This window comes from Solanum tuberosum, unplaced genomic scaffold (assembly GCF_000226075.1).
Source record: "Solanum tuberosum cultivar DM 1-3 516 R44 unplaced genomic scaffold, SolTub_3.0 scf00445, whole genome shotgun sequence".
Taxonomy (NCBI): Eukaryota; Viridiplantae; Streptophyta; class Magnoliopsida; order Solanales; family Solanaceae; genus Solanum; species Solanum tuberosum.
This window is the reverse complement of record NW_006239374.1, coordinates 45042-113728: the sequence shown is the minus strand read 5'-3', so window position 1 is coordinate 113728 and position 68687 is coordinate 45042. Positions and strand designations below refer to the sequence as shown.

General features: G+C 35.0%; 12 protein-coding genes and 1 pseudogene across 18 annotated transcripts in view; 5 read left to right on the top strand and 8 right to left on the bottom strand.

Annotated features, from left to right (window-relative positions):
- LOC102584147 (probable LRR receptor-like serine/threonine-protein kinase At1g12460) overlaps positions 1-629 on the top strand; it is a 3915-nt gene extending 3286 nt beyond the window's left edge. The window contains exon 2 of the mRNA XM_015303570.1: positions 1-629. This exon is cut by the window's left edge and continues 1404 nt beyond it. Coding sequence (XP_015159056.1) covers positions 1-79 — 79 coding nt within the window. The 3' untranslated portion in view covers positions 80-629.
- LOC102600659 (probable aminotransferase ACS10) lies at positions 513-4526 on the bottom strand. The gene is made up of 4 exons (XM_006363647.2): positions 3833-4526; positions 3565-3690; positions 1971-2131; positions 513-1881 (listed from the first exon to the last, which is right to left on the bottom strand). The coding sequence occupies exons 1-4, from the start codon at positions 4340-4342 to the stop codon at positions 1026-1028; spliced, it is 1653 nt and encodes a 550-aa protein (XP_006363709.1). The 5' UTR covers positions 4343-4526; the 3' UTR covers positions 513-1025.
- A 7108-nt stretch (positions 4527-11634) lies between these two features.
- LOC102600111 (protein TPX2) lies at positions 11635-18252 on the top strand. Of its 4 annotated transcripts, none has more exons than XM_015303567.1 (18): positions 11635-12127; positions 12986-13129; positions 13598-13687; positions 14003-14132; positions 14442-14550; positions 15067-15117; positions 15556-15653; positions 15736-15814; positions 15884-15943; positions 16139-16228; positions 16593-16651; positions 16851-16929; positions 17000-17065; positions 17156-17218; positions 17379-17456; positions 17542-17586; positions 17728-17837; positions 17991-18252. In XM_015303567.1, the coding sequence occupies exons 1-17, from the start codon at positions 11947-11949 to the stop codon at positions 17788-17790; spliced, it is 1485 nt and encodes a 494-aa protein (XP_015159053.1). In that variant the 5' UTR covers positions 11635-11946; the 3' UTR covers positions 17791-17837; positions 17991-18252. The 4 variants fall into 4 exon arrangements, with proteins under 4 accessions (XP_015159053.1, XP_006363707.1, XP_015159052.1 ...); XM_006363645.2 differs by having other exon boundaries at positions 13973-14132; positions 14442-14541; XM_015303566.1 differs by having other exon boundaries at positions 13973-14132.
- A 53-nt stretch (positions 18253-18305) lies between these two features.
- On the bottom strand, positions 18306-20688 carry LOC102583824 (guard cell S-type anion channel SLAC1). The gene is made up of 3 exons (XM_006363680.2): positions 20080-20688; positions 19072-19877; positions 18306-18983 (listed from the first exon to the last, which is right to left on the bottom strand). Exons 1-3 carry the CDS (start codon positions 20602-20604, stop codon positions 18632-18634), a joined length of 1683 nt encoding a protein of 560 aa, XP_006363742.1. The 5' UTR covers positions 20605-20688; the 3' UTR covers positions 18306-18631.
- Positions 20689-23413: 2725 nt separating this feature from the next.
- LOC102583501 (mavicyanin-like) lies at positions 23414-24252 on the top strand. The gene is made up of 2 exons (XM_006363679.2): positions 23414-23582; positions 23732-24252. Exons 1-2 carry the CDS (start codon positions 23414-23416, stop codon positions 24070-24072), a joined length of 510 nt encoding a protein of 169 aa, XP_006363741.1. The 3' UTR covers positions 24073-24252.
- Positions 24253-27333: 3081 nt separating this feature from the next.
- Positions 27334-29052, bottom strand: LOC102599781 (probable sugar phosphate/phosphate translocator At1g12500). The gene has a single exon (XM_006363644.2). It carries the CDS (start codon positions 28807-28809, stop codon positions 27739-27741), a length of 1071 nt encoding a protein of 356 aa, XP_006363706.1. The 5' UTR covers positions 28810-29052; the 3' UTR covers positions 27334-27738.
- A 4647-nt stretch (positions 29053-33699) lies between these two features.
- Positions 33700-39410, top strand: LOC102599022 (uncharacterized). 3 transcript variants are annotated; one of them, XM_006363641.2, is made up of 7 exons: positions 33790-33897; positions 35126-36786; positions 36872-37022; positions 37113-37260; positions 37332-37577; positions 37929-38213; positions 38691-39410. In XM_006363641.2, the coding sequence occupies exons 2-6, from the start codon at positions 35139-35141 to the stop codon at positions 38202-38204; spliced, it is 2469 nt and encodes an 822-aa protein (XP_006363703.1). In that variant the 5' UTR covers positions 33790-33897; positions 35126-35138; the 3' UTR covers positions 38205-38213; positions 38691-39410. The 3 variants fall into 3 exon arrangements, with proteins under 3 accessions (XP_006363705.1, XP_006363703.1, XP_006363704.1); XM_006363642.2 differs by having other exon boundaries at positions 38596-39410; XM_006363643.2 differs by lacking the exons at positions 37929-38213; positions 38691-39410 and adding an exon at positions 37842-37915 and having other exon boundaries at positions 33700-33897.
- A 261-nt stretch (positions 39411-39671) lies between these two features.
- On the top strand, positions 39672-43418 carry LOC102598696 (nudix hydrolase 14, chloroplastic-like). The gene is given in 7 exon segments (NM_001287955.1): positions 39672-39907; positions 41038-41143; positions 41638-41715; positions 41991-42083; positions 42224-42316; positions 42666-42764; positions 43179-43418. Coding segments are annotated over 7 exon segments (924 nt in total). The 5' UTR covers positions 39672-39677; the 3' UTR covers positions 43404-43418.
- Positions 43419-43696: 278 nt separating this feature from the next.
- Positions 43697-46769, bottom strand: LOC102598129 (copper chaperone for superoxide dismutase, chloroplastic/cytosolic). 2 transcript variants are annotated; one of them, XM_006363638.2, is made up of 6 exons: positions 46427-46769; positions 46110-46136; positions 45363-45435; positions 45118-45252; positions 44654-44853; positions 43697-44144 (listed from the first exon to the last, which is right to left on the bottom strand). In XM_006363638.2, exons 1-6 carry the CDS (start codon positions 46682-46684, stop codon positions 43899-43901), a joined length of 939 nt encoding a protein of 312 aa, XP_006363700.1. In that variant the 5' UTR covers positions 46685-46769; the 3' UTR covers positions 43697-43898. The 2 variants fall into 2 exon arrangements, with proteins under 2 accessions (XP_006363700.1, XP_006363701.1); XM_006363639.2 differs by lacking the exons at positions 46110-46136; positions 46427-46769 and adding an exon at positions 45696-45829.
- A 6544-nt stretch (positions 46770-53313) lies between these two features.
- LOC107058170 (uncharacterized) lies at positions 53314-55882 on the bottom strand. The gene is made up of 4 exons (XM_015303560.1): positions 55383-55882; positions 54499-55049; positions 53868-54403; positions 53314-53754 (listed from the first exon to the last, which is right to left on the bottom strand). Exons 1-4 carry the CDS (start codon positions 55880-55882, stop codon positions 53314-53316), a joined length of 2028 nt encoding a protein of 675 aa, XP_015159046.1.
- Positions 55883-57714: 1832 nt separating this feature from the next.
- Positions 57715-60007, bottom strand: LOC102597819 (subtilisin-like protease SBT1.7; annotated as a pseudogene).
- Positions 60008-60927: 920 nt separating this feature from the next.
- LOC102597506 (subtilisin-like protease SBT1.2) lies at positions 60928-63375 on the bottom strand. Its single transcript, XM_006363637.2, has one exon. The coding sequence runs from the start codon at positions 63301-63303 to the stop codon at positions 61075-61077; it is 2229 nt and encodes a 742-aa protein (XP_006363699.1). The 5' UTR covers positions 63304-63375; the 3' UTR covers positions 60928-61074.
- A 1539-nt stretch (positions 63376-64914) lies between these two features.
- On the bottom strand, positions 64915-67337 carry LOC102597175 (subtilisin-like protease SBT1.7). The gene has a single exon (XM_006363636.2). The coding sequence runs from the start codon at positions 67292-67294 to the stop codon at positions 65051-65053; it is 2244 nt and encodes a 747-aa protein (XP_006363698.1). The 5' UTR covers positions 67295-67337; the 3' UTR covers positions 64915-65050.
- Between the last annotated feature and the right edge of the window lie 1350 nt (positions 67338-68687).

Below are 68687 nucleotides of genomic sequence, written 5' to 3'. Positions count from 1 at the left end.
TGAAATATCCTCAAGGAGACCTAGCATGGCTGAGGTAGTGCAGGTTCTTGAGTCCATCAGGAATGGCTTGGGATCATAGTAAAGAATCAGTAGAGCCATAAGACTATTTGAAACAGCAGCTGTTCATAGAATGAGAAGAAAGCAGTCTAGCTGTTGTGCTAGACTCACTTCTCATGAGATTTGATGAGGGAATCAGAAAGGGTCTCAAATAAGAGAGACGCGCAGACCAATTAATAGTATCAGTCATATTCTTGAATTTGGAATCAGAGTGATTAGGAGGTGACAGCTTTTGGTACAAAGAGAAGATTCTTTAGTATTTGATTTGTGATTCTTTTAATCAATTGGTCATTGTAAGTTTACAATAAAGCAATTCTTTTCCTGTAAGATGCAAAGGTATTTTGATGTCTCATATGCAGCTTGGCAACTGCTTTTTATAACCATTCAATATTGCTCTTCATTTACTGTTAAGAATTACCTTTGACATGCATATATCAACAACCTTTGAAGGGATGAAAGAAATCGATTCATTTCTCGAATTACATATCTAGTGCTAACACAAGAATGAATGTGAACAAATAATGAGTCCATACATCTACCTGTAACTATACAACAATGAGATAATAAGAAAATATCAAGATTTAAGACCGACCTTATTGACACAAAGAATTTGGAAATGGATTTCATTTGAAGCCATTTCTACATGCTATATGTTTTTCCTTGCATCAACTTTGACTGCTAATTTAGCTATCTTCAAAATCCATAAACTGGGAGGAGGAATGCATTTGTGAAAATGACAGTTGGAGAGGACCAAGAACACACTTCTGGAATCATCTGCATACAATCTGGCTTTTTTTTGTTTGTTTTCTCTTCATGTAGTTCTCAGTGCTGCTGCATTCTGATCTCATTATCCGAACATTGATAACTTATGGATCCATTAAATCACATAACACGCGACCCTTAAAATCTCTGCATAAGTTTTGGACCTTTGGTTACGGTTTACTGTAAGGGATCATATCATTAGCAACTTAACTCAGAGACTTACGTAACTCCAAAACTTTCTGGATACGTTGCATAACTGTGGAAATGTCCTTCTCACTTAATGTCGAAAAACATAACCTGAACCACCCAGGTTCAACACAGTGGCAGGAAGAACCAGGAGTTGCATTGATCTTAGCTACATTTAGTAGATTATCCCAAAGCTCAATCTCACCCTTCTCATTATACGACCGAATTAACCTGCTCATGTCAGCCCAACAATAGAAACCCCCACTACTTTTGGTGCACTCAATTCCCAGCTGCTTCAATCCACTGACAAATAGAGAAGACATCTTTCTTAGCCTCTCTCTGTTCTTTTTGATAAATTGTTGTACAAACTTTGCATCTGATAGCATCTGGATGATTAAATGCTGTGTTGGGGCTGAAATGGATGAGAATCTTGTCAACTTTTTCGCAGCAGCTAGAACATTTTCATTGCAAGAATATATGACCCCCACCCTGAAACCAGGAAGAGAAAGGTCCTTAGAGAGACCATACACAATGTGTACCCTGCTCCTGTCAAAATCTTCAGAATCAATTATCTCTGCTATGCTGACAAATTCTTCACGTCCATAAGTTGACCCTGCCAAGATTTCATTGGATATTACATGGATGTTCTTCTCAGTTGCAAAGTCTAAGAGGTTATAAAGTGTCTCCCTAGAGAAAATATTTCCCACAGGATTTGAGGGGTTAGAAATGATAATCCCTCGTACTTTAAGGCCACGTTTCTTAGCTTGGTTAAAAGCTCGGTCAAGAGCGTCAATGCTCAAGTTAAAGTTGTCTGCACTGCGGCAAGGAACAGGTATAATCTCCACTCCAGTTCTCCATTTGACATCCCTATCAAGACTGCAAACGCATTGAGCTCATTTTATACACTATATACGTAAAGATGACCAAAAGATTGAAATTTATTTGGGAAGGAGAATAAAACTCACTCAGGATAATATGGTGAGGGAACAAGAAAAGCATTTCCAGGATCAGCTAGGCAGAAGCTCAGTATCTCAAGCGCAGGAGCGGCACCACCAGTTAGAACCATCTGCGAGGGGCTGAAGGACACTGATCTCTCCAGAGCTTGAGACATAAATTCTCCCACAGCCTGCATACAGGTGAGGAAACATGAAAATCAATTCAAAGAGATACCATAAATAATGTAGAATCACACAAAACACCTATTGTTTTTATGAATCGATCTTCATAGTGGCTCAAGGATGATTTCATATATTGCTGTTATACAATTCTCAAACCCACAATTTTAAAAGGTAAATCCATCAGATCATCTCCCACCCTAGGATACCCGATGACAAAGGTAGCCACTCATATTTCAAAGAGGCCAAAATTGCCTTCCATCTTCAACAGATACTGCAAATCTAGCAATAGATCCTTCAACAGGTTACACAATGATGAGTATCGAGGTGAGTATTTGTCAAGGAAATGATAGATCACCTCTCAGAACAACTGAGTCCATTATTCACTATTAACTTGCTTATAACGAAAACCATGCAAAGTAAAGCAGGTTAAACTATTCTCTTATGTGCTCAAACTAGATTTTTTATCATATCACACTGCAAGGGATCCTATTGTTCCGGTCAGGACAAACATAACTCAGAAAATCATCAAATGCTGAAACAGCATAAATGACTGAGCTAGATCAACAATAATTATGAATTTCCAACTCAAGTTTTACCAATGTAACGCTCAACTAGGAGAAGATATTTACCACAAAAAAACACCCCCATCCCTCTGGATACTGTTTCAATGCTTTGGCTGGTCAAACACATTTTCAGGTTTCAAAATTTTCCTATCATTTCTCTTCTTTTGTATTTTAACCTCCTTTATTAGACAATCATGGGCTCCAAAAGCTCAAGAAAAAAATCAAAACATTCAGAACCGTGTTTATTTTTCAAAGTGTTGCTTAGCGTCGATAGCGTAGAAGTTAGAGCATTGACGAACTTTTCAGAAGTTAATTGGCACTGTAAAATGAACGTGAAGCTTATTCAATGCTTTTCCTTATGTTTGTTGCACTTTATAGACTTAGAAAGCTAAAGACGGGACATACTAAAACCTTGTATACAATAGGTAATTTTGGGATTGTCAAATGCCATAACCAATCCCGCATCCAGGGGTTCACATTTCAAATTAAACCAGCTATAAAGCACACTGGACTAGCGGATGGGTGATTGATATGGAGTAACTGTTACACAAGCATATGAACATAACATTTTTGAAATTATATGGACATGACATGAGCCCATCCTAGGTTACAACTATAAACTAATACCACCCAAATAGGTATCTCGTTGATTTAATCCTATAGTCTAAACTCAAAGTAGCAACTTTAAATTATACATACAAACTTTTTCAAGTAAATTTTTTGTTCAATTTCCTTCTCTAGCCTGTAAAAACTATAACCATATGAACAACTACTAGTACTTTATTAGTTCAAGAAGAACATATTATATCCAATACATGTCAACATTATATCAACAAACAAGTCACTAGTAGTGTGCAAGGAAAAATCAAAAAGCTTACCACTTTCAACTCCAACAACCCATCAAATGGCTGATAAGTAGCTATTCCGGTTATACTCGAATCTTGAGTCATCATCCATCTTGACACATTTTCTGCAAGCCATTCTTGAACTAAATCCAATGACAACTATAACCATACAAATAGAGACAAAATTCAAAATCATTGAAACAACAAACAAAAGTAGATTCCCCAACAAGAAATGTACTGCATTTGGTACATTTCTCTAGAAAATGATTCAATATATCCAAACATTCAAAATTATTAGTACCTTGTTTTCTGCTAATCCTAGCTGAATAACACCATCTGGATTACTTGACTCATCATAAGGGTCTTCAGAAGCTCTTTTCAATCCAACATAGTAAGGGCTACTATCAATTTGTTTTGAAATAATCGAATTAGCTCTAGCAGATACCTGAGATTGCCCAGTAGTTCCCTTCGGTGACAGTAAAACACGTGAGTGAACCCTTTGTAACCCAGACCCAGAAGACACTTCCGGCAAATGGGTCGACGACGTTGACCTCGCCGGAGCCGTAGATTCGCCGTTATTGTCACCACCGGAGGAACGATTTCGTTTTAGGTAGAGTTGCCAAAAATAGAAAAGAGCACAGGGTATAACTGAACCTAAGAAAAGACCACCCCGACCTTGAACTACACCTTGTAAGGGTACTATCACCCTCATCGCCGTCGTGGCTCCTCCTCCGTCTCTGCCGCCGGCGCCGCCAGTTGAAATGGTTGTTGTTGTTGTTCTAGTTGGTGAACGGTCTCGTGACCTTGTCATAACTGTGACATAGTGGGGGCAGAGAGAAAGACGTCACCTTGTCGGAGTATGACGTCAGTCAGCTATCTGACCGGCGAGACGGTGGACGGAGAGTACGAAGGGAGGTGAGTGATGGAGAAGAGATTTGGAGAAAATGGTGGCAAATAGTTGGTCGAATTATTATTTATCTTTTTGTCCGCCTAAAGTTGTTTATTTTTTTGTTGTTATAATAAGAAAAAAATAATAATTTTCGCGGTTTACCCGTGACCGTAGACATATAATATACTTGTTGAGATTTGCCTCCGGGTTTAGGTCACATATTCGAGTTGTATGAGTTAAATTATTTTCAAAAATGATTATGAGTTTTGAAGCGAAGCTAAATTTAAATAGTTGACGTTGGTAATTGTTGATAATTGATGGTGATTATATAAAATTATGGCTAACAGTGGTGACAGTTGATGTGAGCAAGATGATAACGGTAAATGAATAGAGTTTAGTGAACTTACATCTTTATAGAAATTCTTGAATAGATATTCTAATGAATGACTTTATCATATTTTTTAATTATTTTGATTTATTCAGATTCATGAAATAGTTGTAACATATGGAAGAATAAGTTGATGATTAAGATCTAAATAGGTAAGATTCAAATCTAATAAATAAATAAATTTAATAACTGAGATTTGAATAATTTAAAGTAAAATGCAAACAAATGTGCACTAATTATCCCTTAAGCCTCTTAACCCCACATTGGCCTAACTATCTTTTGTCTATCTTGAATGAGTAATAATGGCCTCACTATCTTTTGACTATCTTGATTGAGTATATAATAACTAGTAAGTGTTAGAGGGACCTTTTAGAAAATTATATAGACCGTTAATTAATTAAGAGGAAATTCAAAAATAACAGCTAAAAGGTTTTAAACTTTCTAGATGCTTATTTGGACTAATTTTTTAATAGATAAAACAATATTTTTTAAATATTGAATGAAGTACTCTACTACTCCTTTTGTCCCTAATTACTTGTCCACTTTTGAATTGACACTCCTATTAAGAAAACAATGATTGTTATAGAGAGCTTACCATTTTATCCCTATTAATTATGAAATAAATGAATTAAAAACTTAAGGGTTTCAAGAAGTTCTACATTTTTCAAAGTAATTAATTGAAGGTATAATAGGTTAAAAACTCTCTCCTCCCTCTGCCAATCTCGCTCGCCTCTCTCCTCCTTCTCTCAATCTCGCCCGCCTCTCTCCTCCCTCTGCCAATCTCGCTCGCCTCTCTCCTCCTTCTCTCAATCTCGCCCGCCTCTCTCCTCCCTCTGCCAATCTCGCTCGCCTCTCTCCTCCTTCTCTCAATCTCGCCCGCCTCTCTCCTCCCTCTGCCAATCTCGCTCGCCTCTCTCCTCCTTCTCTCAATCTCGCCCGCCTCTCTCCTCCCTCTGCCAATCTCGCTCGCCTCTCTCCTCCTTCTCTCAATCTCGCCCGCCTCTCTCCTCCCTCTGCCAATCTCGCTCGCCTCTCTCCTCCTTCTCTCAATCTCGCCCGCCTCTCTCCTCCCTCTGCCAATCTCGCTCGCCTCTCTCCTCCTTCTCTCAATCTCGCCCGCCTCTCTCCTCCCTCTGCCAATCTCGCTCGCCTCTCTCCTCCTTCTCTCAATCTCGCCCGCCTCTCTCCTCCCTCTCCCAATCTCGCTTGCCATATATACAAATGCATATGTATAATATACAATTATCTAACCTATATACATATACAATTCACATTTCTCCCACTCTTTGCCCCCTCTCTCTCCCAGTCTCGCTCGCCTCTCTCCTCCCTATAACATATAGCTACTAATTGTAATTATCAAACTATAGCTATGGAGAATAATTGGGCTATTTTTGAGTGGCTATATGTGAAAGTTCCCCAAAAAAAATTGTCTTTTCTTGATTTGTTAAAATGGACAAGTAATTAGAGATAACTATAAAAGAAAAAGTGGATAAGTAATTAGGGATAGAGGAAGTACTTTGGAATTCAAATATCTTGAGTAAACATGCCAAAAAGTGAGGCATCATTTCTTTTATGTGTGATGACAACATAGTACTAATATACAAGTAGAATATGATGTTGCTTAATGAGTTGAGATCCCAAAGTAAAGTTAAGAATATGCCCATCATTTGGTCAAATCAACAAGTTTAATTTCAAAGCTAAACACTACTACTACTTAAAGACAAAAAGAAAAGATCAAGCTTATAATTTTTGTCATCTTCCAATCTCAATTGTAAACCACAAAGCTAGAAATAATAGAAAGATCACTAATCCAACCAAAAACCATTCTTATCATCATTTCTCTAAGAGACATTCTTATCGTTTGACAAAAAATTATTAAATTTAAATTTATTTTTGGATTTTTTATTCTGCCATAACATTTATATTTCAGAATGAATGGCTCAATAGTTTTAACCTTTATATCTCTATCATTAAGTAGGTTATATATTGTGCATTTAAAATTATAAATTTGAAAATTAATATTTATTAAAACAAATAATAATTTCTTTTACATATGTATCTTATGTTATTATGTTTCAATGGCTTGAAATGACCATAAGATAAGAGGAATATTCAAGTCCTATAGATTGGAGCCACAAATATTAACGGTGCGTATGCTTTGGATCTAGGGCTTTTTGTCACGTGCTACCATGTTCTTTTTCTATATCCTTCATTTTATTTTCCAAGAATTTAATTTATATAGTTAGAGGAAAAACAAAATAAAAATAAAAATTGCTATGCAGGACAGGACGGGAAGAAAAGAATATTATATAAGGCAGGGTAGATTAAAGTCATTGTGGGTTAAATTGAATTCGGAAACGCCCTGCCCCGCTTCATTGCTATTGCGTAGGTTTTACTTTTTATTTTTTACATTGATGTTTAGTATTTGTATGGAGTTCACCTAATACGGGTTCATGCACTATAAAACTCATTTTTGAGATCGACACTTTCATCAAAAGAGACTTGCGATTAAAAATTGAAGGAATCTCAACCGTCAAAACTTATATTAATTTTGTGTGCAGGGTTCTAATACCAATGAGTTCCTCTTTTCTTCTCGTCTCCAAAGTTGAAAACAAAATCAGCTAAAGAGTTTTGAATCATATTTGACTATTTGGTCACACAAAATATTTTTAAAAAAAATTGAAATAATTTTTCACTTTATTTAAAAATTAGTATTTAGCTATATAAAAATCCAAAATTCAATTTATATAATTATATTTAAAATTTGAAAAAATAACTTATAATTTACTGAAGTTATGAAACTTCATTATTATTGTTGTTGTTTGAGGTAACAAAAAATATTAAACTGATAAACAAAAACTTAAATTTGTGTCTCACAAGATGCACTTTTTTATTTCATAATTTAGTGGACCTATAGCACTACATGATATTTACTCCTAGTACCAAAACTGTCATTTATCTAAGCTTTTTTATATACTCCATATAGAATGTCCACAAGTTTAATCCAACTTCTTGTCATTATCTTTTTTTTATTATTCCCTATATATATATTCTGCATTTGCCAGAATTGTGTTTGTGTACGGCTAAATTATTTTTATTGAATTTCTTCAAAAGAAAATAAGTATCTTATAATACTTTCAATTTAATTTTTTTTTTGGGCACTATACCAAACAGTACTACTATGATTCAGTTATGAAAAGATTTCCTGTATTTCAAAAACAAAGAACTACACCCTTGTACTACGAAAATTCTATACTGACATCTTTTATAATATACGCTACAATTATCGTTCAAATATCATTTTAGTTGTTTATTTATTCTTTCGTTTTCAAATTATCTTAAATATACTCAGTTAGATGAAGTTTCATTAGTATAGAATTTTCATAATATAAAAGGTTTAATTTTTTTTAAGAATAGGGACAACATCATAGGTGTTGTAAGTGAAGATCTTCATAATATATGGGATGTAACTCATGTAAGTATTTAATTATAAAATACATGAAATTTATCCGTAATTGGGTTATAATACAAAGGTATTTAGTATAGTTAACCCTTTTTTAGATGATTTGTTTATCATAAAAACAAAGAAACCATGTTAGAAGATTTGTACGATACCGTCGTATTAACAAGGATGACAATTAGGAGGTCGTACGCAATTTTTATTTATTTATATATACGCTAAAACGCATCGTTTGATAAGTTGAAATATCACCATTATCAACTACCATAGTTGTTACGTTGCTACTAACCATAAGCAATTATCACTACCACAATCATTATTACTATTACTGTCAATCATAGCAATAGTTATCAACGTGTCTGACATCATTTACAATCATCAATATCAACCATCATTACCATCAATCACTATTGACAGTCACTATTATCAATCATACAACTATATTGTCAACTGCAATTATCGTTCACCGCCACGATTAGACATTACATATCATTATAATATATCCATCACCACCACCGTCCGCCACCATCACCACTACTTCCTACGATCAACATCGATCATCCCAATTATCGGCACAAAAGGATTTGACAATTAGATACTTTGGGCCAAGTTGAGTTTGTTGTATTGCATTTGGCCCAAACATAAGATGGTCCTCAAATTATTCTGAAATCGACATTTTACATTTTTATTTGATTTTTTTTTGTTTTCTAATAATATTAGATTTAACATTTTTATTTTTGGATAAAAAATTGATATCAAAAAAATTAAATGAAAGAAATAGCATTTAATTTTATTTTATTTTAATTTTTGGTTTTGACGATTATGATTTATGGTTACAAGTGCAACACTGGTAAAGAGGAAAAATACCAAAAAGTAAAAAAGACAAAGCAATAAGTTAAAATTAGCCGTGTAAATCTAGTAAATGGAGTACAAGGGTAAAGCCGTGGGGTAACTTTCTGACTTGAAAAGAAGAGAATCCTAAGAAGCACCTTAAATGAGAAAATAAATGCATTTCTCTATCAATATACAATGACATACCTAGTCTAGTGTCACGAAGCGGGGTTAATGTGTATCTTCTACATCTTCATATCTAAGACCATGTCCTTGGTGAGTTGTAATTGTGTCATGTTCTATCTAATCACCCCTCCTCAATACTTATTCGGTCTACATCTGTCTCTTTTGAATCCATCCTTAGCCAACCTCTCATACCTTCGCAATGAAACATTTGTGCATCTCCCTCATCAGTCCAAATCATCTCAACCTCGCTTTCGCATTCTGTCTTCCATCAAAGTCATACCCCAAAAATAATGAATGCATTTTTATGATATATTTTGTTGCAATTTTACAAAAAGTAGGATTAAGTTTTACGTACCATCTATCATTCTCAAATGTGTCCTCAGTAAGATTACACTTAATATGTTATTTTTGTTGTAATATATACTATGATAAAATGAATGTTTCTTTTGAAATTGCTCTGAAAACTTTTACCAACCAAATATAAATGCCAATATTTATTAGATTTTTTTTTACTATAGCATATAGTACATAATAATTTTCGTAGTATTAATTGCCCTAGCCATTATTCTGATTTCTGAATTTGATTTCATTTCCAAACAAGTACTACCCTAGTAAATGCCTTGACCTTTTAGAGCCAAGACATAAATGAATAATCTGAACGGCTTTAAACTTTTTCCCCAAAGTAGGTCATGTAATTGCATAACTATTAACATCAACAATAAATTTCTCATTTGAAAGTTCATAACGTTTTAGGATTCAAATAATTTTTAGGGAAGAAGATTATCAAAAAATTATATAATATATATAAAATCGATCTTTTATGAATATATAACAGATGTTAAACTTTTTGACGAAAAATTATTTCTTTGCCACTACCGACTTCCAATCTACATTCACTTGTTACAACTTGCAACACAATTGAAACTACATTTACAAATAACTTAACACCACTTCATTGGGAGAGATCTTATTATCGTTTCCATTTTTAGAATTATATATACATTTCATTTAAACTTGTCGAATTACGATTCTTTTCTAAATTTTGTATAAACACAAAATACTTTGTGCATCTATCTTTTTAAGATCGTTAGTGTCCTGATTCATAATAGGTGAATTTTGCATTCACAATTTCACACGGTTGCTATAATATTTCTTTCACGATATAACATAAAAGTCAAATTAATTTCCCAGATTTTTCATAATTCAATTAAACAACTATTACATATTTTACAATATAGTAATAGTACTTGTCATCAATCTTTTGATAATTTTAAAATTACTTTTCATTTGAAATAGATAAGCCTGGTGGGGCCCACATTCGAAAAAACCTGACAAACGAACAAACCGTTAAGTGGTAGAATTGTAATTAAATTGAAAAGAAGGGGTTAAAAGTGAACACATGTCGAAATTATGAGACTTGCTTTGACAGATTTGAGCCGCCCGAAACAGAGCTCAAACTCCAATGGGAATTGGCTTTTCTGCCCAAAGACAAACAAATTATCCCATTTGCCCCCCAAAATGACAATCCAATCCCTATCTTGTTTTAAATTTCAAAAATTCACACTATAAGATCCGTTTCTTCTGATTTTTTTCTGTTCCTCTCACCAAAATGATAATTATTTGGAACTTTTTGTTGAAAATTACTTGTCACTGCTCTACATGATTTTTGAATGATTTTATAGATATTCTCCACTTTTGAAATTCAATGTTTTTTAGTTAATGATATTATTATTTATTGATAGATAAGTTATCAATTAAAAGTAAAGTAGTAGATTTTCGTTATGATCTTAATAAATACGTTATTATTATACCAATAATCCTCTTATTTGAATTGGTGTTTGAAATCAATATATCTCTAAGGGGACCATCACAATTCCTCTCTATTGGAGAATTAATATATCTCTTATTAAATATATGTATATCTATCTTTCTAGCATAGGTTTAGGTTCAACGTGAAAATAAAATGAAGCACCTAACAACACAACTTCAGAGTTCAAGAGTTATCATATCAACACTTTCATGTAACACTTTCGCCATTCAACAACATTTGTCCTTGAATACAAAACAAATCACATCTCTCCATTCAAACAACACTAAATTTTTTTATGTCGAGGTCTCGAGTTCAAATTCATGCAGAAATGAAAATACTAAATGATTTATTTTCATCTGTCTTAAGCTTTGTTGGATAGATTTACTTGTAACATATGCCTAGTGAAATGGTAGATATTTTTAACTCATAAGTTGACATAAAAAGGGAGAAGGGTATAATGGTAAAAGCAGAAAAAGTTTTTTCTAACGTTATATAGCCCAACCCAATCGGACCCGCCCATACCCATCTTTTCAAAAATTCGGATCCTTCTGAAAATAATCAGTCGCCGCTACCAACAAGTCTCACACTACTTACTGCTAAATAGTACTCCTTTTTTCTCTGTCTTTTCTCTTCCCAAATCTCCATGAATCGTTACGTCTCTTCTCTTCTTCTCCTTCTTCCAATTCTTTCTCGTTTTTCTATGCACTGACTAGGGCTTTTTCCTTCTCCATTATCATCGATTCCAGTGTTTTTTTTCCCTTCCATATCTCGTTCCTCAAGGTCACAGTCGCTGTGTGAAAAATCACGCTTGAGTTTGTGTTTCAAAATCGACGGTTATCGGAAACTGTGCGATGGGAGAAATGGAGGAAGATATGGAGGATATGGTTGAGTATACGTTTACAGCGGTGGAGATTGACCTCGATTACGAGTTTGATGCACCTCGTTACTTTGATTTAGGTTGTGAAGAGGCTTTGCCTGAGACTTGTCAAGCTGAGAGTTGGTTTGAATCTGCCGGAAGCTATCCACCTTCTCGTGAGTCTTTTTTTTTTCTTTTTTTTTTTGTTTCCGGTGCTAAATTTTGGTGTTTATTTGATTTATTAGAACTTGTATTTTGTTTTCCTGCAATTTCTAGCTGTATTTGTTAAGGAACTAGTGTTAAAACGTTTTGATTAGACCTTGCATTTTTTGTGTTCTCTGCATTTTTGCATCGAAGCTGTTTGTGTATGATTCAGAACCCGTGACTCACAGTTCGCTTTTTAGGATCAACTTCTTCTGGTGCGATGATGCCAATGCTATATTTCTCACGTTATATATTTTGTATTTTTTCGCTTTTTTCCGACAATATTTTAGCTTTTTCCTGTTCATCTTGTTTTGAAAATATTTATATTTTTCTAACTAAGGTAGTAAAAACTTAGCCTGGTGCAACAAGCTCTCGCAATGGACTGTGTGCAAAAGCGTGACCACAAGTGTCTATTGTAGGCACCTTTAGCTGCATTTCTGCGAGAGGCTATTTACATATCTCGAACCTGTGACTTTCTAGTGGCATACTTGTGATAGTATATAGGAAAATTGTGTTTTTTCACCTCTTTTTTTTTTTTTTTTTTTTTGGAAATTTTTTGTTTAGAACTATGTCTCTAACTCTCTGCTATGGGAACTATGTTCTAATGAAAAGAGCTGGAATCTCATATATACTATTTTCTTTGATGTACTGAGCATTATATGACACTGTTTTCTTTCTGGCTGTTCTTTGCTTTCATTTTGGTAAAGACCTCCTAACATTCCTTAGGTTACGTTATTCTAGCAAAATTTAAATTTGGATTGTACGCAACACTTGTGTTATTGTTTATGGAATACTATGACTGATAATACATTTGTTCTCTGTTATTCAAGCTTTTGTCACTAGGTTACTTTCGAAGGAGGACAGTTTCCTGGAAAACATTCATGTATCTCCGAAATCCAAAGTTGTGAATATGAGTTTGTCTGATAGTGATTCTGATATTGAGGTTGAGCAAGAGGTTCCTGCTGTAATGCAAGGTGTTTATTCTGCCTCTTTTATTTTATAACTCTTATCTTTTACTTGAATTTTGTGCTCTGCTGTTATAAGGGAAATGTATTATGTTCCTTCATTGGTGTTGAGCATTTGCTTTTAGAAGTTTATAATCAATTTGGTTATTCCATATTTTTGCATGTGGAAGTATCCTATTGACTGAAAATTTACTGAAATGCAAGCTAGTTCTTGACATTGATTGTGACTCTTGAGATAAGTAGAAGGTAAAGCTTATAAGAGTCTAAGGGAATGAACCGGGAAATTTATCACACATGGTCCTTCTGCTTGATGTATTTTTCTGTTTCCCTCAAAAAGATTTAGTGTTTTTCCTAGTTGTTTACTTTAATTATAAGCTGGCTTTCGTGATATGCCACAACTTTCTTGTACTGATGTTGATACTAGTAATTGGTATCATTCTGATATACTCAAGTTTACTGTCTGATCTTATTTTACAGAAGGCGAGGGCAACAATGCAGGAATTTCTGCTAACTTAGAAATTAGCAATGCTGAGAAACTTTTACATCAACTGAGACAGCTTCCTTCAGGTGCTTATCATTTCTAATTTGACAATTGTAAATGTCTGCATTTTAATGTTTGTCTTAAAGAACTATCTCTGAAATGATTAATATTCTACTCGTAAAATTAAGAATATGTTTTTGTTCTGTCATGGTTCAAGTTGGTTGCTTGAGTGATAAGTATGTGATTTGTGAATAGGCAACCATGTTACACTAGGTACACCAGTTTTGTCATGCAACCATGTAACACTAGATCTTGTGGTGTCTTTTAACTCTTATAGGTACACACTTATATTTGATGCCTTTGATTGGCAGGGCTGACTTTCTACAATCACATGGCTACAGGTGCCACTGCCACAAGAGGTAAAACCAGGTGCTCAGGAAAGCCATCTTGTCCCAGGGGCTCAACCCTCATGAAACCAACCGCAAGTCACTTAGCCAAGCAAAACCTGCCTCATCCAATAGGTGAATCGAGGTTGGTACTGACATGTTAAGATCTTTCTTCCTGATGCATGCATCATCTTGGAATTCCTGATTTTCTTCGCATTCTCTGTTTAAGTGCAGACCAATTTTTATTATTTTTAGTGTTTTAAAAAAAATTCAAGAGTGAGGATCTGTAAATCTTTAAACAGTGGGTCATCTTCTGTATGTGTTTTGTTGTTTTTCATATTCCACCTTTTGGTGAATGGGAATGACCTTGTTTGATCATACATCTGCTCATCACCGGCACTGCTAACTACTTTACTGGTTTGTGGTCTCTTTGAACACCTTTCTCTTGTATTAGGTTAACCACATTCTTGGTTGAGAAAAACGGAACCAGTTCAACTGTGATCGAGACTCAAGCTGCCAAGAGACAAAAGCTTGAGAGTGGTCATCTACGGAAGGTAGTTTTTGTATGTTCTGCCCTATGGATTTTGCTCCTTTTCCTCTGCATTATGCCATAGTAATCATGAGTCTCTTTATCTATTAATTGCTTCTTCCAATTTAGTGTTTCTTTTTACATTAACAGGATCAACTTTATGAATTTGTGGAGTTAAATCTGCTGCAAATTAATTGAATAGAATTATGATTTTAAGAATTTTTATGGGGGATGTATTACATGTTGGAATTCTAACATTTTTAAGTATTGGAAATGGGCTACAACAATTCTACACAAGGTTGATTCGTTCTCTCTGGAAGGAAAATACAACCCTTGCCAAAAAAGTAAATTTTAAACATTACTTGGTCTTCACATCTAATTACTTGACCAAGGTTCTTCTCCAGCTGTGCAATCTTGACAACAGCGCAAATGCTTCATCTCTTCCTTCTATTGTGTTCAAGTTCTGTTCACTTGTATATGGACTTTTGGCATCTCTCTAATGTTAGGTTGCTCAATTTTTAATGAAAAAATATCTTTTTCTGCATTACAGGTTGCCGAAGCGAAGCCTGTATTTAGTTTTGTTCACAAGGCACCTAAGCGAGTAAGTATTTGCTCTCCATTCTATTATCTATTTACTCAGAAAAAGTTAGGAGTCTTCCTCCTTGTACAGTTAAAGACCTTAAGTGGCTATCTGTTTCATTGTTTTGGTCATGTCTGTCCTTAATATTTTCCCTTCACCTGTGATATCTTTTGTTGAGTTGACCTTCCCTATACCTATAGCAATTTTGGTTGATTTGAGTAGTTCAAAGTGTGAGCTCCCATATTTTTTACTTAAAAGATGTCTGTAGCAATGTTTGCCTCAGTATTCAACCGCCGACCAGGTCCACTCTTGAGTGGCTGAATTATGTCTCTAGTACGAAATTATGCGTAATCCCTAGTCTCTAGAGCTCTGGGTTTATCAACCTTAACCATGTAGAACTTTTGGTGATGACTGGATTTTCTGTTGGAGTTCTGACACAGTTTGTGAACTATCTTGCAGGATGGAAAAGTTGATGGCAACAACACATTGGCGAAGCCCAGGATTACTATTCCTAGAGAGCCTGCACTTCAAACAACTCATAGAGCACAAAGAGCAAGGTTGGCCTCATTAACTGGTTTCATTTATCTTATCCTGTTTAAGATCCGTTGTCAACATTTTATCATGACATTTCAATTTCAGGCCAAAAGGTAGTGAACAAGCAGAAAATTTGCCGCCGACAGCTATACGTAGATTCAAAGCTCTTCCACTAAATAGAAAGGTTAGTAAACATAGCTTCTTTGAGGTAATTAACTCATCTGCATGTTATTGACAGCTGACTATCTCACAGATCTTTGAAGGTCCTTCTTTGCCTCCAAAAAGAAGTAATCCACAACTTCCGCAGTTTCAAGTAAGGATTCAGACCGGTGTCTTTGCTTCTTGTTCCTGTTCTAAGATTACCAAGTTCTATTCATATCATAGTGTCTGACCTATGGCTTTGATAACCAGTCACTTATATTCCATGAATTTTCATTTAACATTGATTGTAATCATAATTTCACAAACAAGTGAATTAAAATTTCTACCTTGACACTTTGGTTTTCAGGAATTTCACCTGAAAACATCAGAGAGAGCCGTGCAACATCGTTCAGCCGTTTCAACTTCTGCTGCCAATTCTTCTTCTACTAATGACAAGGTTACATATCAGTTCTTATCATGAGGAGTTCGTTCTTATGCACAAACACTCTACTCGATTTAACTTAAAGGCTGAACCAGTGAAATTGGATAATAATAGTGGCAACAACATCACAAGATTTGGAAACTTGTAGTGTTACCTTATTTTTGATGGCTTCTTCCAATGTGGTTTTTTCCAGCCTAAAATATTACATAAATTGCACTGTTGGTGAAGTCTAAGAAATGTACCCACCATTTTTTTTTTGGATTCTATCTGCTTCTAAATTTGAGTTTGATAAAATTAAGAGGGTTCATAAAGAAATTCGGTTATTTGAATTCAAATTGTTTGCATTATTATTACTGATTGATAAAATATTTTGTTGCAGGTGTTGCAGAAAGCCAGTTCTAATTCAACCATGGAATGTGGAAATAGAGAATTCAGAAGGTGAATGTTGATATCCTTGTGTATGTTGAGCAGCAGTAGCCTTTGTTGTTAGCATAACATTCTATGTTGTTCTTCTTATTACATTCTTTAGTTTATTTTTCGTTTCAATTTAAAATATTGGTTGTCAATGCTTGTAAAATGTACATTACTTTAAGGTTAGGTTGTGGGTGACTAAAACATGTGAACTTTTGTATATCAGAGTCAATCATGTAGAGGCTCCAAAGCAAGAAGAATCGGTGTCCACCTACAACTTCAAAGCTCTCCCCCTTAATAAAAAGGTACATTAGGAAAGACTGGGGAAGTTTTGATATATGGAGTTCTGGGAACTGAACTTTTTGTTTTATGTAGATTCTATCAAGTAAAGGAGACATTGGAGTGTTCCGAAATACCAAGAAGGAAACCACAGTGCCAATGGTAATCCAAACATGTCTAGTTTTTTCAGTGTTATTGTTATCTTTGAAGTTCCAATAATGACACATGAATTGTGCTTTGCCTCTGCCACAGGAGTTTAATTTTCACACTGTAAAGAGGATTCATCATAATCCACCAATTGATTTGTTTAATAAGGTTCGTATTTTTACATCTTTATGTTGATGTTTCAATTGTGTACATTGTTTGGTGTCTCTTTTTGGACACAATATTGCCACTATTACTACAAGTTTTTCTATTCTTGTGTTGTAGCTCATCAAATAGTTATTAATCTTTCTTGGTTTTTTTTTTTTATCAGCTATCTCTTATGTCTGAGCCCCAACAAGCTGCAGGAGTGCAATCGAAAGCACAAAGACCATCCTGCTTTCTGTCAAAGGTTCCATTTATTTTTTCATTTTCCTTTTCTGATCTTATTTAGTTAAGCATTGGATTTTTGATTTTGTATGGCTTTTTGTTACAAGGGTTCTAAAGAAAATAGATGGGCTTATTTCCAACAAAACCATGAGGTAAGCACTGTTTATTCCGTGGTTGCTAGCTCTTTCCATCTCCATTCATGTGTCTAATAGGCATTTCAAGCCACCAAAATTTCAGCATTATATTTATGAAGAACTTTAATCAGCTTACAAAAATAAATTCTTCTTTTTAAGATAGTACACACGGAGACCGGAAAACTAGCTGATCTCAAAAGCAAAGCCAATTTTGTTCGGTAGTGATGTGGGGTAACTGAAGTTTGTCAAGTCTCTAACACGATCAACAGGTACATGCTTTGCTTTCTTTTTTCTTTACAATCGAGAAATCTCCAAGGGTTTGAAGATGTGACATGCAATGTTACATCTTCAACACCTTGGGGGGAGTTTTGCTTTTTCTTCTCATATTATCCAACTCGATAGGTATTTTTGAATTCTTGTAGGTGTTTGGGCTTTTTAGGAACAAAACACAGCACATTTCTGGACGTTGATGGAACACCTTTTTGCTTGATTCAAAAGGCAGACTGAGATGATGTAGCAATGCCAATACATAGCAATTGTCTGAAATTGTCTAGTGCATTCGAATATATAGAAGTTTATAACTTTATGTAAAAATCACTTTCTACAGATGTAAACCATCAGATACGAACAGCAATGTTAATCCCCATGTGAATAAAAATGAGCAAGTTTTTGTTTAGTTGAAACTGTTCAGCTTTATCTTACTTTGGTTTTGCCTTCTATGTTAATAATTGGCTGATTCTTGATGACAGAATGCTTGAGAGATTAAATGAATTATGTATCAGATGTGAAAAAATTACAAATTTAATCGAATCCTCTTGGCTAATTTCATAGTTCAGACAGCTGGGATTACATTCTTACTATAATGGCTGCAGAGTAGGGAAGGCTACTTTAGACCTTTCGATTACGTTTTGCTCTTTTCTAGTCACTACATTTGTGCTCATCCTCAATGCAGCAAGACTTTGTTACTCTTGATTGCCTTCAGGACTAATTGCTTGATACCCTTATATATTGCTGCTAACTTGCATATTATACATTTTTATGCAGCGTGATTATTGATTTACAATCATTTCTCCTCCTCAGAGGCGCACTCTTTGTCTCCTGAGTTATGTTTCCCTATTGACGTGACAAATGAAAGAGGTGAATGTTTTGTCCAACGCTTCATCAAAGGCTTCTTATCCTTGCTGTATCTCTTCTTTGTTATGGCAATGGCGAGATCATTGGGGAATAAGGTTTTCCAAACGAAAGCATGCAGAAGGGTTGAGACGAATAATATGCAGACCATTGTTGTTGACATGAAGGAAAGGGCCAACGCCAGAGCCTTGGTAATGAAAGAAGGAACCTCCTCTGCATACTTTATGGTTGCTATTGAAACTGTGGTCATTGGAAAAGTATATGACCACCATGCAACTGAAAATCTGCAGATAGACAAGATATTAGTTCCAAGTTTTTATCAAAATTTTGAACTCTTGTGCTGTTTTCGTATTTCAAGGACAAGAAAGTTACTTGAATCCTGTGAAGAAGTTGGGACGTACAACCAATGATAAGTAGAGAAATAATGAAATGAAGTAGCACGTTCTTGCCAAGCCATCAAATTCATCATATATAGCACCCCAAGCAAGGCTGGCTGCAGCTGGAGTGGCAATGAACATGGAATAAACAGGGTGAAGTTCCTTGGGCAACGCTTCACTCGTTGGCAACCTTTGATATAATGTGACAAACACCACAAGGTAATGTGCAAAGCCAATCGACCACAAGAACTTTCCAGGCTCCTTCCATCCCACTTTAGCAGCCAAAATAGCTCCCACGAAATTCCCAATTACAGAGAGGTGAGATGAGGGGTTGGCTACTTTACAGAGACGTCGTTTCCCTCCTGACAGCCATTGGCCATAGATTTTGAGATTGAGGAAGAATATTGGGGCCATGAAGACGCACCAGATGGCAGGGTGAAGAGTTCCTGGTGCTGTTTTAGGTGGTGCACCAATAGCTAAAAACATGCATACAATCCATGGAGCACAAAAGAAGTTGACTCTCACTGGGTGAAAGTACTCTCTCTTTATAGCTTCAAAGTAAAGAGCACATTTGAACATGTAGGTTATGAAGACTGCAACTAGAACCCCCACGGCTAACAGCCAAACCGCGAAGTTAATGAAAAGTGGAACATGGAGGAATTTTGTGACAGGACTCAGAGCAAGAGAACGCCAGAGGATGGCTTGACTACTAAGGCCTAGGCAGATACCGAAGCAACCAATTGGGAACCTGAGTAGAAAAGGCCATTTTTCATCTTTTGGAAGAAGAATGTCCTCGGAATCCTGCAGAAAAGATTGTTATACAAACACCTGAGTTTAGCAACATCTATGCACTGACAGCACAAAAGATTAAATAGACATTTTGTTACATTCTACGTATCTTTAGTTCAAGACCACAAATTCAAAAGTTTCTTTTACTTTTTTAAACTACGTGTCAAGTCAAAACCAGACAAACAAATTGAACAGAGGGAGTACTGATAATTACCTTGACTTGATCAAGTTCAGGTCCTGTAAGGGCATCAAAGTATCTTCCAGCAGGTACACTTTTCTTGACATGATCATTAAGTCCTTCTTTAACATTATTGTTCTGAAGTTCAATTCCACTTTCTTTTCTAAGTGGTATCTTTGAAGATTGTCTAGCAATAGTTGATTTAGTCCTGAACATGTTGAAATCTCCTTTATTTCTTGCTTCAATACCAGTTGTTCCATTGACACCAAATCCTCCAAAACTCTTTCCACTTCTTCCGAGTATTTTTCGCTCATTTTTATCTTTAGATGTCTCTCCATTGAGTACAGAGAACCCTGTCTCTAGTGAAACTTGCCTGCTGAATTTCCTAGGAGGCCTTTTTATTTCTCTATTTTTCGTAGGCCTGTTGAATCGCGTGTCTGGTTTATCAGCTATGGTTGAAATGTTACTGTTTTCTTCATTGTGATCCTCTTCCTCTTCATCCAAGACTTCATTGATATCAACTAAATGATTGTTTCCTACAGAATTTGATCCTACATTCATTTTGCACCCCTTCTATTGTTCGCGATAAGTGGACGAAATGTAGTTATTCGCTATAATAAACTTGCATTTTTATTGATTTTCAAACATGAGATGTATCACGAGAAATGTGAAAAAAAAGAAGTTTGTTGGTGGTGGTTATCAACTTGGATCTTTGATGGGGTTTCTCGTGAGGAAGACTTTAACAAAAGTAAATTGTGGTGTTTAGAGAGAACAGACTATTAGATTGAGGTATTCAAGTTGAATATGTTTGTAATTTTATGGTTTGTGTCTTTATGAAAAGAAGTGATGATTTGTGTTTGAGAGGCATATTTTCTTGCATTTCACGGGTTTAAAGACCAAAATAAGGGTAAGTGTAATCAGAATTAGTGGCATTGGTTGTGAACTTTTACCTCATAACTAGGGTGGCCTAGGGTAGCATAAATAGTGTCATTTGGCCATAATGAAGTAGGTTCAAGTTGTAGTTGAATCTTGGTTTATGACTACCAAAAGTCATAGTCTATTTGTATCAATCAAAACTTTTTACACAAATATATGTTTTAGACGAGAGGCGGCTTTAAGATTTAAAGTTTATAAGTTTTTATAATGATCTTACGTTAATATACAATATTAACAAAGTTCATATTCAAATGTTTATAGATATTTAGTAGATTTCTTAAAACATATATGGAGTTTGGATCAAAATTACTGAATTCACGTGAACCCATAGACGACACTCTAGATCTGCCTCTGTAGTAAGATCCACCGCGGAGCCAAAAGTTATAATAAGGGAAATTCAAGAAAATGCCAGAATGCTAGACTTGGGGATTCAAACAATTCTTGATAGAACCTTTTCCCTTGCTTTTGAATAATTCATCATGGTCCATTCATTGCTTTGCTAATACAACTATTAAATCTCTAGTAGCATAGTTTCTATTTTTGTGCTAACAGTTACTGTTGGGACGACTTGTATAAGTTTTGAACTTCAACATACTGCAACAATTCGACTTCTATAAGTTAAACTTCATGATATTGTACTAAAATTTCACTTGCACCACTTTGAATTTTATGACAATATGGAATTTTATTTGTTGAAATTTTAGAAATAGTGACACTATCTTTCAATTACAAAGATTGAAAAATAGCTATTTGTAGTAATATGGGCCAAATAATATTTTTAGTGATATGGGCCTTCCAGACAATCCATCCAAAAACATGCATTCTATTAACAAGGCCCAGTCTAATGAGTTGAGTTCAACTCATTTTCCAACACCTAATACTAAATAGAGCAACTTTCACATATAGCAAACAAAAAAATCATATTTGTATGCTATACATATACAATTGAAAGCTATGTCTATTTCTCTATACATATATACAAAAAGAAGCAATTGTATAATTCGTTGGCTCCTCTTCAGATTTGTATAATTTCGCTGGCAGGCCGTTTGTATAAATTGTTGTTAGCCTCTCGTTGGCAGGGGAATATTTTTATTGTATAATTATAAGTGTATAGGACGAATATATATGTATTTGCATGTGTATATACAATTTTCTTTCGCTTTATATAAACATAAATTATACATTATACAAACATAAAACTGGGCAGGTGAATATTTTTATTGTATAATTATAAGTGTATAGGACGAATATATATGTATTTGCATGTGTATATACAATTTTCTTTCGCTTTATATAAACATAAATTATACATTATACAAACATAAAACTGGGCAGGTGAATATTTTTATTGTATAATTATAAGTGTATAGGACGAATATATATGTATTTGCATGTGTATATACAATTTTCTCTCGCTTTATACAAACATAAACGCAATTTATACAATTTTGTTGTATAAAACGGGAAAGAGAGAAAGGCAAAAGAGAACTGGGCAGGAGAATATTTTTATTGTATAATTATAAGTGTATATGACGAATATATATGTATTTGCATGTGTATATACAATTTTCTCTCGCTTTATACAAACAGAAACACAATTTATACAATTCTGTTGTATAAAGCGAGAGAGGCAAGCACAGAGGGAGCAAGCAATAGAGGGAGAGTGGTGAGCGAGAGTTTGAGGGAGAGAGGCGACTGGCAAACAGTTTGCTACATGACACAATTAAATCAAAGTGTGGTTATACCATTTAATTTGAATTAATAGTTTGCCATTATGTACAATTTTCCCTACTAAATATCAGTTAATAAGGACAATGTGGTAAAATAATCACGTCAAACATTATTTTCTTAATGAATGTGACAAGTAAAAATGAACAAACTTTTTATAAGAAAAGGCACATTTACAAAAATATTCTACCTTTAACACTTCATTTTTACTTATCAACCTGCCTTTGAGAAGGTAAAATTATTCTCTGCCATTACTATTATTTTAATGATAAAAGTAATATTATTTTCTCTTTTTAATTTGATAAACTAGACAAGTAAAAAATAATTTCTTTTTTATTACTATAAAGACCAAGTAAAATAAAACGAAGGAATATAAAACTTTTCCATGTGGAAGGGCAAACGATTAGATGTTAATATAATTAGCATTGTGACATTCGGCAAGAATAAAATTAGGATCAAATAAAAAGTCATCGTAGACATACTTTTTTTTCTACAATTCCAAAAGCAACATATCAAATTCCATCTATTAAATTTAATTCAAACTTTGTTATTTTCTCAAAGAATAATGCCGCTATTAGCCGGCTACCCTTCTTAATCTTCAACAATTAACAACCTATAAATACATCCCCTAATAATCAACAATTTCAAATCATCTAAACACCTTATTATAACTACTTATTTTTCAAAAAAAAAAAAAAAAGTCTCAATGGCGTCGACACCTTTTATGATTGCAGTTATTATTGTTGTTGTTGCCATTGTTGCTAGTCCAGCAATGGCAACTGATCATTGGGTTGGTGATGATCAAGGTTGGAAACTCGATTTTAATTACACAGCTTGGGCTGCTACGAAACAGTTCCACGTTGGAGATAAGCTCAGTATGTAACATTTAATTTATCATACTTACTCATCTAATTTGTTCATATCTAGTAATTGTGTAATCAACTCATCTGAACTTCTAAAGTTGTCTTAAAACATATTTTCAATATTTCCTTAAAGCTAAGTCTGATTCATTTTGTGATTGCAGTATTCAAGTACAAGAAAGACGTTCACAATGTGTATAAAGCAGATCAAGAAGCCTTCAAAAGCTGTACACCAAGTAGTGATGTTACACCTTTAATATCTGGAAATGATGAGATTTCCCTGACTTCGCCAGGGAAAAAATGGTACATTTGTGGTGTAGGTAAACATTGTGAAAAGGGAATGAAACTTGCTATTAATGTTTGGCCAGCAGAATCAGTATCCCCTGCTCCTTCACCAAGTAGCCCTGGTTCTTCTTCTTCATCTGCATCTTCAATTTCTCTCGATTCCAAATTTGTTGCTGTGATTGTTGCTGCATTTGCAATGATCGTCGTGATCATGACTTGAGGATTAAATTAGTTCGTATGGAGGGGTGAGCTGATGAACATTTATCAATTTGTTGGTGTTATTTGTTTTCACATTTTGAATAATTGTAAGATAGTTGAGACAATCAGGACTCAGGAGTAGTGTCTGAGGCTCCTGGATTTTATGTTATTTCTTTTACTTTGTTTGTTGTGTTATTGAAGATTTGAATATGTTTACCATATATTAGTTATGCGGATTTCTAATTGCAGATCAAATACCATATTGATTTTATATATGAATAACTTACCTACTAACCAACTATCATATATGATATTATGCGAGATTTGATACCTGTATAACTCACCTCCAAACCAACTATCAAACGACCCCTAATTGTGCACCAAAGGACTAAAAAAACAACTCAAATTTGGGATGTTCATTAAATTAAATTTTGTGGTTGCAGTGGAGTGGGCAAACACTGTGCTAATGGTATGAAATTTGGCATCAATGTTTTGCTATAATTGACATCCCCTACTCCTTCACCTTCTTACTAATTTTGTTGTTTGAATGGTTGTTGTAATTGTCATATTTTTCATGATCAGGACTCGAGGATTTTCTGGAGTTTTGTGTCGAGGGGACGAGTGACTTGAACTCCTTATTTCGTTCACTAGTTTGTTTTTTCTTGATTCGAGTTGAACTTATTGTGCAAAAATTATTTACACCATCAACTAATCTGTCAGAGCTATCCTTGTTGAACGGAAGTCAACTAACGTTACTTCACCGAAATATCACGTTGTGTAAATAGTTAAACCATTTTGTATATTATTTTATGTGTTTAGTTCTTTATATTTTGAATTGTTTTAGTAGAAATTTTGACTTCGTCACTCTGCCACAATCCCTAAGTGTGTACCAAAGGACTAAAAGGTGACTTGTGGTTAAGAAAATGGAATGAAATTTGTCATCAATGTTTTGCCACAATTGGCATCCCTTGCTCCTTCACCTTCTTACTAGTTTGTTTATTTGAATGGTTGATGTAATTTCATGTTTTTAATTGTCGAGGGGACGGGTGAACTGAACTCTTGATTTTTTTTCCCCACTAGTTTGTTTTTCTTGATTTGAGGACTGAATCAACGTGTTTGTTAAGTTTACCAAGTTCTCGATAGCGTGGGAAATAAAGCAACACCTCGATTGTTTCTTTCTTTCTTTCTGTTTATTTGTTCAAAGGTTAATATGTATCTGGTTTCTAAAAAGCTCTCTAACACCACTAGACCAAAGCCTCGGAGGTGACTTGACTTCATGACCTGACTTGTTTATGTAATTTTTTTATTTTTTTTTGTAGCAACACATGATTAAGAGGACCCCAAAACAACAACTTTTCTTTTCTCATCAGCATTTATATCTATTTAATACATTCATATATATGGCCCCTCCCTTTATCTCTTCAAGTGGATGAAGTTTTATAGACATAAATGTGATGTTTGAAATAGGATATTTTCTACAATTGCACCATCTTGTCCAAGTGGACCTGCTAATCAGCTAAGTATCTTTCATATTCACTGTTCCCTTCCTAGTTGATTGCATTTATCTGTTGCTGCTGCATTGGCCATGTTCTCTTAAATCTTGGTTTTTAGTGTGTGGAGGCCCACTTTTATCCTTTTTTCTTTGTGATTTATTTACTTTTTTGGTATTCTATGTTATTTATCGGTCTAACTAATTTAAATTTACATCCATAAGGCTCATTGAAAAGATAGTACTCCATTACAAGAATTTTTACCTTTTCAAGGCTTGGATTTGAAATTTTTTATTAACGGTGAGAGAATTTCATTCATCCTATCATAAGCTAATAACTTTTGGTTAATTCCTGTGTATCTATTAAGAAATTTCCTATATATATATATATATATTAAACATTTCATTATAAACTCAATTATTATTATAGTATAAACTTGAAATCATTGACTCGTTGTAAAAGTTCATCAACTCCGAGTCTTGAATTAGTCTCCCACCATACTCCTTGATGATTTTTTTTAACATAAGATCATTTGCATAAATCACACGTTTTGCTCTTCGAATAGACTGACCTTTGAATTTCTTTTGTTATGAGAGGCATAAATTAAATACCAGCACAAAATAGGGTCAAAAGAGCCTTATCATACAAAAAAAAAAAAGTTAAGAAAAATAATATTAGAGAAAGTTGAACCTTAAACCTTTAACATTTTAAGATAAAATTAGTAATTCATATAAAATTTAAAATATATAATGCTAATGGGTGGAAAGAATTTTAATCATTTTATTCTTTTATCTAATTTGTTGAGAGACAACTTCTTTAAAGTCATCCTAAAAGTAACATGCCTAACATGCTCATAAAGAAAAACAACCAATATTTTGCTTTATGTAGCTAACCAACTCTATATGTTTCACACAAAGAGTAAAACAAAAGCAAAATAACACATCTGATCTACATTTTACCATAAATATTAGTTTTCCCCTACTATTCTACACAAATCGCTCACTCGATACAGAAACTTACATGTTGTAGGTCAACTTAACGTATAAAAGTTCTTTACACTGTCAGTGCAACATAGCAAAAATCCCTTTCCAAAATACTATAAGTTTCTTTCTGTGGCTCTCCTATACTGAACGTTCTTACATATGCTTTCTAAGTAGTTCTTCCAAGAACCTTGATATGAGGCTTAATAACAGTAGGTTCATGTCAGATTAGACTAATGTATATGCTCCATCAGGGTACGGAGTTAGTGGGGAGGAGATGAACCACCTTCAACGGAAAGTAGAAGGTACACTATCTATCAACATTCGTGAAGTTAACCTTAAAAGGAGTAGGTGCATTTCCTATCAAGTCCCTCATATGCAACAGACATACTCAATAAATAGGAAGGTTTAGAAACTACAAACATGCTGGAAATAGTTGAAAACTTGAAGTCATTCTATCTTACATGGAAATTAGGGTGGGGCAACCATAGAAACTTGGCAATAATGACAGCAACTTCTGAACTAAGATCCACTTAAAAGACTTGCCAAATAATCCAAACAATCAATGCAACTCATGACTATTTTGCACCACAATTTTCCATGTAGTCGTTTTCTAAAACAATCCGGGACCTCAATAGATACAACATTTCAATATGTTTCTTGGCTGGCAGATCAAATATTCAAAAGTAAAATGACCTTGCATCATTTTGATTATTGAAATGTTTGCAATACATCTGATTGATTACTTACGTCTTTACAAGAACCCCAGATCGCCAACTTTTTATAATAAGGATCGACACTAAAAATGTTATCTTGAGAATCAACTAAAACATAGCAGAGAAGGAAAGTAAACTTGAGTTTGGACAAAATATATTGGGAGGACAATTCTCCCACCAAAATATTACACATAGAGAACAATATCGAAAGAATCAGTCTTTCTTTGTTGTAGTTGCATCAAAGGAGTATAAAATTACAGAAAGGGGAAAAGTAAAAGAGACAACTTTATTCTCTTTAAACCACCCCCAATCAAGAACAATAATATAGAGGAAAAAAAGCATAGCACATAAACCTTTTTCCACTTTACCCCATCTTTCTTCCTATACAGTGGAATACAATCCAACCACTTAACATCCCCAACCAGAATGAATTCTAATTAGACCAAAAAAAAAAATTGTACCTTTGTGTGGCATCATCAAGATTGAATCTTTCAAGCTATCATCAGTGTGCTGTTACTTTAGATCTCTTCTTTGCCTCACTGTAAAGCACCACACCCATTACAGTCACAGCAAATCCTGTTATGCCCATGATGTTCACTGGATTCCTGAATATCAAAACTGACACCACTGCAGCCACTGCAGCCTTGGCATTCCCCAAAACTTGCAGTGTCAAGGCACTTGTATGCTTAGTAACCAAGAAATTAGTTAAGTTCACCAAATAAGCAACTGTGGCATTACCAATCAACAAGAAAACCATAAATCTATCTCCCTTAGCTTTCTCCACTGTAACTGCTGCTACATTCCCCTCTATGTATAGTGTAAAAGGAAGCAAAATCATTGCTGCCATTGGAGCCATGTATAATAACAGATTCATGGAGTGTAATTTCTCAGCATCAGAGGATAACAACAACCCCTGAACAACAGATTTCAAGGCTCTCCCAGCAGTTGAACCTAAAGCCATCAAGAACCCAAACAAATGGAACAATGGCTCACTATTGCTAGCCAAAACAATACCAAGAACCACAGGGACAAGAGCTAAATAAACCTCAGCAGTTTCTTTCTTACAAGTAATCACAAAAGCAAAAATAGCAGTAAAAAATGGGGTAGTAGCACCAATTGCTTGATTAAACGATACAGGAAGGTACCTCAATGAAGTATTACCACACACAACAGAAAAACAAAAAATAGCACTCAAAGCAAGAATATTGAAGAACTGTTTCCTGCTATGTATCTGCTGGAAAGGAACAACTTCCAGCCACTTAATAGCAACTAAACTATAAGTAGCACATGACAACATATGCAACATAGTCAAGAATATTGGGTAACGATAACCATAAAAACTTAAAAGATACTTGTTTAGCAACAACACCCCAATATTTGAACAGTACCAAGAAGCAATTATAAGAGCAGTAAGTACATTTGGTGACACCAAAGAAGTTATCCCACCATTAGAATACTGTTGCTGCCTGATTTCAGCAGTTGGGGTTACTGGCATATCCAAGACTTGATCTTGGGGTGACTCCAATCTTGGATTGCTGCCCCTTCTTGTAGTCCATGACTGTGCCTCCACCATTACAATGCTTCTAGCAACTTAACACAGTGTAAAGATTCAATTTTTATGAATCTTGATACAACTTAGTATACTAAATACCCAATAGAATTTCAAGAAAATATAATGGGGTTGCTACTGAGCTATAGTTTGAGTATTTGGCTAAATGGGGGTTGAGATCTGGGGTAGTGAAGAAGATAGGGTAAGTTGGTGGGAAATTTTGGGGTTTGATCTAATTGAAGGGTCAAGATTTAGATTTCAAATGAGGGAAGTAATCTTAGCCATTGGATGAGAATTAAATGACTAGAGTAATATTAATAATAAAAAAATAAAATTTGATGATTATAGCTGTGAACAAAGTGTCGGTACCATATTGGGTGCTTTAAGCTTTATGCACTGTCCCACCCATGAATATGGTCCACCGGATGGGGCTACTCCTCCCTTTATCATAGATCTCGAGCTCTGGGTATGGAAAAATCATGGATAGTTATCATTATCCCACAATAGAGCTCGCATGAATTCGGAATAGTCAGACTCCAATGTGGATACCAGACATAAGTGGACTGTAGCACGTGTCGTTTAAGCGTGTGAAGCGGACCAATAGGAATTGTTTATCTAACATTCCCCTATATTACATCCTATTTTAAGAGTGGGGGTGGGGGGGGGTGGATTTATTTGTAGTTATTGTTGAAATTTCATGAGATATGTGGTTAAATTAGTCAATTAAGGTCAAACATATTGTATTGACAAAGAAACTCTTATTTGTTTGTTTATAGAAGTTTTGCATTCATGTTGGAGACAAGTAATATACAAAGATGTAAATGCATATGAAGTGGAATTTGATGTAATGTTTTTATACATTTTTGTATGTTTTTTCCAACCAATGCTTCAATAATTGGCAATCCAGATTGTTGCTTGCCTCTTTAAAGTCAATATTAGTCATAGAAAATGGGTTGGAGAAAGTAATTAACAATCAAGATTGTTTGTTGACAGAGCAAATGACATAATCAAGAAGATCATTTTAATTGGCCTTTCAATTTGCTAAACAAGAAAGGAAAGATTAATCATTATTATAGCCTTCTATTAAAAGATTGTTGCATTTAATTGTATGGCCTAATGATGGATATAGATTTGACAATTATAGTAGAGTATCTTTTTTCCATTAGGTTAATTCTTAGGGGCCATTTGGATATCTAGGTTATAATCTCAACATTATAATTCTGGAATAACCTTGTTTTAAGCCAAACAATCCGTCAGTGAATGGTGTTACTCGGTATACGTACTTGTGAGAAATAGTAAGTATCCGATAGAATAATCAAAATATATGCAAGTTAGCATAAACACTATTGTAATTAAAAAACGATAGAATCATTGTCTAGTGATCCATTACATCATCATATTTCAAAATCAATTGTTCCCTCAATTAAACGTAACTAGAAATGTTATAACAAAAGAAAGAAGAGAAATCGTTCGAAGAATTACACACATCTCCAATTGAACAACTTCTACTAGTAATTAATTTATTGGTAGACCAATGGAGAAAGTGGATGTGTCCGGTTCTGAATTATGATCTATGTTGTTCGGACTTTTCAAAAATATCAATGGTTGCGTGTCAGATACTTTACCATTAGTGCATTTTTGAAGAATCTGACACGATTGCGACAATATTTTTGAAGAGTCCGAACAACGTATATCTGTTGAACTTGTTAACTCCACACACTTTCTTGAACGCTGGCGGCCTCTATGCATATGCTTCTCACAATATTTCTGATTTTGGACAACACCTTTGTTACATCTCCATTTCTTGCCATCAGTCCTCCTACATCTTCTTGGCTCTGGTTCCATCCTACTTTTATGTTCCCAACACATGTGTCCATACCCCATCACTGCAAAAAGAATCACAGTATTCGGTACATATTATCCGTCTTTAAAGATTCTTGGACGCTCGTTAAAACAAAGAGTTTGAATTATATGCATCGACAAGGGAGGGTAAGGGGTTCAATTGAATTTTTTATGAAAAATTATACTACTAGTTTGAATTATTGTCTCCACCACTAATTACACCATCAGGTCACATTTACATGTTGTAGCAGGTAATATATATTAAAAATCTGTCTTATTTTCAATATTACAATTTACAATTCTCACATTTTAAAGATTGTAGATATTCTTTAGGTGACACTGACAATGAAAATATTTTTCAAATATTAAAATTAAGGGTACATGCATATGATAAGGAGCAAGATTTTACTAACACTTCACTATACATGTTACTATGAATCTATCAAAATCAAAGAAAGCACCTCATTGGACTAAGCTTTAGTTATACACGAATTTGAATAAAGGTCAGACCATAATACAATCTTACCTTATATTAATGCAAAAGATTATTTTCACATCTTAATTAACCTCATGACTTTCGTATCAGATGACAACAACAACTGTTATCATTACGTCAAGATTTCTACCAATCAAACAATCTGTACTAAAAAACAATGAAAAATGCTAGGTGGAAACTTACAATTGGTCATGTAATGTGGATAGTTACCATCATGAAGACCTTTCAAGGAACAAGTAAAAGACTTGTATATAGGAATAATTAGATGAGATGGAACAGGTAGCCCTGCTTCTATATACTTGTAGATGAAAAATTGTTGCTCTAATTCTTGCCTTTGTAGAAATGTAAATCCATATCCGTTTGTACTAAATTTTGAGTAGCTAAGCTCAAGATTTAGCCCAAGTTCAATTGAACATTTTTCACCTCCATAAGACACTGCACAAAATTAATAACAACAACAACAACAATGAGATAATAAAATAGTCATTTTTGGCCAAAAATATGTACACCAAAAGAAAGGAGTACCATTGTAGCAGACTTTTTTGTTAGCAATATTCTTGGGAGGTGAGATTTTGAGTTCCATGGCAGATGAGATATTTTTTTTTTGTTTATTTTAATAATATTAGTACTACTGATTGTCTGCTGCTCATATTGTGAGATGTGTAAATAGGATTCAGATAAAAACAATGAAATACTGGCACAGACAGCAAGTCTTCTGACATAGTCAGAAAATTTGGCAGTTCTTGTTTTTGAACGGTAGGGCTCTTAGCTTTTTTGTTTTTGCGTTCGTGTAACCATATTGAAGCATGACTAAATTCATATTTTTGTATTCTAGAACTTGATTCTGGGGGGCTGCACTTTCAATAGTGTTTTTTTATTTCCAAAAACTTGAATTCGAAATCCTAATTAAGAGTGAGAAAGACGAGAGGGAGTTGTTCGGAGGATGGTAAGCATCCCTCACTTCCAATCCAAAGGTTGCGAGTTCGAGTCACTAAGAAAGCAAAAGGGATGGGAGCTCCTAGGGAAGGGTAAAAAAAAAAAATTAATAGTGAAAGGACACTGAATTGTTCCACCACAAACTTTGCACTTAGACCGTGTGTAGTCCTAGATAACAACAACAACATCATATCTAATGAAATTTTTATTCCACTTAGTAGGGTCTAGGAAGGGTAGATGGTACACAAACCTTATCATAATCTCGTGGAGGTTGAGAGATTGTTTCAAAAGACCCTCAACTCAAAATAACAAAAACTAGAAAATGAAAAAATTTACATTTTTTTTTTCTTGTAGAACTTACCCTACTTTTCATATTAACTTGTTAATTGTTATGCTTTATTTTTTGTTTTTTTTCTTTTTCTACTTGAGTTTGATGCACTTAAGCTAATGGTCTTTCGAAAACAATATTTTTTTCCTTTACGAAGTAGTGATGAGATCTATGTACACTTTTTTCTCCCCGGACTCCACTTAGTGGGATGACATTGAATATGTTATTTATCGTTATGAATTCTTAAATATGACAAATCTATTACCATTTCTCCCCTAATTTCTCTTTGTTTAAGATGTAACTTGTGAAGCATTAATCTGGACCAATCCAAGTTAAGGAAAGTATATTGACATACAAATTTTAGATATTTAATAAGTTGAAGTCACAAATTCAAAATCTAATCCTAAATTCAAAATTAAAATTCAATTTGTAATAACAAAACTCAAACAAAAAAGTTAATAGGAAATTGAATTTTGATTTGTCCAAACTATGCCCACCCATTATTGATAATCAAACAGAATCGTTTTAGAACTATAGGGCCCGTTTGGTCATAGATTTCCCAAATAATATTTGAGGAAAAATTTGGCAAATAGTGTTTGTCCATACAATTTGCTATTATTTGGCAAATATCTTAAATTCCCAAATACTAGTTTTTTCTAGTATTTGGGCCAAATCTCATTATTTGGGATCTTTTGAAAATTGAAATTTTACACCAAACTTTTATCTTTTACAAAAACACCATCTATAGTAGTTGTTTGCGTTGCATTACATAATTCTTTATGTGAACACCAAAGTAGTGATGAAATATTCAATGAATATGAAAGCGATGATATGGTTGTTGATGAAAATGATGAACAATCGGCTCAAGGTAACAAAGTCATGTGCTTTGTCTATTTCACGATGTATGGAATGATGCTTGTTGCACTCACTCCAAACTACCACATTGCTCCAGTGGCATGGACACTACTTGTTATTTGTTGCAACGAAGATCCAATTGACTTGTACTACAAACTTATGGTTAGTTTTGATAGTTTTTAAAACTTATGGGTATAAATCGTATTTTTCTAAAAAGTGAAATATATTTCACAAATAGTATGACCAAACATTTGGTGAAATTTCACCCAAATAATATTTACCAAGAATATTTGAAAATCTATGGCCAAACGCTAACTTAAAAATGTATAAAATATCTCGTTATTCATTGTATTTTGTTTTTTTCTCACTTTAAAATGGGATAATACGAAAAAAATATTTGTTGAAAATTGTGTCAACTAGAAATATAAAATAAAATGGTAGTTATTCCTTGTAGAATTTCTTTTCTCACAAAATTGCACAGAAACTGTCAAATTGGACGAAATTGCCCCAAATTGTGTTTTCTTGTAATTGATGAAGGGTTCATTTTTTTTTTTTACCTAAAATTATAAAACAAAAAACTTTCTAACTCTTATTGTTTGAGAAGCTTCTTAGGAACCCAGGAAGCTTGGGACTCAAGTGGCAGCTCGTAGAAGAGGTAAAGTTTCGATTTTTTCTATGTGGGTGTTTGTGATTTTCCATGTTTTACTTATTGTGGTCGATTTTGTTTCATTTGCTGTGTATGGAATTGTTGTTAGATGGTAAAAGAGAAGTGTTTCATCTGCTGAATGCTACCTGTTCGATGAAAGTCCTAAGATAGGTTAATGTTGTTAAAAAGTACATATTTTTTTGCTTTCTGAGTCGTTTCTGACTCTAATATTTGCCGGACTACTACTCTTTTTTTAATATTTTTTTTAGGTGTTCGCTTTATGTTGTAACTAAGCTCCCGTTTGGTCATAGATTTTGAAGTTGAAACTCGAAAATTTGAGTTTTTGAAAGCTGTGACTTTTGGAATTTGAAGTTGTTTAGATATGTATTTACTTGGAAAAAATTTGAAGTTTTGTGAGGGGAAGTCCCGATTGGGAACTTGAAATTATTTATCAAATTTCATGCAAGCAAGTATTTGAGGGTAATTTTTCAAAATCTATGATCAAATGCTAACTAAGATTTCGGAATTTTGCTCGATTCTACTATTCCATTTCAAGTTTCCCTTATTTTAGCTTAAATTTCTTGTTGATTACAGAAGCCTTAGGTAGTCACTAGTCAGTGTTACTTTCTTTCGAAATATGAAAGATTAACTGACTTATTGAATGTCTCCTCTCCTTACATCAAGTGGCTTTCAACTCCTTTTTTCTTACTGGAAAGAAATGTAGGAAATCGTCCTACTTATCACGAGGCACTATTGTTTGTTGCATATTGAATTTGAAATTGTTAAGGAAGGAATCCTTCCCTTATTCATTTTTTTGAGTACAATGTCCTTTTTAAACCTCTTCCCTTTGATCCGCCTGGGAGACTGGAGGGAAAATATTATCTATAACTTTTCTCATTATTTTTACTGAGTTAACAAATTCCATTGTTGAATAATTTTATCAAGAAACTTGAACATAGATAACTCCCTCCCACTCTTTTATCCCAGCTTATAAAGGGGATAATCCTTTTGAAAGCAAAGCATTTAGTAGTTACTTCTGTTTCCATGAAGCTACGTTCACTGTTGTGATAAATATATGTAATTCAGGTGGTGGATAACATAAGTCACCTAAATCTTGTATTAAGGCTCATTGATGAGACTTCAGTAAAAACTTAGTGGGGTCTTAGCTATGTCCATTATACTTTAGTGCATGCAGCAGTCTTTTTAAATTTATTGCTTGCAATGTTTGGTCTTGCAGTTGCATAATTCACATGATGGCAAAGAAACCTGAATCTGTATTCCTTGAAGAATGGCTATGCAGAATCAGTGGCACCCAGGAGAACGTGACGCTGAAACATCCTTCTTCGGCATCAGCCCAAGCTATCATCCGAGCATGGGCTGATCTTAGGGACTCCCTTCAAAATCAAGCATTCCACTCAAATCACCTCCAATCCCTAAGGACCCTCGTTGATGTTCAGTTCTCGCTCTATATTGCTGATCCACAAGCAAAGATTCTGTTGTCTATTTTGTCCTCACAAAAAGTCTCCCTTCCACAGGAATCTTATCCTTTATTTGTCAGGCTTCTATACATTTGGGTTCGGAAATCATTTAGACATTCTCCTGGGGTCATTGATTCAGCAGTTGAGGTCCTCTTGCACCTTTTCTCTGGACATATTCATTCAAACAAAAGCTTATCTTTCTTCTCTGAAGGTGTTCTTCTCCTTGGTGCTCTTTCTTTTGTATCTTCAGCATCCGAAAAATCTAAAACGGTTTGCTTGAAATTGCTCTGCCAGCTCCTTGAAGAAGACTATAGATTGATCCATTTGTCTGAAAGGACAATCCCGAATGTTCTTGCAGGAATTGGCTATGCTCTCTCTTCTTCTGTGAACATTTATTTTGGTAGAGTTCTCAGTTGTTTAATGGAATTGTGGGATAAAAGCGACGTCCCTTCTGCTAGTTTGTCTTATGGGCTCATGATACTGCATCTGATGGAGTGGAGTTTCTCAAATTTTATCAATTCTCACTCCACAGACAAGATTGATCTTTTCAGTAGAGAGGTATTGAAAAATACACGACCAGCATTCTCTTTGTTTGCTGTAGTCATGGCTGCTGCTGGAGTACTGAGAGTCATCAATAGATCTGAACAGAAAGCACTAATTGACCTTAAGATTTCTGCAGAGGAACGAATCGAGACTATTGCATGTGGTTTAGTTTCTAGTGCTGGAGATGCTGATTATGCTACAATGGAGCCAAGAAACTCCTTTCTGTTACAGTGTATGTCATTAGCTTTATCTAAAAGTGGACCATTTTCTTACCAACCTCATGTGTTTCTATGCCTCACTACAGCTTTGTTGACTGAAATATTCCCCTTGCCACACATTTATGTCAAAATCCAAGAATCGCCTTCTGGCAACTTGGTGGGATTAGTTCTCAATGAGGTGCAGCAACACCTAGACAGCATTATTTTTAAGGAAGCAGGGGCCATAACTAGTGTCTTTTGCAATCAGTATGTCATGGCTGATGAAGAAAACCGAAGTGCAGTAGAGGATATCATATGGAATTACTGTCGGGATGTCTATATGTGGCATCGGAGGGTTGCTTTGATGCTTGGAGGTAGGGAGGAAGCGCTGTTAGGGAATCTGGAAAAAATTGCTGAATCTGCTTTCCTCATGGTTGTGGTCTTTGCCTTGGCAGTAACAAAGCACAAGTTAAGTTTAAGTGCTCCCCAAGAAATTCAAATGAGACTTTCAGTGAGGATATTGGTTGCATTTTCTTGTATGGAATATTTCCGCAGAATGCGTTTGCCAGAGTATATGGATACAATTAGAGCAGTTGTTACAAGGGTTCAGGAGAATGAACATGCCTGTGTCTCATTCGTGGAATCTATTCCATCTTATGATGATTTGACAAACCAAGCTGGTTGTGACTTTTTCCTGCATGTTTTAATTGCCAATATGTTTGCTATATTACAGAATTCACAAACACATCACCTTTTTCCTTGCAGTACCTTCTAGCTTTCAGAAAATGGAATATATGTGGACTACTGATGAAGTGCAGACTGCTCGGGTCTTATTTTATATGCGAATAATCCCAACTTGCGTAGAATGTATACCAGCCTCTGTATTCCGCAAGGTGCTGGCTCCAACCATGTTCCTGTATCCTGCATCAGATGGTTAGATCTAGAAACAAGTAGGAAAGTCAAACCTGATTGAATATATAAAAATTTCCTTAATGCACTTAACCAGATACATGGGGCATCCAACTGGGAAATTGGCTAAAGCCTCACACTCGGTGTTTGTCGCTTTCATGTCCTCTGGTAAGGATGCTGATCCAGATGAAAGAGATACATTAAAGGAGCAACTTGTATTCTATTATGTCAAGAGATCTTTAGAGGTAATAAAAACTACCAAAGTTAATTGCTGTGATGCTTGAACTTGTTTTCTGATTTAACTGAAAGTTTACAGGGATACCCTGGGATTACTCCTTTTGAGGGAATGGCTTCTGGAGTTGTTGCACTGGTTAGACATCTGCCTGCTGGAAGCCCATCTATATTCTATTGCATCCACTGTCTCATTGAGAAGGCTAATAGCCTTTGTAGTTCAGTCGATACTACTCCAGAAACTGACTTGTGGAAGAGTTGGGATGGAGAGCTGGAGCCTTTCAAGATGTTGGATTTACTTTTTCGTCTCCTTTCTCTTGTTGATATACAGGTAAAGTGGTAACAATGTTTGTCTTCAACTGGTCAACCTAATGATGTGCAGTTACAAGTTCAATCATAAGAGAACATGTGCATTCCATGGATTTTGAAAATATTCAATATGAGTGATACTTCACTTTAATTGTTTAACTTCTTGTTTCTTCCTTCACTCGAAAATTTGGGTAATTGGTATAATTTGTAGGAGCTCTTTCTTGTTACATAAAAGCTTTGGAAAATGGATAGATGTTTCAACTATGAAAATGCTGATTTGTCTTAGGTGTCCTAGCCAGATTTATGCCTACTGTGCCAATATAATGCACTTGACGTGGCTGATAAAAACAGTTACTTTTTTTTTGGCTCTCAGGTTCTGCCTAGTTTGATGAAGTCACTGGCACAGTTGGTCGTTAAATTACCATCAAGTGGCCAAGATATTATTCTCAATGAGTTATATCAACATGTTGCAGAATCAGATGATGTTACACGGAAACCGACAATGGTTTCGTGGTTGCAGTCACTGTCTTATCTTAGTTATCAAAATACTAGCAAGAACGCACCAAAAGTGGCAGCAAAAGAACTACATGATTCTATGTCCGGAACTACAGACTCATTAAGCATGAATAAAATCAGTGCACGTCTATAGAAAATTGAGGTATACAATGTATCTAACTTTCATTGCTTGCGCTTTCATACTCCTTTAAAATGTGTCTTTCCTTGCCTTATGGTTCTGGTGAAAATGCTTTGGGGCAAGAAAAAGGCGCATCTGTTGAGAAAGTACTTTTTTTCTTATAGGCTAAATAAAATCTGTTGAGGAAATTGCTAGTCTTGCAACGTGGTAGATTTTCCCATTATTCTAATAAACTTATTTGCCTTACCAGAGACTGTGCATAAAGGAGTATTAGGTTTTATTACATTGTTGTTTATAAATAAAATTATATTACAAAGGGAGCAATTGAGGAAGAATTCAGAAAGACTTCTCTTCTATTTAGCAAGAAGTGATGTGACAAGTACTTGTAATTATAAATGTCATAAAGGAGTGAGGATCATGAATTGGCTTTCTGGTGTTATATCCCACATATGTCCGTGTCTATGATTTTTGGATCCATTCAATTTTGAAGTTTCTTTGCAGAATTATCAGGATCTGTTGCTAGTAATCCAGGGCAAAATTCAACATCCAACGCCAAGGGGGTGAGTTCTCACTTCCAAGTGCTGCCTCCAAAATTGGTTTGTGGATAGCCATAAACCTGTATGGTGTAATATATTTTGGCTTAGTGGCTGCATCCTTTGAGATTTACCATTTGTTCATGAAGACTTGGGTCTGCTTTGAGATGGTATCGACACAAACTTCATCAGATTCAGTTCAATGAGGCAAGAGGATGTATGATGCAGGGTGAAGTTGCATTTTCTTTTTTCATGCCAAACTTCTGGCTGAGGATATTGTGCTTGCCATATCTTGCTCTCACTCACTTTATCAGGCTTCCGTTATCTCAGCTTGTTCCTGCTTTACTTGGTATTTCTGCCGGATTGTGAAGCAATTCTGCCATTGCTCATCCTATACCAGATCATGATGCCTCTTCCTCCAACGAATAAATACTAGAAAAGATTGAAAATGTTGTAACATAGACATCATACGACTTCTTGACAATACGGTTATATGATTGATTATACTGAATTACAAATATTCTGTTAGCATAAATGGTCAAGAAACATTTTTAAAGTTTTCTTCCCTCAGTTCACTCTTCTAGTAGGACTGGATACTTTCAGAGATGTATATTTAGCTGGCTTACCCTTGGTGTTTGTGTTGCACTTGAATAAATGCTCCAATACTGAATTCAGTGGTTTTGACTCATTTTTTTCTCATTAAATTAATGTTTTCATTCACAAAAGAGCATCAAGTAGATGCATAGTTACAAGGAAATTAAAAAAGCATTAACAAAAGAACAAATGAATCCCTTTTCAGTGTATTTTGGGGCGAACTTGACAACTAATATGAGACGGAGTGAGTAAGTGATATTTTTATGTAGAAAATGCGAAAGACCATTGTTTTCCGTGTCTTCGATTTTATTATTATTAATAAAACATTCCATAAGGGAGTAGTTGCCAATAGTGCTGGAAAATGAGACTAACAGCGTCACGTTGTGGACTTCCATTCTTGAAACCTCTATATGAATTCCCCTTTTCCTCTTCTTCTTCGACCCTTTGGCCTAGAAATTGTTCTGGAAGCTTCTCTGTAAAAATGTCGACAACCCCACCTTCTCGAATCACTCACATCATCAATCTTCCCACCCAACTCGATCAACCGGTTTCTGTTGTCGCTGCTCCCGGCGTCTCCGATACCCACTTCAGGCAAATCCCTCCACTCCTTATTTTCTTTTTTACATTTGTTGTTCTATTTTTAGCTATAAATTTATGTAATTCTCACTTAATAGGGAATTTGTTGTGTGGGTTTTATAAGTTTTTCATGATTTTTGGAATAAAAAGATACCTTTTTATGATATCTTTAGATTATAAGAGCTGTTTGGTTGTCCCTCAACTTGTTATATATATTTTTTCTTTTTGGGTTTTTGCTTTTAGCTATCAACTTACGTAATTTACACTTGATAGGACATTTTTTGTGAGGTTTTTTAAAGTTTTTCATGATTGTGGAAAAAAGGAAGTTTCTTTTGAATACTAAGAAGTTTTCTTGGCATGATTTAGATTAAGTGAGCTGTTTGGATGTCCCTGAACTTGTTATATCTTTCTTTTTTTCTCTTTTTTCTTTTTGGGGTTCAATTCTTAGCTTTCGACTACGTAATTCCCACTTATTGGTATGTCACTGAGGGTGAGATTCTAGAAGTTAAGATTTTGAGAAAAAAAGCGAGTTTTTTTATGTTAAAAAAGATTAAGCATTTTTCTTGGGATGGCTTTGGATTAAGTGAGCTGTTTGGATGGTCCCTCTACTCATTAAATCTTTTTTTTTGCTTTTGGGGGTTCTTTTTTTAGCATTCTACTCACCTAATTCAAGCTTAATATGGTATTTGCAATGAGACTCGTAGAAGCATTTTTATATTAAAGATGAATCATTTTCTTGGTATGGCTCTATATCGAGTTTGAGTGAGCTGTTTGGAAGTACCTCCAAGTTGCTATATTATTTTAATTTCTTAGCATTCAACTTATTCATGCACAATATGGCATTTGTAGTGAAGATTTTGTAAGTTCTTCAGGAATTTAGGCAAAAGGAAGCATTTACATTTTAAAGGTCAAGCATTTCTCTTGGTATGCCTTTGGATTGAAATGACTGTTTGAAAGTCCCTCCAGTTTCTATTACATTTCCTATCCCCACCCCCCTATTTCTTTTGGGGTTATGCAATTTCTCTTAGTATGGCATTTGTTGTCAGGTTTGTGGATGATTTTCAGAAAAGCAAGCATTTTCATGTTAAAGGATGAGAGTTTCTTAGTATGGGGTTGGATTGAGTGAAATGTCTGTTTTCTTGTAGGAATGCTATTGAATCCTCATTGTTCAAACAGTGGTTAAAGAACATACAAACTGAAACAGGACTGCTGGCTAATGGAGCTATGTCTTTAAAACAAGTTCTTATCCAGGTTTCGATCTCAAGCTGTTCTTTTAAACTATGAAGATAGTAGCTTTTACTTGTTCACTAGTTTCGATGAATTACATTGTTGGCTAATGAGACCGTCAGAACACAAATTGAGTTGCTTGAGCCCTTCTAAATTTTTTCCACATTGGACAATTAGAGGAAAATGGTCTGTCTTCTGATCTTAACTGATGCTGAGGCTCTTAATTATATCTTTATTGAGGAAAATGGATATCTAGGTTAATTGTGCACTTTATGCTCCTTAAAGATTCCTATGCTTCCCTAACATAGTTGTCAGTCGTGCTCCCTTCTAAAGAGGATAAAAAAGAAGTCTTCTTCATGTTCGTGTCAGGATTCTTGGAATGATGTTAAGTCGCACTATCAGCGACCAAGAGTCCAAGACATAGTGACTATCACATGATTTGAATCTGCTTTTGGTCCTGCTACCGCAAACATTAAGTTTGCTTTACAGCTGATATATCTTTTTATGTGTTGGAGCAGGGTGTAGATATGTTTGGAGAGCGTTTGGGGTTTCTAAAATTCAACGCAGATATTATTGATAAGGAGACGGGTCAAAAGGTATCTGATTAGAATCTCTCCATCCCATTGGATATGTAATTCATTCAGCCGGACTATGAATAGCTTCTCTTAAAGCTGTGTCCTCAATTTATTTTGCTTATATTTGGTTTTTTGTCCTTGTACCTTAGAGCAATGGACATTACAGTACTCTTGACATAGCTTGACAATACTAGCATGACAATGATGTATTACTTCCATTTTCCTTTTTCCTACCTTATCCTTGGTTACAACAAGGGCAATTTCTTTCCAGTCACTATCGCCTCTTTTGTGTCTAGGTTCCTGGTATTGTCTTCGCACGGGGTCCAGCTGTTGCAGTTCTAATCCTTTTGGATTCTGAGGGTGAGACATATGCTGTGCTTACAGAACAGGTAGGTCTTCCAACTGTCAACTCCTCCTTTTTTATAACGTCTAAAAATATCTCACAGTACAGATTATATGTGGAAATTTATGAAAGTTTTCTGTCCCTTTTACTTTTTAAACTCTAAAATACATTCAAATTGTTTGAAAGGTTAGGGTCCCAGTTGGGAGGCTAATTTTGGAATTGCCAGCAGGAATGTTGGATGATGACCAAGGTGACTTTGCTGGAACAGCAGTTCGAGAGGTCTCTCTCTCCTTTCTATCAAAGCATTATCCCCTTCTCAAAATTTTCTAGAGTGAGGCAAGCTGTCCCCTTGTTTTTTGTGGTTCAATTCCCTAGTATATATTGGTTTATTAGTGCATAATGAACTGGATTCCTCTCATTGTGTCCTTTTTCAACAAATCAATGGAATTTCCTTCGTTTCTGAGCAGTTCAATTGAATCCAGAAATCTGCTAATGTTTTGTATATGAGTGACTCAACTGATCCTTATAGGAACTTCCTTGTCAAAAGCAGCTATTTTAGCTTGTGGATGGCAAAATCAGAGGGGTTTGACCGAACATATAATTGAAGTATTTGATCTATGTGTTTCAGGTTGAGGAAGAAACTGGAATACACCTGAATGCTCATGATATGGTCGACCTCACGGCTTTTCTCGACGCATCAACTGGGGGAAGAGTTTTCCCTTCTCCTGTAAGCTTCCACCGTCTTTTATAAGACTCAGACTACTCACCACATGATTTCTTGGATATTGTATTATAGGAACAGAAAAAGTAGAAATATTTGCATAAACAGCTAGTTTCTGCTAAAACTCTTATGGAAATGTATATGTTATAATAGTTTCATCTAGCCTAGTGTTAAAAGAAAGTTTGCGGTTATATTTCAGTCAATAATTTCGATTCATTGCACTGCTTGCTCTACTGTTTGGAACCTGTAAATTGTAATGACATTGGATATTGCTCCATGTGCACTTGCAATTAGTGGTATATTTGCAGCCTTACATTGGGTGTATTTTCAATTCAAAGATGAGGCCTTCTGTTATTGTTTCTGCCTTTATATATCTCTTAACACTATATTTCTGTGGTTTTGTTGTTCTTTCAATGTTAGGGTGGTTGTGATGAGGAGATGAGTTTGTTTCTATACAGAGGAAATGTCAGCAAAGAGAAAATACAACAACTGCAAGGCAAAGAAACTGGACTACGAGACCATGGTGAGCTGATTAAAGTGCATGTGGTTCCATATGATAAACTATGGCGTGCCACAGCTGATGCAAAGGCTCTGACCGCCATTGCCCTCTACGAGATGGCTAAAAGAGATGGACTGTTGCCTTGATCGATGAGTTAATAATTTCTCCTCCATCAAGTATCAACTTACAATATTGTATGCTTCACTAGAAGATGACGATTCTCTATTTTAGGCAAGTCTGCTTCTACAGCATGAGCATTCCCAGGTGAACACTCCTGGCAATTGCATCTGTTGTTGCTTGGTATTGAATTTTTGTATATTAGACACACAATTTTATCGTTTTGAAAAAGAAATAAAAAGGGGAAAGAGAAGATTGTTCCTTGCACACTGTCAGTATTCAACACGACTACCACAAACTGGAATTTGAGCTTGATGCTTCGTTTGAAGTTTAATTCACTAGCTTTTCTCATTGAAATGAAGAGGAGCGGATCGTTAAATAGGAACCAAAGAAGTGAGAGCAACAAATGATTACATTTATTTTGATACAATAGCTTGCTCCATCCAACTTAAAAGCTTCATGATTGTGAAAATGATACAGACGTAGTATACAATGATCAAATGATTCTAAAGATAACAAACTGTTCAGAGTTTGTTGGTTGCTTCCCAAATAGTTGTACCATCACAAGCACAAATTTTCTTGTAGTTCTCACCAACTCCTGCACTTCTAGCTATCACTGCTGCTGTAAGTCCTGGATCTGTTTTATCTTCAGTTGCATATACAGCTATAGCTCTCCCAATCAGGTCGGCAACTCTTAGCTTCTCCTTAGGACCAGTATAAAATGCCTCGCCTTTCTCATCAACTTCCAGTGTAACCAGGTCACCGAGTGGCTGAAAAATGGAAAAACACACAAGTGCAGTCAATAGTCAGTCTGTCTGGTGCAACATACATAAGACATAAGGAAACCAACCATTCATTAGAACCTTATCCATATATTAGGCTCCTTTTGACAGTCCAACAAAAGGAAAAATATAACATAATAAGCTTGATAGATGCTTATTTCACCCTTCAGAGGACAAAGAGAAAGGAAAAGCTTCACACAGTCCATGACAAACGATATCAAGTATCCAGACAGTTACGATTCCATAACTAACAGCATGGTATTAGATGCATTTCATTGACAAAGGAGGCACTTCTATCATAGTCCAAACACTTCAAGCATCCTCGAGTGAGATTAGTTGGAACATGATTGCATAATTAATATTATGGATCCTGATTCTCTCTCTTTCTCAATGCAAGTATATTGCAGAATCCATGCCCCCAAGAAAAAAAGGTTCATAGGAAGAAGATAGCGCAACATATTTAACATAAATAAAATGTTCTTTTGCGTGTTACTTACTGGGCTGTACAATTTTCCAGTACTAGCTGCCCCCCTCGTCAAATCACCAAATTCATTAATAGACCAAGCATGCTTTCCAGGTGACAGGCCACTGAAGTTTGCTTCAATCCTAGTTAATTCCATATTGACTTGAGCCAAGCGAACAACACCAAAAATATCTGGTCCTTTGAATTCGGCAACAGCAGCAGATATAAGGAAATCTACAGAGCATGATTCAACATATATATATAAGTTAGATGCATCACATCAGCAATAAAGCAGATAAAGCTGAAGCTCATTAGAGAAGTGCATAAAGGAAATCTATCACTTCAGCTCTTGAGAAGGCCATTATGTACTATAATCATAAGCATACTTAGTTCTGCTCATCCCGTTAACATAGATGTGAAGACATAGTGCTTCACAGATTTTCTATAATATTAATGGAGGAAACATGACATATGCAATTAGATAAGATTAGAACATACCATCCGGTACTCCTTGTCCAATCAGACGGGCTTTTCGACCTGTTTGCTCCAAGGCTTCAGTCATAGTCTTCACAGGTGAAGATCCAAGAATTCTCACTACTTGATTATCAAGGTCCACATCCACATTCTTAACTCCTAAAAGCCACACAAAAGATCTCTTTCAACACCAAAACAAATTGATGAAGTTAAAATAAATCCCCAGTACAAGGCATGGTTTCTGTTTTTCGTTTTTTTTTAGCATTTACCTTCTACGGTTTGCAATTTGCTCTTAACAGCATTAACACAGCCTTGACACGACATGTCCACCATAAACTCTGTCTGTCACCAATTTGTCAATACAATCAGTTTAACATGGAAAAAAACAACAATATGCAACATAATATATCAACTCACAAAGAAACCAATAAAAACAAACGCAAACCCCCCAAACTAAACCTTCAATAACCAACAAAATGGGCTACATTAAGCCATCAAGATTATTCCCTATTAAGCCATCAAGATTAAAAGATACCCCCCTCCCTTTAAAAGTAATCATCTTTGATAAACTAATAACATTACAACCAGCACAATCAATTTACCTAAGCAATTAATCAAGGAGAAAAAGACCCTCTCGAGTTATCGGCAATATAATTCAAAAGAAGAACTACAGATTTTTATTGACAAGTGAATATTGTTTGTAGAGGCATTATATAAGGCTCTTGTCCTCTCTTCTCACAGAAGATGTTAGTTGATCTACCTTAAAGCAGAGGCGAAAATGATTGATATTGTACTACTCTAATTGTACATTTCCTTATATCAAATGTTGTACTACTCGTAGTACTATCCAAAGTACAAAGTTACTAAATTTACATAACTAGACTCTTTACAAGTACAAGAATCCCTATTTATTGTACAGCTTCAAATATGCAAAAAAACAAAAAACCACCAAAAAATTCCTCATTTCTCCTCCAAACAAAAATAACATAGATTTTTTTTTGTAAGAAAGAACTTACCAGCAACTCAGGCAAAACGACTCCATTCTGCAAACGAAAAATCACATTACTCAATTAGAACAATAGCATCCATTTATTGCCAAATTTACAAACAAAAAAAAGTTAAAAACATATTAGTTTGTCATTCTGGATTAAAAAAAGAGATGGATCTAAAATTTAGTGGTGGAAAATTGCAATACAAGTAAGACCTCCCTAAACCCTAAATCCTCGCCAATAAGGTGAAAATTCAGGTTGCCAACCAATTGAGCCCTGTAAGATTCTCCAAATAATTCAAAAAATTAAGAAAAAAATAGAAGAGCTGAGGGATAAATTATTACATCGGAGGAAGTTTGGTGATTGGAAGAAGGCGTTTCCATATGAAGAGCTGAAGGAGGACTCGTTTTTTGTAGATTCTTCGCGAAGCTTAATTGGAGAATCGGATTCGAACTAGAAATTGAGCCAAATTTTAGATTTTTCGATGGACGTTCAAACTGCGAAGAAGAAGAAGAAATAGAAGAAACAGCAAAAGCAGCAGCTGGAATAGCAGCAGCAATGGCGGTTGTTTTTGCAGTCACAATGGACCTCAAAAATGCCATTTTTTCACTCTTTTTATATTCAGAGTTTTGGTCATTAGAAAAATGTTCTCACACAGAGAAGAGAAGTCGATGCCTGAGGCAATCTAGTCATTCTAGAATCATCTATTTCATGTATTCACTTAATTGGGCTGTTATTAAGTTTTATTGGGCCATATATAACTACTTGGGTTGGTCCAAGAAGGGTTTCATTGACAAGCTATCTAATTGCTAATATTCAAGGAAAAAATTACTTATATACACAACTTTACTTACCTTATTCTCAATTTTTCCCCACTTTTTTTAAATATTTCATAAATCCCTTTTACCACTCCTTTACACTCATCTCCCGGATACATAATTCCAATCAGGCCAAATTACTTATATACACAACTTTACTTACCTTATTCTCAATTTTTCCCCACTTTTTTTAAATATTTCATAAATCCCTTTTACCACTCCTTTACACTCATCTCCCGGATACATAATTCCAATCTCCTAACCCACGTCTATCTCCCCACCGGATACATAACTACACATCTCCTAACCCACTTCTATCTCCCCAATTTTTCACTCCTCAAATAATGTCATATTTTCTCTCCCATGATCTTATCAGTTTAATTTTGAATTTGAATTTGAAGATATTTCTCTCTCCAGTCAAACGATTTCTCACTCCTTTTGGGTATTTTTTCAATTTCATTACTTTTGCTAATAGTTGTTAGGTTTTTTTGTTGATTCAAAATCCTGATACATTATGGATGATGCTCCCTCTTTCAGTATAGGTATTACCCAGATAATGTCATCTAACAATAATCGTGTGTTTGACCATGAAGACGCAGGTTGGGCTGAGAATAGATCGAAGAAATTGCATGATCCCCTTATAATGGCGAAAGTGAGTATCGAGAAAGTCAGGAAGGATGTGCCTTCTTCTTCAAAATCAAAGGTTGAAAAACCCCCTAAAAAAAGGGGTAGAAAAGTATCATCTCCAATTTCCCGTCCTAATCTACCCAAGGTAATGAGTTCTGATATATTTTCCTCTTTTTTTGTTGTTCAATCTTAGATTTAATTGTTAATTTCACTTCATGATACATTACTGATAGCTTTATGCAATTTAAGTTTTTCTACAATAATTTTCAGTAAGTTTCAATGTATTTATCATTATTGAACTTAAATATATATCAGTACTAACATATCATATACATGCATACAAAAATATATAGTTTAGTTGTTCTCAAACTTTTTGTTTAACTGATACAAAATTTTGTCAGTGGTTCTTCTCAATGTATCAACTTGTAAAAATAGTTGTAACAGGCACAAATGTTGATTTTGTGTATCAAATACAAATATAACAGTTTTGTATCAACAAAAAAACCTAACAACTACTAGCAAAAGTAATGAAATAGTTGTAAAAATAGTTGTAACAGGCACAAATGTTGATTTTGTGTATCAGATACAAATATAACAGTTTTGTATCAAATACAAATATAACAATCTTTGTAAGTTGAGTTGTCTATTATTCAACATGTATCATGTTTATAATGTTTTAAGGCTTTAATTGTTGTTCATTTGTTTCATTATAGTCTGTGAAATACAAGATAAAACAAATTCCTGCACATTCCTTGAGGTTTGGTTCAACATACAACATGGGTTTTGCAGAAGAGTTGAAGTTGTCTATAGGGATTGATGGTGTTGAGAAATTTAAGAATACAATTTTCGGTCCATATCTCAACATTCCTAATTGCAATTACCAAGGGCAAATAACAAAGTGTCTATTACTACTTGAGCTGGAGCAGGATAATATAGATGAGCTCCATATTCGCCATGCTAGCGGGAATATTTTGCATTTCACTATCAAAGAATTTGCCATCATTACCGGCCTGAAATGCACAGGAAATGTTAATGAATTTAAATATCCTGATTCCACTCACAGTAGATTGATTTAAAGATATTTTCCTGATTCACAAAACGTTGTAAACAAGGGTCGTTTAGTTCAAAGATTTCGGATGGGTCAATGGGAGAATAGTCAAGATGCTCTTGAAATGGCAATCCTATATTTCATTCACACTTTTGTCTTTTCCAGCTTGGTGATACAAATATACCTATCCACCATTTCTATATGGTTGAAGATGGAAGGTATGAACAGTTTCCATGGGGACAGATTGCATTCTCAAAATTGATAAAATCACTAAGACAAGAGTTCACCAAAGAAAAGAAGATGTATCGATTAGCCGGCATGCCATATGTCCTGAATGTTTGGATATATGAATGTGCCTCGGCAGTCGGTGATGAAATTGCAGTCAAAGTGGGCAGTTTTATACCTAGAATATGCAACTGGCGTGTTGTGGGAGTCAAGCCAAAATTTGGCATGTTTATGTCTAGCATCTTCTCCCAGGTATAATATATGTTTTGACAGTGTATAATGAAAAATTTTCATGTCATATTAATGTATCATTTTTTGTTATTATTGTTACATAATCTTGTTTATTATGTTGGTTTGGATACGTAATCCAGAATTCTTGCAATGATATACATCCAACATCCGAGGAAATGGCATCACTTGATTTGCCTGGTAATGTTGATGCTTCTCATAATGAACATCAAAATTCAGCTGCCAAGTCCAAGCTTGTTCAACCACAAGAACTTTTCGGATTTGAGGATTTTTCTACTAATCCTACGGATCATTTTTTAAGGAGATCAAGACGCGCTTCAACTACATCATCTACACCCCCTCCAAAGAGGAGAAAGAATGCTCATCCCGTTAAGCCAGATGTTATTGATGTTAATCAACCTGAACAATCGGCTGTGCAATCAAACAAAAATAGTCCAATTCCAATTTCAGGTGTTAATGTACCCGATGTTCATGTTCCTTCACTAGATCCTAAAGAACCTACTGACAGATCAGGGATTAAACAAGTTAAGAAATACCTGAAGAAATATGTAAGTGATTGTTTTATTTTGTTTTGACAGTTATTACATATTGACAGTTATTACATATTCACTTATATTGTATATATATTTTTAGATTGACAAGAAATTTCAGCATTTAGAGGCTTTAATCAAATTAAATCACAAGCAATTGATGAATGTTGTTCGGAATCCACACAAGCAAGAAGAAGAGGTAGTGTATTATTTTAGAAATAATACACTGTTAAAACGAATTTATTTGTTTCATATTTAACCCTTTTTCTTCGTGTAGATTATTTCTGGCACATCTACAAGTCTTAACATGCCAGAGTTCAATCAAGAAGATCACGTTGTTCGTCCACCTACCACTAACCAGTTGTTTGATAAACGGAGTTCACCTATTGCGATGGACGTGCCCGACAATGATCGATTTGAGGTAGATGTTGTTGAGGATCAAGAACAAAATCTTATCCCTGAACCAAAGATTGTAGAAGTAAGTTTTTAACAATCCTGATTATATATGCAGTCAAATATTATTCATTGAAAATATTAACGATACATTAACTAATTACTCATACTTTTTCAACTTGAAAACATAGGATGTTACTACATGTAAGGAAAAAGAAGGTAGGAAGGATGTATCAGATATTCCACACATAACAGAAGTCCATGATGAAGCAAATGTACATCAGCAAGATAATGTAAGTTCAATTTTGTATATGTATGATACATTAGTTTGTCAATGTATCATTTTAACATACATCATCTTTTTTAGGAAGATGTACCAGTTAGAGGCTCCAAAACATTTCATCAAGTAATGTTGGATGAACACGATGCTGATAAAGTGAAGGATAATGCCATAAAATATGATAAATCGGTAAATCTTACAATTAGTTACCACTAAATGAATAATACCATTTTACAATTTTGTATTCATTTATCTAATCTATTTTATAATTGTATCAATTAATATAGGGTTTGATAAATTCGGATTCAGTATCAGCTGGTACTCAAGAAGCAGTAGATACACTTTATGGCATTCATGCTTCTATGGATGCTCAACCACTGCAAGTTGTCACTCCTCAACAACTTACTGACACATCCCAGCTTGGTGATGCAAATATACCTATCCATGATTTGAGATCGCGCAACCTTGTACCCATGGATACAAACATAAATGAAATAGTGGTGCATGAAGTGTCAAAGACGCCTATTCAAAGATTGAGACTGCCATCAAAGATCTTTCAATCACCATACGTAACTATATTTGGGTCTAGCGACAAAGGCAAAGAGAAAGTTGATTCAAAGTTACACATTCGTCCAAATCACCCATTTCAAGATTGTGGTATTATTTTCCAACCTCCATCTACTTTACTTGATCAGTACCATCAGTGGTTATCAAAGGGCCTTCTTAAAACACATGACAAGAAGTAAGTTATATATCAATATATCCAAATATTGTTAGATCATTATTTGTTTGAATCTGCATTGAGTTTTAATAATTATATAGGAAACCAAAGGAGGACAAATACAAATGCAATTCAGCTTCTTTTGGATTTGAGCAAATGGACTTCGTTGTTGCATTTCCAATTAATAAAAATTGGTTCTATGCCATGTCGCAGCCAAAGAAATGTTGGACTGATGAGGTATAATAGTAAATTCAACAAAAAAATCTATCAAGATGTATCTGATACATCGTTAAAAATGTATCTGACATCTGTATGTATCTGATACATCTGTATGTATCGGATACATCTTTAAAGATGTATCTGATATAAAATTATGTTCACACCTAGACATAGCATATATGATACATCACAACATACATTTTCTTTATTTTCACTAAATAATTTATTTTGCAGCACATCGATGTAGTCTTTTACTACCTTAGGAAGAAATCATAATTGCGAAGCCTGGATCAATACAGATACACTACAGTTAACTGTTTATTCAAAACATACATCAATAACACACATGAGAGGTATCATTGCAGTCTTGCCGATGACAACCTTAGTACATAGGAACACATGGCGCGTGGGTTTGTTGTATCTGGATTCGAGCGGTCAATGATGAACATTATTAATGGTTTTGAGATTTCTGCTGGTTTACCGTGGCACTCATGTGATGATGTTTACATTCCGGTGAATTGTGATGGACAATTTCATTGGGTATTGACTGTTGTTGTTTTGAAAAAGAGGCTAATACGTGTCTACGACTCAGCATCTGGATCAAGGAGAAAATTTTTTTCGGGAGACATTAAAAAATTATCTCTAATGTTGCCTACTTACCTCCAGGACAGTGGATTTTTTGATCATTCTGAGCGAACTGATTGGTCATCTCTTGATGCTTATAAGGACAAGGAAACTGGAAGTCTATTGGAACCAAAACACCCTTTTCTTGTTGAATATGTACAAGACATTATTCAACAAGGAAGCGACACACTGTAAGTTTTAAAACATTTTGTTTTAAAGTTTATGTTCAATTTATTTTTGTATAATGTATGTTTTGCATTTTTGTAGGGATTGTGGTTTGTTTGTGGCCGCCTTTGCTGAATTCCTTAGTGATGAAATTCCAATCCAATCCAATAATTTCTGTTCTGATTATCTTCGGTCAAGATACGCAACATTGCTATGGAATTACGGCAGTGAAAAGGCTGAAGCTGGATACGTTAGTGATAATGACGATCCATCAAAGCCTAGGGGTCATTTCACACCACCAAACCATGATGCGTTGGTTAACTTGGAGTAGTTTTTGTGCATCAATGGATACACAATGTTTTGTTTGTTTTCAAGACTATTAACTTTTTAATGTCTGCACAATGTTTTGCTTGTTTACAAGACATATTAACTTTTTTAATGTCTGCACAATGTTTTGTTTGTTTTCAAGATATATTAACTTAAGTGATGAAAGGGTTCCTCTTAAAATTTGTTTTGTCTGACTTTTTAATATCAATATATTTTGTTCATTTAATCTCGAAATGTATATTTGTCTAAATTTACAAATTCTAATAATCAAACATTATTATTAAATCATCATCAATATAAAAAATACACATAAATTTGAGCAAACTTTTTTTTCCTAACAACATCAATTCAATTTACTGTATAAAAAACATTTAAAAGAACAACACACTAAACAAGATATTACGTTTATAATCTAAAACTTATTGAATTGAAAATTATAAATCTTAAATTAGCTAAGATTTACAATTTCTAACACAATATTTTTGATAATGTATATACAACAATAGTTATAATCAATATGATACATGAATTAATAATATATATGATACATGCTTTCTTATTTATTGTGACAAATACATTGTTGAGCATTTATGTATCATACGATTCTCTGATACAATAGTTTATTCCAGCTAGATTGGTTATTTATGATCTAATGAATATGATACATTATATATTATGTAAATGATACAATACACATAGTATATTTTACACATAATTTATATGATACAAATGCACATAAATATTTGTATATCGGAGATAACATTTACACACAAATCATAACAATTTATTGAATTGAACAACAAAAGTAATAAACAAACGTACCAAAATAACATCCAACACACAAATCATAACAAATTCTTAAATGGATCCGCAAAACTCATAAATATTGAATCAAAATAACCAAAAATAAACAGTAACATTTATTCATGATAAATAAAAAAGTGATAGTCTATTAAGTCAAAAATTATTCAACAAAAACATAAATGTCTTATAAAAATAACGATTTCACTTTTCTTTTGGGAAGAAAGTACAAGTTCTTTTGTTGTGACCTTCTTGACCACAGCGTCCACAACAGTTTATTTTTACTATTATCTTTTCATCTGCATTTTTTTTTCTTCTTTTCCTTGGTCGTCCAGCCAATCTTTTATATCTAGGTGGCCACACAGTTTCATCTACAACATTGCTAGGAACCGACCAATCTTCCTTATCTGGCATTGGAACCATTGGAACCTCATATGTTTTTGCTAATGTATCAGGCTTGTAGTAATCAGAGCAATAAGGATGCATATCTGTGACATTCTTGTCCTTTAAAACAGCAATTGCATGTGCGCAAGGTATCTCATCTAGTTGAAATCTGCCACAAGTACATTCTTTCCTCTCAAGACAAACAATGTATCTTCTTCCAGCTTCATAAACCGAGAAAATAAATTCAGATGATGGAACAACCTGCAGACATTAAAAAGTAATTGATAAATTTATTTCAAGTAATGCTGATCAAAATAGCCGAATGATATACCAAATTAGATACAAAATATAAAATTATGTATCCTGATACATACCTTCATCTTCGAACATTTAGATGCGTTTAGAATCAATATCTCCTCAAATTTTCTCCCCAATGTATCTTTTGTATAAGAGGCTATTTCTCTATTTTTGCAATGCCAAGAACCAAATAGAATTCTAACCTCTTCTAAGAATTCTAATATAGACAACTGACGCGCCTCAACAAGACAACCATTGATACATTCCGCTATGTTCGAAGTCATCATTCTACCTCTATTTACTGTTGAATGAACTCTCGACCACTTCTCATACCCAGCATCCTCAAGGTACTCCTTAACCCTGTGGTCAACTTTATCCACCTTAGCCCTTTTGAAGTTTCCACAGACATTCTTCCAAAGATGCCATATGCATGCATAGTGAGGTACAGTTGGGAACACAATTCTTACACTCTTCATAATACTCTCATTTCTATCAGAAACAACACACATTTTTTCACGCTCGCCAAATGCATTTTTGAATTGTTCGAAGAACCATGTCCACGAACAGTCATTTTCAGTATCTACAACCCCATATGCCAATGGCAATATGCAACCTAATTAAAGATCAACATGAATGATTTCATTTGATACATAACATTTACAATATAGATACATATTAAACAAGATCACAATTACAAAAAGTACATACCTTCCCCATCAAGTGTGCTTGCTGATAAAAATGTACCTTTGTAAGCTCCACCAAGATGTGCACCATCGACAACAACTATCGGTCTGCAGTAATCGAGCCCCTTCATCAATGGTCTTAAGGCTATGAACAGATACATGAATTCATCTTCCACTGACTTGTGCATCCTTATATAAGAATTTGGATACACATTATTTAACATGCATATGTATCTTGGCAACTTCTTATATCCATCTGATGGTTTACCCCTTAGCATTTCTAGTGCACGTTCTTTAGCACACCATGCTTGCTGGTAAGATATTTGAACCCCATAGAATTCTCTAATATCATCAATTATATCTTTTGGAGTATGAATTCTTTTATGATTGACCAATTTAGGAACAGTCACACCACTAACAAATCCAACTGTTGCTTGAACTTTGGTTAGTATCCTATCCCGCACTGGACATGTATGTTCACTATTAAAGTATCTTATTTTGAAAACATCATAATTTTTCCTGCATGAAGCCTTCATAGTCCAACCACATTCAATCGAAAAGCACACCAACACATAGCTGTACAATGTTGCACATCATATTAATACATATAGCAGTTACATTTTATATGACATTAATGTATCAACAATATTAACTACCATAATGTATAATATCACCATACATTTAAATTTCTAATTTGTTTCATACATTACGCATAAATCAAAGTTACAAAATGTATCGGATACATTATAGATGCAACTTAATTGTGTGCGCTTCTTGGATGTATCATTTAATCAACAAAAAAATTACAACAAAACAAAAGCACAATCACACAGCTTCTAAGAATAATATTGTATCAAACACATTAGAAATTTAAATGTATCATCCGATGTAGATCTTAAAATTAAAAACATTAATTCAAAANNTGTCTTCACATCTATACTGTTTGAATCAATTATGTAATTTGTAACTTCTAATTCTGGAATATAATATGAATCACAAATTCTTGATTCAACCACTGCAAGAGCTTCTGTATCCCTTGTTGTACCTTCGATACATGTAATCTCTCCGCATGTTCCATCAAAGCTATGTATCTCACCGCCAATTTTATCCGTTGTATCAATACATAATGGATACATTGCAAAACCAGGCTCACTTTTTTTCACTTCTAAATATAGTCTAACACCCATGTCGTTCTTAATTTTCATCGGACATGAATTACCTTCTACGATATATCGAATTTCAATATTTTTTCTTACCTCATTGATCTCTAACTCGGCTATAATGGCTGCCTTGAGATTCATAAATGAAATTGATTGTCCAACAACAATTCCATCACTTTTGTATCCTTCATAATTAACTTCGCTAGCCCAAATTCCTGAATGCCTCAACAAAATAGATATATTCATCATGTATCGAGTTTTTTTTTGAAACTATGAATTTTTCAACCGGGTGTTAAAAAATCGTCTTCAATGAAGAAGATGAAATTTTGAAATTTGAAATCCTGAAACTGTCCCCTATTAGGATATGGAATGATGATGATCAGTTAGGCGTTAATCTAGGAAAATAATATAACAATAATAAATTTTACGTTATTTGTTCCTTTTTTTAGTGCAACAACATTTTGTTACAATGTATCTTTTATAATATATCTGTATGGTACCTATGTATCCGATTTTCTCAATTTTCAAGGGATTTTTGTAAGATTGGAATTATTAGGGAGAGAATGTAATTTAGATCTTAGACTATGGGATTTCTTTAATTTTTACAATATTCAATACGGTATTAACTAGTAAAAATTAGGCAAATGACATAGTATAAGAAAGAAATTACTTCCTTTCCTTACTCTTTCATTAATTACCAAAAATCCTTTTTTTAGTGTTTTTCGGATACATAATATAGCAGTGTGGATACTTAATATAGCAGTGCGGATACTTTAATTAATAACGGGCGGATACTTAAATTATTAAGTTGTTAGTAGCACGAATACTTAATTAACGGGCGGATACTTAAATTATTAAGTTGTTAGTAACACAGATACTTAATTAACGGGCGGATGCATAATATAGCAGCGCGAATACTTTAATTAATAACGGGCGGATACTTAAACTAATAAAGTATCCGGTTAAGTTGAATTGGGGGAAAATAAGGGATTTTTGTATTTTAGTAAAAGAGTAGGGAAATATTGAGAATAGGTAAAGAAGTGTTGTGTATTTAAGTAATTTTTCCTATTAACTAATTCTACCAATAGTTTGAAATAATTATATTTTATATCTCTCTAACTAATAATTTCATATCATATTTCAAGTCAGATACACCTATATACATGTTTTTTGCTATCAGATACATTGAAATATGGAGAAAGGCGAGCGAGATTTGTCTATGTATTTCAGATATATGTGAATCACACTAGATACATGTATTTGTATGCATCATAAATGTGTGATTTGATGTGTATGATATACCAAATACATAGGAGAGTCGCGAGCGAAATGAGAGGGAGACTAGTGAGATTTGTCTATATATCCTAGATACATGCGAATCTACTTGGATACCATGTGTGATGTGTCTAGAGCAAATTACACCTTATTTTGACCCAAAATATCTTGAATTTGGATGCACGAAAATTTGGTAAGATTCCGTAATATTGTAAACTGACGTGTATCTTAGTAATTAGCTCTAAAACTAGTGGAATTTTTGTAAGTTACCCTTTTATTACTGTGTTTGGTAGAAAATAAGTGACTTTCTTACATATTTTCTAGTATTTGACAACTAAGTAAAAAAAATAGTAACCCAAAAGCATTTATATGTAAGCTACCAAAATATTATGAGGGTTGAGAGTGGGGGTTCAAGGGTGGTCGAGACTCTAAAGATGGGGTTGGAGACGTTGGGTGGGTGGAGAGAGGACAATGAAGTTGGAAGTTACTTGTTTTTTCTACTTTCATATGTTCTTATTTTTAAAGAGATTGTTTTGTTAGAGAAAATATTTTGACCAACCAAACATGAAAAAAATCGAAAACAGAAAATGTTCCCTTGCCCACCAAAAGAGTAAAAGAAATGATAAAGGAAAAACTGATTACTATCAATAAGGATATGCTTTTATTTTCTTCAATTAGCTGGAACAAGCATTGAAGCAATATTTAATATTAAAGACCAAATACTTACAACTATAGTACTATAGGTTGAAAAAGAAGAAGTAAAACTAACATAAAGCATATAGTGAAAAGAAACAGCATCTTCACTATAATAAAATGTTTTAAGTACACTTTATGCACTTATATAGCCAAATTTTCATTAGACCAACACAAGTGCAATTGGACTTCTCACAGAGTGCCTATTAGAAGTCCACTTCATGAATCCCTCAACAACCTCAGGGTTTGAACTATTAGTTGTCTTGGAAAATGTCACTTGGTATGTCAACTTCTGGTTCAACTCGGAGAAATTTAGCTCGGAGGGTTCAACTTCCACGACAACGCCTTTTGGTGAAGCTACCTCCACTTTGTAAGATGATGTAGCATCACCAACATTGGTCACAGTTCTGGTATATGTCTGAGGAGTTGATCCAAGTCCGGATATGGAAAATGAAGGATAGTTTAATTGTGCTTCAGGGATACTTTTCACCTCCGAACAATTCACCTTGCGTTGTAACAGGTTACTTACCTGTCGATTTGTGTACTTCAAACCACATAAATAAGGTACATAGTCCTCGAATGGTGTATCATAAATTAGTCCTGGATCATTTGCCCTAGATGGATTAACATGTCCTGCACCGATTGCATAGATGTCAGCAGGAAGGAGCCTTTCGTTTAGTATTGGACTGTTGGCAAGGTTTAACGTGTCAGCAGTTGTCATGATTGCAGACTTAATAGCAGCAGGAGACCAATCAGGATGTGTGCTCTTCAGCAGAGATGCTACGCCACTAAGGTGAGGGCAAGACATCGAGGTGCCTGATATAATATTGAATGTAGATTTGGTATTTTTGTTGTCATCCACGGAGGTAGGCCAAGCAGCAAGAATATTAACACCAGGACCGATTATATCAGGTTTCAAGATGCCAGGACTAGCTCTACTTGGTCCTCTTGAGGAAAATGCAGCAACTATAGGAGCATTTTCGTCTCCAATTATTGTTCCTTGGAATGTGATTGTAGCAACTGGATTTGATGTTGAGTTCATATAAGCAAGGATTTTTGTTCCATCTGCATCTGAAATATCCAATGCTGGAAGAACATGAGCATCAGCTGATTTAGTGACACCGTAATATGACCGGTTAATGATAATCATGCCAACACCTCCAGCATCCTTTACAGCTTGTCCTTTATCAACCCCCGGAACTCCACCACCGGCCAAACATATGACTATATTTCCTCTTATAGCAGGGTCAGTAAGTGACCCTGGTCTGCAATAAGGGGTTTCAAATTCGTCACTTGCATTTCTTCCAGCATCAAATAGAGTGAAGAATGTTGAGTTGGAAATCTTTGGCTGATAAGCAGATTCTCCTTCAAATTCCTCTCCATTTCCAATCTTAACAGTAGCTTTTAGCTTTCTATCATGAGTGCTAGCGCCTACTGTAAGAATCCACGGGGCTGCATTTCCTACTGAGCCAGAGAAAGGACCATTATTGCCGGCAGAGCAACTTACAAGAATACCTCTTTCTGTTGCACTATATGCCCCAAGAGCAATAGGATTACTATGGAAATCACTCGAACGACCTCCACCAAGAGATATAGAAAGGATATCTACGCCATCATCTATAGCTGCATCCATAGCAGCTAAGACATCAGTATCAGCACAACCATCAGAATTGCATACCTTATATACGGCTATGTGGGCAAAAGGGGCAACACCAGCAGCAGTGCCATTAGCACTCCCAAATACATTGGCACCATTCACAAACGCTCCTGCTGCTGTGCTTGCTGTGTGTGTACCATGTCCATCATCGTCTATCGGGGAACCATTGCCAAGTTGGTAAGACCTCGCTCCAATGAGCTTGTTGTTACACTTGTTTGTGAAATTGGACTCACAAACTCCTTTCCACTTAGCAGGCGGAGGTGGCATCCCAATGTCGCTAAATGAAGGATGGTCAGGAAGAATTCCAGTGTCTATAACTCCGATGATCACGCCTTTCCCATAGTTGGAATCCATCCATACACCAATGTTCTGCTGCAAACCAAGAAAACTTGGAGTATGAGTAGTATCCAAGGACAAAATCCTCTGTTTCTGAGCAGAGACAAAAGCCGTGTTTCTTCTCCATTTCCTTCACTTGTGCTGCAGTTAATCTTGCTGACAAAACCTTTCATCACATTGTGATAGGAATAGATCATGCTAGCAGCCTCTTCATTTCCACTTGAGCTAATCGCGGTAGTAGTTTTAGGCAAAAAAGAAAGGTAATAGCTCTCTAAATCGGTTAACGATGATTGAGTAGAAATTAGGTTTTCAGGGGATTCAACATGGACTATATAAGTCTCGAAATCACTCTGAATAGTAGGCCATGGGAAAGAACAAAAGATGAAAACAAGAAGGATTTTCAAGAATCCCATGGTATAGTAATAGTATATAAAAATGTTATGATTGGAAAATGAATTTGATGAAGTTTTGAGATTAGAAGCTATCTATATAGATTTGAAAATGAATTTGATGAACTATACACATTCATTTTATTTTGCTCCACTTGCAAAATCATATTGATGAACTCTGAGTGTGATGTGTATTGATTGTTTTTATGAATATCGATGTTTAAGGATTATTTTCATCTTACTTTAAATTATCAATTTCGATCGTTTCTTTAATTTTGCGTTTAATTGCTTGATTGTATCACAATAATTAAGTTCTATTTATTATCTAATGTATTAGAAAAGAATTAAGTAGGGCATGATCTAATTCCCTAGAATTAGGGCAAGTATTTGCAGCTTAGACAGGGATATATCTAGTTGTCGTGTTCAACCAACTATCGTAAGAAAACATTAATTCCATAGAAATATAGGTGACAGTCTATTTTGATTAGGTGAGTAGTAGTTCGGAAGAATACCATGAATATTAGTAACTCGATTAATTAGCAATAATTTATAATTTGAATTAACAGGAAATAGTTTGAGAACTCGATAGAATTGGTGAATCAAACCAAAAAAAAAATATCAGTCTTAATTAATCATTAATCACCTATAGTAATAAGACGTTGACCCCTATGAAATGGGGTCAACGAATTAAATGGGAAAACCCTACCAAGGTTCTTGGTAGATGTATGTATTTAATGTCGGTGAAGATATATTTTGTGTGGTGCTGGCAAAATAACCCATATGTTGGTAACCCAATCATATTTTAATGGATTGGGTGAATGGTTTTTTTATATGGGTTTGGTTCATACCTCTATTCAACCCATAGAAATATGCCTATTTATAGTAAGTAAAATATGAGAAAATGTTTCCAAATAAACTTATTTTCTTCGATCAAAAGATCACAGCAAAGTTTAAAATATTTTGAATAGCAAGGAAAAATTATAGTCAAAAAGAAAATTATTTGACTCCGCCAAATAAATTATCGTCGGTTAAAATAGGACGGAGGGAGTAACAACATTCAACTACAATCAAAATGAGTACTTGTAGTTTCACTAGAATAACACAATTGCAATTGGACTTCTCACAGAGTGCCTGTTAGAAGTCCACTTCAAGAATCCCTCTATAACCCCAGGGTTTGAGCTGTTGGTTGTCTTGGAAAATGTCACTTGGTATGTCAATTTCTGATTCAGCATTGAGAAATTTAGTTTGGAGGGTTTAACTTTCATGACAACGCCTTTTGGTGAAGCTATTTCCACCTTGTAAGATGATTTGGCGTCACCAACGTTGGTCACAGTTCTGGTGTATGTTTGAGGAGTTGATCCAAGTCTGATGGAAAATGAAGGATAATTTAGTTGTGCTTCAGGGATACTTTTTACCTCCGAGCATTTCACCTTGCGTTGTAACAGGTAACCTACCTCTCGACTTGTGTATTTCAAACCACATAAATAAGGTACATAGTCCTCGAATGGTGTATCATAAATCAGTCCTGGATCATTTGCCCTCGATGGATTAACATGTCCTGCACCAATTGCAAAGATATCAGCAGGAATGAGCCTTTCGTCTAGTATTGGACTATTTGCAAGGTTTAATGTGTCAGCGGTTGTCATAATTGCAGACTTAATAGCAGCAGGAGACCAATCAGGATGTGCGCTCTTCAGCAGAGCTGCTACGCCACTAAGATGAGGGCAAGCCATTGAGGTGCCTGATATGATATTGAATGTGGATTTGGTGTTTTTGTTGTCATCCACGAAGGTAGGCCAAGCAGCAAGGATATTAACACCAGGACCGATTATGTCAGGTTTCAAGATGCCAGGACTAACTCTACTTGGTCCGCGAGAAGAAAATGAAGCAACTGCAGGAGCATTTTTATCCCCAATTATCGTTCCTTGGAATGTGATTGTAGCAACAGGGTTCGATGTTGAGTTCATATAGGCACGAATTTTCGTTCCATCTGCAGCTGAAACATCCATTGCTGGAAGAACATGAGCATCAGCTGATTTAGTGACTCTGTCATCTGGACTGTTGATGATAATCATGCCAACACCTCCAGCATCCTTTACAGCTTGTCCTTGATCAACCCCCGGAACGCCACCATCTGCCAAACATAATACTATCTTTCCTCTTACAGCAGTGTCATTGAGTGACCCTGGTTTGCAATAAGGGGTTTCAGATTGATCACTTATATTTTCTCCAGCATCAAATAGAGTGAAGAATGTTGAGTTGGAAATCTTTGGATGATAAGCAGATTCTCCTTCAAATTCCTCTCTATTTCCTAGCTTAACAGTAGCTTTCATCTTTCTATCAATAGTGCTGGCGCCTACAGTAAGAATCCACGGGGCTGTGTTTTCTACCGAGCCTCTGAATGGACCACTATTGCCTGCAGAGCAACTTACAAGAATACCTCTTTCTGTTGCACTATACGCCCCGAGAGCAATATTATCACTATGGAAAGGAAGCCTACTACGTTCACCAAGAGACAGAGAAAGAATATCTACGCCATCAGCTATAGCTGCATCCATAGCGGCTATGATATCAATTTCAGCACAACCATCAGAATTGCATACCTTATATATGGCTATATGGGCAAGAGGGGCAACACCAACCGCTGTACCATTAGCATTCCCAAATACATTAGCACCTTTCACAAAGGCTCCGGCAGCTGTGCCTGCTATGTGTGTACCATGTCCTGTATCGTCTATCGGGGAACCATTGCCAAGTTGGTAAGACCTCGCTCCAATAAGCTTGTTGTTATACTTGTTAGTGAAATTAGACTCACAAACTCCATTCCACTTAGCAGGCGGAGGAGGCATCCCAACATCGCTAAATGAAGGATGATCAGGAAAAATTCCATTGTCTATATCTCCGATGATCACACCTTTCCCATAGTTTGAATCCTTCCATACACCAATGTTCTGTTGCAAACCAAGAAAACTTGGAGTATGAGTAGTATGCAAGGACAAAATCCTCTGTTTCTGAGCAGAGACAAAGCCGCGTTTCTTCTCCATTTCCTTCACTTGTGCTGCAGTTAATCTTGCTGCAAAGCCTTTCATCACACTGTGATAGGAGTAGATCATGCTAGCAGCCTCTTCATTTCCACTTGAGCTAATTGTTGTAGTACTTTTAGGCAAAAAAGAAAGGTAATAGCTCTCTAAATCCGTTAACGATGATTGAGAAGAAATTTGGCTTTCAACATGGACTATATAAGTCTCGAAATCACTCTGAATACTAGGCCATGGGAAAGAGCAAAAGATGAAAATTAGAAAGATTTTCAAAAATCCCATGGCTGCAAATGAGCTAAAGAAAATGTATTTGATGAACTTTTGTATTTTGAAGCTACACTATTTATAAGTACTTTTACCTTGAACTTTCACTTCCATTTTTATTTTGCTCCTTTTGCAAAATCAATTTGGATCAACTCACAACTGTGAATTCACACTTACTGTGAATTTGGAGGTCCCTTATTAATTTTGACTAGTATCATTATTGTGAACAAGACTTACAATTTCACTACTAAAAACACGCGAATTTCTGATGAAAAATTCCTAGGAAAACCCATTTGGAATATAAGATTAACAGAATATCCATAATAAATCTTCCACGAACAAATTTCCCTCCTCCATCGGAGTTCTCATCGCGTATTTTTATGTTTGGACACCATGAAAATGTTGCTTATAGCAATGTTCAACTATATTATTAACTAAAAGATATTCAAATATCACCACCATTAGTCATCTTACGATATTTTTCCTTGAAGGAAAATATCATAACGTTATTAAATTTGGTGGTCCGTCTTCCCTTCCTATCGCAATGTAACATCAAATAAATTACTTTATCTTAAATTTAAGATCCATATTTTCATTTATTATTTGTTACCAACCAAATGTGACGCTCAAATCGGTATAGAATAGTCTACAACTTTTTATGTGGCTATAGTGGCAAATCAGTGGCTGTTGCTATCTTTTTTTTTTTAGAAATAGAAATCTAACAAAAATAAAGTTATATCATTTAAGTGTTCGAGAGAAAGAATGCGTAAAATAGATAATTAAGCCTTAATCTCAACTAAGTCGAGTTATGAGATTCGTCATGAATTAACAAATTTTATGCTGACTTGACAAATCCACCGCAATTCTCATCCTTTATCCAAACTTAAGATCAATAATGTGCACAAGCTCACACTTAGCAAACCTAAAATGAAAAGAAAATCAAGATCTAAAATAAATGTATAATTGGACATTGATGTTTGACGTATCAATGGATCTAATAAATAAATAGGGGAAACCCTACAAAGGTTATGGGTAGATGAATGTATTAAATTTCGATGGATATATACTTGATAACATGTTGCCCATCGGTCAATCCTACAGAGCCCACTATTTAATACTCCCTGTCATGTTTCGTTTATTGAAAGTCAATTTGACTAATTTTTTATGTTGAATCAGATTAAATTAATTAATATTTCAAAAAATTAAAATTATATACGAACGGATTAAATAACATATTTTGGACACCCTTAACACAACAAGCTGTTATAGCCAAAAGATTTTGTTGTGCAATTTTTGAACACCCTTCTTGAATTTCTGATTCCGCCATTTAAGTCATGAGGACCTCCGTTTATTTTGACAACAAAAATAGGGATCGTCTTTACTTAAATGACTTACGACCAAATTAATCACTTTTTGGAATGCAATAAGGACCAAATGGAACCAAAACTCCTACATTAAGGGCAATTTTGATCATTTTAGACCATGTTCGAGCCTTGAGTATGAAAAAGTCTTGATAGGGAGCCGTTTCAGTCCCTCTTGAATGAGTATTATGTGATGCGAATTCATGGTACAAAAATTATTTGATTCTCAATGTTTAAAGAAATACTACTAAACATTCATTGAGCCCAATTACAATCATATACTTGCCTGGAGAACTAAAAAATGTAACATAAAACATTTAATGAAAAGATACAGCAATCCACTATAATTAATTGTGACTACTTTCTGCACTTATTTTACACTTTAGATTGAAAGCATTTTAGTTTCATTCAGCAGACACTCTAACTGCAATTGGACTTCTTACAGAGTGCCTATTAGAATTCCACTTCAAGAATCCCTCAACATCACTGGTAGTTGAGATATTACTTGTCTTGGTAAATGTCACTTGGTAAGTCAACTTCTGGTTCAACATTGAAAAATTTAGCGCGGAGGGTTCAACTTTCACGACAACTCCTTTTGGTGAAACTATCTCCACCTTGTAAGATGATTTGGCATCACCAACATTGGTCACGGTTCTGGTATATGTCTGAGGAGTTGATCCAAGTCTGATGGAAAATGAAGGATAATTTAGTTGCTCTTCAGTGATACTTTTTACCTCCGAGCAATTCACCTTGCGTTGTAACACTTTACCTACCTCCCGATTTGTGTAGTTCAAACCACATAAATAAGGAACGTAGTCCTCGAATGGTGTATCATAAATTAGTCCTGGATCACTTGCTCTCGATGGATTAACATGTCCAGCACCAATTGCAAAGAGATCCGCAGAAATGAGCCTTTCGTCTAGTATTGGACTATTGGCGAGGTTTAATGTGTCAGCGGTTGTCATGATTGCAGACTTGATAGCTGCAGCAGACCAATCAGGATGTGCGCTCTTCAGCAGAGCTGCGACACCACTAAGGTGAGGGCAAGACATTGAGGTTCCAGATATAATATTGAATGTTGATTTTGTGTTTTTGTTGTCATCCACGGAGGTAGGCCAAGCAGCAAGGACATTAACACCAGGACCGATTATGTCAGGTTTTAAGATGCCAGGACTTGCTACGCTTGGTCCTCGTGAGGAAAATGAAGCAACTATAGGAGCATTTTTATCTCCAATTACAGTTCCGTGGAAGGTGATTAAAGCAACTGGATTTGAAGATGAGTTCATATAGGCAAGAATTTTCTTTCCATCAGCATTTGAAACATCCAATGCAGGAAGGACATGAGCTTCAGCTGATTTAGTCACACCCTCTTCCTGTTCATTGATGAGAATCATGCCAACACCTCCAGCATCCTTTACGGATTGTCCTTGATCAACCTTAAGAAGACTTCTACTTCGCAAACACAAGACTATCTTACCTTTGATAGCAGGGTCACTAAGTGAGCCTGGACTGCAAAAAGGCGCGCTAAATTGATCACTTTCATTCTTTCCAGCATCATATAGAGTGAAGAATGTTGAGTTGGAAGTCTTTGGATGATAAGCAGATTCACCTTCAAATTCCTCGCTATTTCCAAGCTTAACAGCAGCCTTCAGTTTTCTATCATGAGTACTGGCACCAACAGTGAGAATCCACGGGGCTTCATTAGCTACAGTGCCAACCGATGGACCGCTATTGCCTGCAGCGGCACTTACAAAAATCCCTCTTTCTGCTGCACTATACGTCCCGAGAGCAATACCATCATCATGGAAAGGTTTTGTACTTCCACCAAGGGAGATTGAAAGAATATCTACACCATCATCTATAGCTGCATCCATGGCAGCTAAAATATCGCTGTCAGAACAACCGCCATCAGAACTACATACCTTATATACCGCTATGTGGGCAAGAGGAGCAACACCAACAGCAGTACCATTAGCATTCCCAAATACATTAGCACCTTTCACAAAGGCTCCTGCAGCTGTGCCTGCTGTATGAGTACCATGTCCATTATCATCTATCGGGGAACCGCTGCCAAGTTGGTAAGACCTGGCTCCAATGAGCTTGTTGTTACACTTTGTGGTGAAATTGGACTCACAAACTCCTTTCCACTTAGCAGGCGGGGGAGGCATCCCAACATCACTAAATGAAGGATGATCAGGAAGAATTCCAGTGTCTAGAACTCCGATGATCACACCTTTTCCAAAATTGGAATCTTTCCACAAGCCCATGTTCTGTTGCAAACCAAGAAAGCTTGGAGTATGAGTAGTATGCAAGGACAAAATCCTCTGTTTCTGAGCAGAGACAAAGCCGTGTTTCTTCTCCATTTCCTTCACTTGTGCTGCAGTTAATCTTGCTGCAAAGCCTTTCATCACATTATGGTAGGAGTAGATCATGCTAGCAGCCTCTTCATCTCCACTCGAGCTAATTGCGTTAGTACTTTTAGGCAAAAAAGAAAGGTAATAGCTCTCTAAATCCGTTAACGATGATTGACTAGAAATTTGGTTTTCAGGTGATTCAACATGGACTATATAAGTCTCGAGATCACTCTGAATACTAGGCTTTAGGAAAGAGCAAAATATGAGGATAAGAAGAATTTTCAAGAATCCCATTGCTGCAATAGAGTAATTGGAAAATGAATTTGATGAATTTTTTAGATTTAGAGCTATCTATATATATATATATAGTGCTTTAATGCTGAACCATTCACATTTATTTTTATTTTACTCAACTTGCAAAAAATCAATTTGATGAACTCGCAGTTGAACGCTTATTAATTGTTTATGAAAAGCAGGCCCTTTGTTTGGTTAGTATCATTATTATGGAATACCAACATATGTCAGGAAGAAAAAAAAGCCACTAGTATGAAAGAGACTAGTAACTCTAGTCAAACTATATCGTATAAATTCATGACAACAAAACTAAAGTTGGTATAATTTCAAACAAGTTCTGAATTGTGTTAAGGGATCAATTTGACAAATATGAATATTGAGTATGTAATTGTCAGATGCCCAAAGTTCCCAATTTTGTCAAGTGGCACAAGGGTTGGTGGGGGTGGGGGTCGGGGCGAAGGGGGGCGTCAGGCGTGGAGGGCGAGGGGCCTAGGCAGAGGGTGAGGATGAGCAATGAGGTGTGTTAGAGGGTGGCGACTGGTCAGGAGGCAAATTATTACACTACTAGAAAATCCCTAAATTTTGTGAAGCATAAATATAAATAGTTTCACTAGGTACATTTTATGAACAACAGAATGAAATAACATATCATAGTTTTAAACTTTAAATTAGGTGTTATATGATTATAAACTTTTGAAACTCGTAAAATCGCTACTAAAAAATCGCTAATTTTCAAGAGCAATTTCCGACGGATCATAAAATCGTGGCGACTACCCTGTTCAATAATCATCGACAACATGAGTTATCAAAACAATTACTCTTTACATTCACTTTTACTTGTCATGTTTCGCTTCTAGAGAGTCAAATTGTATGGATTTTGACCAACATTTTAAAGATATAATCTTTTGTCATATTATATGAGTAGAATTAAAACTTATAATATCTTTTATATAGTTTTTAAATATCTAAATTTAAAATATTAAATTGATCTAATTCAATTTAACTTCAAAAATTAGTCAAATTGACTCTGATAAATCAAAATGTGACAAGTAAAATGAACACAGAGACTATATTAGTAGAGTAAAAAAATGAAATTAATGACTAACATGGGTTGTGGCAGTGATGGAGCCAGGATGTTCGCTAAGGGGGTTCGAAGTATAAAGTAATAAATACGTGAGATGGGAAAGAAAAATATTAATCTTAACTCGCTAAATTTAACTTGTCTTGTTATGCCGCGTTTAGGTTCTTCTTACTTTTTACCTTGCTCCATCGAGTTTTTTTTTTCAAATTCTTGTGCTCTTTTTTTCTTTAAGTTTTGTCATGTTTTATTTTATTTTGATATTTTTTATTTAAAAAAATTCTACTATGTTACTATAAAAATCACCAAGATTTT

What these genes read in the sequence shown, in the direction of transcription:
- LOC102600659 (XM_006363647.2), bottom strand. Translation starts at nt 4,342, where the DNA reads ATGACAAGGTCACGAGACCGTTCACCAACTAGAACAACAACAACAACC. An exon ending in GGTTGTTGGAGTTGAAAGTG is followed by an intron (nt 2,132 to 3,564) that starts GTAAGCTTTTTG and finishes ACCTGTATGCAG; the next exon opens with GCTGTGGGAGAATTTATGTC. An exon ending in CCCTCACCATATTATCCTGA is followed by an intron (nt 1,882 to 1,970) that starts GTGAGTTTTATT and finishes ATGCGTTTGCAG; the next exon opens with TCTTGATAGGGATGTCAAAT.
- LOC102600111 (XM_015303566.1), top strand. Translation starts at nt 11,947, where the DNA reads ATGGGAGAAATGGAGGAAGATATGGAGGATATGGTTGAGTATACGTTT. An exon ending in ACTGAGACAGCTTCCTTCAG is followed by an intron (nt 13,688 to 13,972) that starts GTGCTTATCATT and finishes TTTGATTGGCAG; the next exon opens with GGCTGACTTTCTACAATCAC. An exon ending in TTCACAAGGCACCTAAGCGA is followed by an intron (nt 15,118 to 15,555) that starts GTAAGTATTTGC and finishes ACTATCTTGCAG; the next exon opens with GATGGAAAAGTTGATGGCAA.
- LOC102583824 (XM_006363680.2), bottom strand. Translation starts at nt 20,604, where the DNA reads ATGAATGTAGGATCAAATTCTGTAGGAAACAATCATTTAGTTGATATC. An exon ending in CTGAACTTGATCAAGTCAAG is followed by an intron (nt 19,878 to 20,079) that starts GTAATTATCAGT and finishes TCTTTTCTGCAG; the next exon opens with GATTCCGAGGACATTCTTCT. An exon ending in AACTTCTTCACAGGATTCAA is followed by an intron (nt 18,984 to 19,071) that starts GTAACTTTCTTG and finishes GTCTATCTGCAG; the next exon opens with ATTTTCAGTTGCATGGTGGT.
- LOC102583501 (XM_006363679.2), top strand. Translation starts at nt 23,414, where the DNA reads ATGGCGTCGACACCTTTTATGATTGCAGTTATTATTGTTGTTGTTGCC. An exon ending in CCACGTTGGAGATAAGCTCA is followed by an intron (nt 23,583 to 23,731) that starts GTATGTAACATT and finishes TTGTGATTGCAG; the next exon opens with TATTCAAGTACAAGAAAGAC.
- LOC102599781 (XM_006363644.2), bottom strand. Translation starts at nt 28,809, where the DNA reads ATGGTGGAGGCACAGTCATGGACTACAAGAAGGGGCAGCAATCCAAGA.
- LOC102599022 (XM_006363641.2), top strand. Translation starts at nt 35,139, where the DNA reads ATGATGGCAAAGAAACCTGAATCTGTATTCCTTGAAGAATGGCTATGC. An exon ending in TGATTTGACAAACCAAGCTG is followed by an intron (nt 36,787 to 36,871) that starts GTTGTGACTTTT and finishes TTTTCCTTGCAG; the next exon opens with TACCTTCTAGCTTTCAGAAA. An exon ending in ATGTCAAGAGATCTTTAGAG is followed by an intron (nt 37,261 to 37,331) that starts GTAATAAAAACT and finishes GAAAGTTTACAG; the next exon opens with GGATACCCTGGGATTACTCC.
- LOC102598129 (XM_006363638.2), bottom strand. Translation starts at nt 46,684, where the DNA reads ATGGCATTTTTGAGGTCCATTGTGACTGCAAAAACAACCGCCATTGCT. An exon ending in CAAATTGCAAACCGTAGAAG is followed by an intron (nt 45,253 to 45,362) that starts GTAAATGCTAAA and finishes TGTGGCTTTTAG; the next exon opens with GAGTTAAGAATGTGGATGTG. An exon ending in TGGACAAGGAGTACCGGATG is followed by an intron (nt 44,854 to 45,117) that starts GTATGTTCTAAT and finishes CATGCTCTGTAG; the next exon opens with ATTTCCTTATATCTGCTGCT.
- LOC102597506 (XM_006363637.2), bottom strand. Translation starts at nt 63,303, where the DNA reads ATGGGATTTTTGAAAATCTTTCTAATTTTCATCTTTTGCTCTTTCCCA.
- LOC102597175 (XM_006363636.2), bottom strand. Translation starts at nt 67,294, where the DNA reads ATGGGATTCTTGAAAATTCTTCTTATCCTCATATTTTGCTCTTTCCTA.